This window comes from Anopheles moucheti, chromosome 3 (genome assembly GCF_943734755.1).
Source record: "Anopheles moucheti chromosome 3, idAnoMoucSN_F20_07, whole genome shotgun sequence".
Taxonomy (NCBI): Eukaryota; Metazoa; Arthropoda; class Insecta; order Diptera; family Culicidae; genus Anopheles; species Anopheles moucheti.
Window position 1 is genome coordinate 51,908,822 of NC_069141.1, and position 72,089 is coordinate 51,980,910.

Consider the following 72,089-nt stretch of genomic DNA (forward strand, 5'->3'; position numbering starts at 1 on the left):
GATAACAATTATCAATGAGTGCAGAGAGACGCGTTGAAAACTTCTATAAATAAATCATAGTAATTGATTGTGCTGCTAAATACTACCATGATGCCATTTAACTACAGTATTATTTAAAAAAATGTGTCAACACGATTCTGTTGATTACAATTACTTACATGTATAAAATAAAAATGGATGAATTGTATTTTTTTTCATTAAGCCGATTCCATTTTTTCGTAACAGTATAAATGAAAAGTTGTCACTTTTGATTAAGACTACAAATTAAGTGTCTCCATTGATTGTGAATTGAGTATTGATGTGTACTTTGCACTGTGAAATTATAATGAAACATGCTACAATTAAAATTGATCATTTCAATTCCATTCGCTAGTAATCAAGGGTCAATATTGATTACTTTGGAATAAGCTTGTTATAGAAGTTTATCATTGTGAGCGTACGGGCGTGTTTACAGTCTGATCTGTTAATTCCAGTCAGATATTAACATGATAGTTTACTGCAGTTGTGATGATTTCATTTCCATATTAACATTTAGAAAAAATAGCGTTTGTAAACGGTAAAGCTTTAGCAACAATAATGATCTTGTTTATTTTCATTTAATCCATATTTACTGCCTACCCCGTATAAAGAAAAATCCTTTTTTTTTGTTGAATAATAGTTCTACGAAAACGTTGGATTTCCTCGTCGCATAAAACACCATGCGCCTCCATTATCCATATGAAAATTCATAATAATTTAATACTATTCAAATACCATCGTCATACCATCATTAAAGAACTTATCTATCTAAGTATCTTATATCTCATGTATTTAATTGCATAACGTTATTTTCGCAAAAGATAATGCTGCTGGTTGAAATGACCTATATGCAGAAGCAGCGAGTTGAAAGTCTCTGTTGTTTGTGTGTTCACTACAATAAAAGCTATTGGGTAAAGACATTACGCGTAATACGATAAAAACGCACAACACATTTGATTCAGTGATCAGATTAAATTAGGATATTTGTACCATTAGATTGGTGAAACACCATGCGCCTCCACTTTGCACAATCTAATTTTTTAACATTCCATTTACAATACAAGTAACTTCTAGCCAAAAATGATCCTCAAACAAAATCAATAAGCTAACATCTATAAACAATCACAAAGCCAAGAAACATTTAAAAAAATTTTATGTCCATCAATTTCGCATTTTGTTGCGCTTGAATAACAAATTTTTGCAAATTTCAATGTATTTGAAATGAAAAAAAATTCAAATAAAGTCTTTTTTTATGTTGTCAACATTCCCATAAAACCATGGGTAGAAATCTTAAATGCATAAGAGTCACACGAATAGTTTAATTTACTTTTTCAATCTCTCTGGAAATAGTCAGCACGATAAAACATTTTATTACGGTGCAGTACATACTGACGCCAAAATATCCTTCATGAAGCCATTGAATTATAGATCTTGAAACTCATAGACCTTGAGTAACTAGCATTTTTTCTCGTGACAAGAGTGAAACTAAAATCATTAAAGATTTCCTATATTTATTGTAATGAATCTGTTATATGAATATTAAAACTATTTTTTACAGAGATCTGATTCAATCGTACTCATGTATTCTCTAGTGAATTTTCAACTGCCCATTTCGGCTACACTATGCGGAATCTATTGTAGTATGACGTTTTCAATTTCGTTCACAATTTCAACTTCATATTTTGCATCTCAAATACATCCAAAAAAGTTCAAATTATAATCTTCAAGGCTGTACGCATCACAAAACTATGGTAATGTGGATCTCTTGAAAGTCTTTCAAACCTACACCAAAATCAGATTTCTTAGAACAGGTTGTGTATTAAAGCTGTGCGCTCACTCCGCTTCTCAACGCTTGAGGAAGGTCATCAAAATTCGTTGTTATTCCAACGGATGCTGCAAGGATGTCTGGTACTCACAACAAATGCAACGGGCCTCTGAGTGCTCTTGTAAGCGAAACTCAATTGAGAAAAGTTTAAAGCAAGAACCGAATGAGGCAGAAGAAGCAATAGGAAACTATGGTGAGAATCAGGCAGCTTCTTTGCTCCGAAAAATGTTGCCCAAGTGCTAAAACAGCATTGCAAGGACACACGGTGACAGGCAAGATCCATCTCTGGGAGAGTTTCTGTTGGCAACCGTAACGATAGTGAGAGGAACAATCGCAAGAGATGATAAATAACCATCACGAGAGCGACTGAGAGCGTTTCCCGTGAGAATGTTTGTTGATCATTTTCCAACGAACAGCGTAAAATTGGCCACGAAGTAATAAGGCGGCTAAGAAAACTGCTCAGATGACAGCTACGGTTCAGTGTAGCGCTCGTAGTCGGCAGAAGTTGACATGTACGTGGGTCGTAACTGTACATTACGATTGTGTCCGAAAATGTCTCACCTTGTGTTCGGTATGGGAAGTGTAGAGCAAATGGAGAGGATATAAAATAAAAGCGGTGCTATAAAAACCAGGAAAAGCAACAAAAATTGATTAGTGATATTCGAACGGAGTTTGAAAATTTTTGCATACCCTTCAATCGTGCTCAAGTGCTGGATGGTGAAACACTCAAGATCGTGCTGCGCTGTCGGTAGTTAATCCAATGTTACGTTACGGTGAGTGTTTCACCGTAGAGTGTGTGTGAAGCATCGAGCATGATGTACTCTTCGAAACCCTATTGATTGAGTTATGTATGGTTGTGACAGAATCAACAGCATCTTTGCTGCAATTGAATGACAGCAACTTGTGGGAAGAGAATGCATCGCCATATTACCAACTAATGGATTACAGTGAAAGTGATAGCAGTAAGCGCAACTAATACAAATCTGTGCTGAGATACCATTCCTTTAATTCTTACTGAGTAAGTTTTCGTAAGAATGATATTTTAAGGATGTAATTCTTTTCTTGAAAACTAATAAAAGAGTCATATAAATGGTGTGTGATAATGTGATAGAGAAAAAAGCTTGTCAGTGTGTTTGGAGTTTTGAAGCTGTTCGAAAGTGTTAAGGAGTGAGCCGTAATACGTAAATCGATTAACCTAAAATACGTAAGTTGATATGTCAGCAGAATATGCCTATGTAATGAGAAATTTCATTTATTCATTAGTGTTTTGTTTCGTTCGAGTAGCTTTCAAGTTTTTTTTAAATGGTTGATCATTTTTAATGTAATTTTACTCGTTTAAGAGTGTGTTATTTAAAATTTATGATTGTATTTTTTATTGATTAATAAATTCCAACTTCCCTCATTATACAATTTTATACAATTTTATTATTTTATTTATTTTTATTAATACAATTTATTCCATTAAATTTTACAGAAACAGGAATTCTAAAAGAATTACACTTACAGACTCCGAGATACATTGTTCCTAGTATAAGCTGATTCAAAGATCGCTTTATTCTTTTTTTCACAGTTGATCAGGTGCACAGCACATAATTAATGCCTTCTGGACATTTTAATCTGGAAAGTTACATCTACTATACACTTAGATTTAAAATATATAGATGCAGACCTTACTTACTTACTTTGCTACTTACTTTACTTTACTTACTTTGCTATTATTAAACTAAAATCATAATTCAGGCACTAAAGATTAAACACTTTCTACTAAAGACCTTATATTTCTCTACATTAAATATACTGTTGTAAATTGGATAGCAAATGTAAATGATATTCGATTGATTTATTGTAGTAAATAAATTTGTAGTACAGGCAAAGTTTTCTTACAAATAATCGCCTTATCTGCGGAATATCCTACGAGCAAATAAGGAAGTTCACCTTATAATTTTAAAGTACAAACGATATTGCCGCCGGAGTTCACATGCTGTGAAATTTGAGATATACGCAGCTCTTGCGGATTATACGCGGTCCGATGTAATATTATATTTCGTGTACCTTGAATATGTTCTCATTCCTACAACATACGCCTTATCAGCTATTCGATAGCTAATTGGATTACACGTCACGATGCCTACGCGATGAAGATGCTTCATAATATCAGCATCACCAATACGTCCAACTTACGGCAGAATGGTACGTGTTTACATCAAAAGCTTCAGGAAGCACTTACGTTGTAGGTGCACTTAATTTACCCACTAATGGTGTACAGCATGGTTCCTGAAGCAGTGCATGTAAATGGGCGCATTAGTAAGCGACAGGGTATGAGATATGCCAACCCATGGTTGACCGATCGCATATCACATTAACGTAATTTTTAATGTCCATCATAACGGTCGCTTTCATTCACTAGAATTGCAAAACCTAATAGCCAGACCGTGGAGGAGAACCTATTTTCAACGAATGACGAATGTTGGTGAGAAACAGACGTCACGAACGTAAACCACCACCCAATCCATCGTCAAGAATGTCGAAAAAAAAAATGTTCCCGTACCTGGAAAATGCTGAAATGTTGCGTTTCTTTTATCTAAAATTAAATCTGTTTTGCTATAATGGCCTCTCACAGTTTTCGTCATATTAAGCGGGAATGTATGCTGAAAGGTAACAAGACACCCAAAAGTATAAAAACAACGCGATGGAAGTGGACTGATGGAAAATGGGATTCGGTTTGAGTCGCATTAACAGTGGAATGTGTGACCTTATGGAAGGAATGAATCGCGGGTGATTTCAGTTTGGGGGGAAAAAAATCATTCTCCCTGGGCCATGGTGAACCTTTTTCAAATTACCTTTTGTTTGCGTTGAGGTCAGACGATGGTTTAAAAATAAACTCCATTGTGAACCGTTGAACATGATTATGGTCGTTATACCGACGAACCAGTTTTATGCGAATAGACTGTTATTTGCGCAATTTTTCCCAATAAAGCTACTGAACTCAATCCTATTCAAAATCTCTTTACACTTACACGCTCAGTAAGCTTTTCCCATAACAAGTTTTGTAAAGCTAATATTAAATTTGTTAGTTTGATATTCACGGTGGTATAAATGGACCGGTCTCTCTCGACAAATCAGGCATGGCCTTGGAGATTATTATGATAATTTAATTATTCATGCTTTAAAAATGAGAATTTGGGAATAAGTTGTGGCACTGAGTGCATTACTATATATTAGAGGTCTTTGGAAATTTTTCAGTCAACCAGCCGCTTGGGTTGAAAATACCGTAGTTGTGGACAATTTACATAAAGGATGGAGGCTCTAGAGGGCCGCAGTTTGGAAACCCCTGTTCTAGATCACGTGGTACATAATTTAATTCGTGCTAATGCACTCTTCACGGTTCGCAAGATAAAGATATAGCCTGCCGTAGGAAAATGTAAACTTCCGTTAAATCAGGAATAAATCATCAATCTGGTTAACGCAGGTAAAATTCGATTATGGCACGATTCTTTCCGCAATATAATGATTTAAAAGCGCATGTACTCTAAAATTTGGCACTTTGAACTAGAGAATTTAACCCACACTAACTATATTGCATTAATTCTATACAATTGTAACTATTTCTATTTTATTTCAAGGATAGCTGGAAGGATTAGCTTGGTCTTGAATATGAATGGTACAACCCTTGTGGTACACAATGAAATATAATCAAAACATTTTAATTGTTTCAAAATAGTTACGATAGAAAAATTGTGCAGCGATTGAAATGATACTGATATTTCATAATTTATTTATAATTTACCGCGTTACGGAATCAATTAAGTTCATATTACTTCAAATGCGAAGCTCATTAATCATATCAATCATCTGAGAGCTGCAAGAGGGCAGCACAGCAACACAGTGCATGCATTGATAGAGAATTTCTTGTGACGTTCATTGTCGTGGAAGACCCTTGGCTTATTGCAGGGGTTTTCGAGATCAAGTAGCAGAGATAGAGCCTTTTATGAGTCATGCCAATATTCAAAGATATTTTTTTTCAGAACAACGTTTTCAAATAGTTCAACGTAGTTCAAATAGTTTTTTTTAAAGGTGTTGAAGATTCTTCTTCTTCATTATCGGTGCAATTACCTCAGGTGTGTTAGAAGTATTGAAAATTTCGCGAATACAATTACGTAGACATTGACAGTAATAAAGGATTAGTTAGTGCGAAACCGTCAACCAAGTAGGTTCTGTTTTCTTTCTTCTCCGCTATCTAAAAGATCCCTCCGCTCGATCTAGCCAACAAAGTGTAGGTCTGCCATTTCTGGCTTACTTTGATTTTGTGATCCTGCATGTATGATTTGTATGAACAAAGGCGAAGTTAAAAATACTGCAAAAAATAATTGTTTATTCAAATATTGCATTGTGGTTGTGCAACAATTTTGTAGTTGTTGCATACATTTTCACATTCATTTAATTAAATATTACAGTCAAAAGATAGAAAACAATATTTCAAACCGGTTTTCATTGCCCACCATTTTGTGATTGTTTGAAATTTGGCAAAACCTAATTAAAAAGTTCTAGTATCAAGATCTTAATTCTTATACTTTATAGTTTTCGGTTTCATAAGTTGGAATTTCATATCAAAATCGGATAAACAGTATCCAATAGCAGATGCAATTACTCCTTGTAAACAAATGGTCCATAATGTCTCATATTTACTTTAAAGAACACAATTGATGTTTTAGCCTAAAGTTAGGCTCAAATGCAACACATTTTATTTGGTGCTCGTGCATAATCAATCTGGTGAACCGAAGTAGGATCATTAGTGTCAATGGATAATAAGTAACAACTGACAGCATAACAACAAACAATGCCCAGATGTTTCGAAAAAATATTGATCGCAGAAATCGAACTCAACGAATTACTTTGCATGTAGAACAATAAAACAGTGTCTTTTTTACTAAAATTTGTGACCAAAATTCACAGAGTGTCCACAAAGTGTTACGCCATTTCCACATTACATTTCTCCGTTTCATGTTTGCTCAATTTCAATCACAATCAAGGCGTGTACGCGTCTAATTTTTCACCGCCGATGGCACACGTACGCTCTCGTTCGTGTGCCTTCTAATTATTCATTTCTACGATCACTTGACATCGGGCAACGATCGGAAACCGTTTTCACCAACGAACCGATACAATTCAATTCCGATGCAAAACACTAAATCTTTGATAGTGTCGTTACAATCATCTTCCACCCTGTTGATCACATCCAGTGCGTATCGGAAGCCGAGCACCGGATTGCTTTCCGTTACATTCGTTGACAACCTTGTTGTTTGACATTGTGCCCGAAACGAGCATCGATGTGCTGAGCCCCAGGTTACGATCGGCTCACAAATCATAAAACGGTCCGCTCTCTGCCTGCTGCGTGCCACGGCCTACGGCCATCACTGACATGAACAAGGTTGTGTAGCAGTTTTCCAACGGCACGCACACACACAATCAGCCGTCTCCTCGACCGTTCCCATTTTATCGCTATTCCGGGTTTCGGTGAATTTTATAGACCTATCTTATTGCTAGCTAGAGCAAAAGCAACGACAAAAAAAAAATGAAAGGAACCGCGGGATGGCAAACATCGGCGCGTTGGTCTTTGGTCGAAGCAACGCGAGACGAAAATACTTCTGTACTGATAAACGCATTAGGGTATAAAGGATCGTCCAAGCGTAGGAAAACAACAGTGTAAAAAAGGGAAATACAAAAAATAAAAAAAAGAACGAATGTAACATATCGATTTCCGTGCGCCAATAAATTTCCGGCCAGCCCATCCACGGAAGATAATAACGCGAAGGCATCCGGGAAAATCCGTCCGGTGGAGCAATTGAAGAGCGAGAACACTTGTACGCGGCAAACGCTTTATTTATCGAGCTGTTGCCGAGCACATTGCCATTTATTGGTGCCGTCGGGAAGCGGGCAAAACGGCACCGAGCTACATTGTTCGAAACGGATCGGTCCGTTCTAGTGTGCGCGGGTGTGCCAGAGCACACAATTGTAGACGCCGGCGATGCAATACAGGATCGGCAGTGAGCAGGAAGCTGACAACCGAACTGCCATTGTCGGGGCGGTGCCGATATACGTTGTTCGAAGCGCTCGAATACCGTTCACCAACCTTTACACCCGCCCCGTTACACGCTCTCAAATGGTCCGGAAGGCGACAAAGTGGCGACCAACTCAATTACTCGATGTACATCAATGAGATATCCGGCTTTGATAGGCAAAACGTGGTACGGCAAGCGGTATTGTGTCTTTATTTCACTCCTGCATCGGCACACTTGTAACAAGCAGCGGATAGATGAGCTTTCGTTGGTAGCTTTGAGGTTTTCATTGGTGCCGGTGCTCTGATTGTTTTCCTTTTATTTTGCAACTCAGCTTTTCGTTTGTCAAAATTGTTTGTTCGCTCGACTCGATGCTCGATGCTCTCCGTGTGCCATGAAACGAGGTTTTGGAGTAAACATGTTTTTTTGGCTCACAACCACATCCCGCGCTCGTTAGATTTAAAATGAAATTGCACATTTAAGTGTTTAGAACACTTTCGACGGAAATATGTTTGATTGATTTCAAGCGATCGTACGATTTGAGCCACACGGGCGTCCCTATATATATACCATTTGTATTAGCATTGCACGGAGATGGAAAAGACGAGACAATTTGTTAAACAAACATACACAAACCAACCACCCGGTCAGGGAAGCTTTTCACGAACCTTACTCCTCCGAGCACTCTTCTAAACATCCTCACCTTTTGCACAAAAGCACAATCGTGCTGAAGAATCTCCTATTCCCAATTTTCACACGATAGGTGCTAAAATAGGGGCCCAGAGCATTCCCGTTTGCTGCACAATAATTTGATCACTATCATCCACCGGCAAAGAACGAGAAAAGGTTCACCAGTAAAAGCTAAATGATGCTTGGCCAGAATGTTTTTGGTGCCAAAATGACTGCCGTGTGTTGGGCAGGCTGGTGTGGCAAAATTGCCGACCTGAAAGCTGAAAATAGATTATTGAATAGTGGTTCCTTTTTGGTATCTTTGTTGTGGCCATTTTCATTTCACTAGGTTGTAGCTGCAAGTTCCATTCCAACCAAACATCTATTTCCAACATTTATGCTGATAAGGTATAATTATATTTTTTAGGTTGAAAGTACAATTTTTTGACGATATTGTACATTTAACACTGCCTTTAAGCATTATTTATTTTATGTAGTGTATTTATGTTATTATGCTAAACAAACTATATTGTATAATTTTAGTTAAAATATTTTCCATTCAAACTACTAGTTTTATTCCGTAGAACCATTTACCGCTAAATGATTGTAACACTATTTGTTATACAAAATTAATCAATATTACGTTCACTTTCTATTCAAATGCGTTTGTTGTGCTTACTATCTTTCGCAGCTAGTAGTGTAGCATCGTCCCAGCTTTCATGTGATGGCAGAAAGAAATGCCGACATCTAATCAGCATACACAATTGGCCCCCATTCAGAATGGCATCGGCAACCCAAAGTAACCTTCCCGACACAACAACTAAATGCAAACGATCCGTAATAGCCAGTGGTGCACACCGAAAATGCACATAGAAAATGTTCTACGAGCGTCATGTATCATTTGGGGTATGTATCACCATGTTATTTACATAGCAATATACACGACATCGAGATCACAGACGTCGAGCGCCAAGATTAAAGCTTGATTTGTTGAATGTTTTTGTATTTTGATGAACCGTATGTTATGATGTAAATGAACAAAGAGATTTACCCAAATATCTTAAATTTAATCGCATCCTTTGGGAAAAATAAAAGTTTCTCAAGTATGTAAATATTTCAGATGATTTATGTAACTTATTTGATTGTTACGCACGCTCCCTGGTCTTGGTCTGCTGATTTAGGCCTCCTAGATCGAAAATTCCGTATATTCTGAAAAAATATCAGCACCGTCACCCCATCTCAATTAGTTTCGAATACTTTTTCTCAGTTCTTAGCTGTTCATTAAAAATAACTGTTCAACATAACAGAAGTAAAAGTAATGTTTCTAATTACTCAAAATTTAGGAATGATTCTGAACCATCTACCAAAGAATTCACAATAATTCACCCTACCGTACAACACTTTGAAACATATAACCAGATTTCTGGGAAAAAAAATTCTTGATTTCCGAAAATGTCTGAACAGAGGATTCTGTACATTGTGCTTGAATAGTGATAAGTGTAAAACTTCAAAGCTTGCAACATAATTCAAATCTAATCGATCTAATCACTCTCTAGATAACACATATCGTTCACACATTCTTTACTATAAAGGGTAGTGCAGATGAGATTTATCCTACGATTTTAGTACGAAATACAAAACCTCTGTTCTGTCCGTTCATAGTAATTTTGTTGAATTATAGGAAAACTGGGTTGAATTTTGAGTTAACCAAACAAAAGTGCATGTACCATTTTTTTATATTTTATCTCCAAGCCTCAATATGTCAGAAGCCTTGTACTTACATTCGAAATCTACAATTGTGCAAATTTAAATATTTGCGAAAGAATAAATTAGCGTACAACCAATCCGTAGAACCGTTCAATCTAGTTTCCGTTTTATAGCGACATACTGAAGGAAGTTGACAGTAAAATATCATAAAATTCAAATACCGAATAAAGGTTTTGTAATGAATTTCCGGTAAACATGAAATCTTTTCTCGTTCAAAAGCCATGCAATATTTTAAAGGTGTGCCATTAATACTTGTTCTATCATGAGTTATTTTTCGGATAAATTTATTTTGCTTTTGCGCTGTACATTAACCGAGGCTTTGGTGGAGTTTTCGTTGGAAGAGAGAGAAAAAAGCTTATTCGCCTCGTATTTCCTGATTATTTCAAGAACTAGTGGTAAGAACTAATTCGGAACTAATTCGCTCTTTCGACAGTCACTTGTCGGAGGTTTAAAAAATGTAAACAGCTGGACAACAGCGTTCCAACAATACCCTAATGTCTATAACCATAATTCATAACAGCCTAGTTCTTTATGATCTACCTAATGCTGTTAACAATACAAACGCTAAAATCTTTAGATCTTTTAAAATAATTTTACTATAATTTATTCTATGAATACTTAAACGACGTTGTATCTACCCCCATTATGTATTGGCTATCCTTGTTGAGCACTAAGCGGGTAGAGTACCTCAAACATTTCTTATACCATGCGAAGCCTGTCACGGTGCAGTTAAAGACCATGAAGCATTAGCCGAGCTTCACATGGGAAATGTTGTTAGCTAGGACATCAAGGACTACTTCCTAGGACATAAGGACTACGTGACAGTAGAGCCTACGTATAATAGATATGCAAATATCCGTTAATCGCTGATTTGAAGGCATCCAGCTTATGGAAGCACATAGACATCAGTAAAATTGGATCTTTCAAGTCATTGGGCATGTCGTGTAAGACCCTTAGTAGTTGATTGGAAATATCCAATCGAAATTGTGCAAGTTCCGTAGAAGGCTGAACGGTATATAATTATGGATTGTTTCTTAATTCAATTAAAACAGTCTGTTAAACAATAAATTGTTTATAATAATTGCACATTGAAATCATCTTGATTCGTTACGGCTGCTAGACGAGCAAAGCTGCTAGCTTGACATCTAAAAGTTGCTCCCTTTTTTCTGTCTTTTCCATGGTTGCATGTTACATGATATGTTGATGCTTTGAAGTCTCGTTTTCCAACACCGGACCAAGATGTCGGAGGCAACTCAGCATTTGTAACATAAGTTTAGGGTTCTAAAACAATTAAAATCATCTAATATTGTTTAAAACTAGTTCCAAGTTATAGATATCTACAATACAAATAAAATAGAAACAATAGTATAACAATAAGTTATATAATAGTATAACAAATAGTAAATATCAAACATACACTGGTTTTTATTCACGATATGATTAGTGGTATTGATGTTCAACTCCACGAGACATTGCGTTGGTTTAATCTTCTTTAATGTCATAATGTGTTTGTTGCGATTTGGAATTTTTTGGATCGAAGTAACCATAGGAAAAAGTAATATTGTAAGCCGCATGAAAAATAGTTTAAGGAAGCTATGATTTTTTGTTAAAATGGGTATATAAGCGGGAGCAATTGTTGAATAAAGCAGTTTTCGTTAATCGGTTGAAGTAGAAACAGCGAAGAGTGAAGGTTTCTTTTATCAGAGCTCTGGTTTTCGGCACCTTACCCCCTTCTGTCTGAATAGGCTCCCCAAGCATTGGATAAGGAGCAACTAGCGGGAAGGTCTGGTAAGCGGGACGAATAACCACCTCTGCTTCACCGGGAAAACTCCGTTACCGTCGCACTGAATCTTCAGCAAAAGGATCAGTCCTTCGCGTGGTCTGCCGAAGAAGCTCGGCGTGTAACAGTGTTTTTCCAGCTGGTCATCCATATCACTGTTATTGCCTGTGTGCGATTGTGTATTTAACTGGAGCGTATCGTTTCAATTACAGCGCCAGTTTACATATTCTACATATTTTTGGCCCATAAAAGATCCGGCAATGTCAGGCCTTGGAGCAATCCTTTCATTTAATAAAACAGTAACGCATCAAAACAAGCCTAGCAATGATTTCGGATGATAAACATATACGCTTGTTCATTTCAATTGGGGCCAAACTCCAGTCCAACCGGCTGCGCCGCAGTGGCAAATAAATGGCAAAAAACATGGCTTGTGCCAAAACGTTCGCGAGACAACGTTCGCCTTATCTTTTGATGTGAATGTATTGCTCATTTAAACATGCCCTACGGTTTTTTCTTTCTGTCCTACCTACCTGAATCCGTTAAAAGTGGTACTGAATTTTCATAAGATAGCTCCGAAAGCATTTGTTTATTCCGATCAACGTTCGTACCTACGTACGGCAACGTGTGCCTTTTCGCTTCGTTTTGTTACCAGCGCATGGTAAATGGTAGGCGAACAGTGTGTTTACGAGACGATTCCATCAAATGTTGCCTTCTAATGTGCTGTTTATTCAATATTGTTCTTTTCGTTTTTTTGCTCCAGTATAAGTGTATCATGTTGCGAAACCACGCACCTCGCTCCCCCGCCGGACGGATGCTATCGCTTATAGAATATTCATATATTTTCTTTGTTTCAACGTGTGGCTTCCATTTTGTTTCGTTTCTCGCACTTTTCGCCCCCTCCGCAGTTTCTGTCAGCTCGAACATTATAATGACCGCCACGACCGAGGAGTCTGATGCCTTGCAACCGTACTTTGACTTTGACGTGCCGCGCAATCTCACCGTCACCGTGGGCCAGACCGGTTTCCTGCACTGCCGGGTCGAGCGTCTAGGCGATCAGGATGTGAGTATTTCCCTGCCACAGTTCGTTCTCTCGCGCTCGCCGTTCCTTTTGCGCTTTTTCCCCGTCTATGTGTGTAATTTCCGCCACCTTTGAAAATCGATTCTCGCACCACATTGAAATCGATAAACGAAGTTAAATTAATTTTCGGAAAATACTGCATGAACGTGCTACAATCAAACGTACCCAGGAAAGCAATGTAAACGTACAGAGTTGATTTCTCAATGCAATAAGTTTTCACCGGTGCGTGTGCTTTTTTTAAAAACAGGAAAAAAACATATACATTCAATCACAGCAAACAAAAACACCTTGCATGGTTCAAACGATCATTCGTTATTTCGCAAAAAGAAATATTGTTTCCCGTTTTTCTTTTCGGCTGTGATCAAACATACCAACTCCACGTTGCTATATGTGGGATGTTATGTTTTTTTTATTGTGGCCGTGATTAGAACCACCGTACCATCAGTAATTAAATTACGCAACATCAATCTACCACCGGGGCGAACAGCGTTAATTAAAAAACCCACGAACGGAATTGATCGATTTTAATGGTTTACAGGTTGCTTGGATACGACAGCGTGATCTGCATATACTTACGATGGGATCATCCACCTACACCTCGGACCAACGATTTCAGGTACGTTTGATGGCAATTAAACATGCAATAAAAGAAGGAATTTTCTCATAGCCAACTACAACGTTAGTTCCACTGTGTGCTCACTCACACTCACAACAAAAAATCTCTTTAGCTGTCAGGTGCTGGTCAGGTGAATAAGTTGAAGCGAAATTTGACCTTGTTTCCATTCCATTTTTCTCCTTCCCATTCAGGTGATCCGACCGGAAGGTTCCGTCAACTGGACGCTGCAAATAAAATATCCCCAGACACGTGACTCGGGCGTGTACGAGTGCCAAATCAACACCGAGCCGAAAATGTCCCTGTCATATGTGTTGAATGTAATTGGTGAGTTTACAACAACCCGGGTTGGATTGGTCTGTTACGCAGCAGTGAAGCACTTTTCGGGTCTTAATTGATGTGAAGAAGCATAAGGCATAAGGTTCAGAAAGAAGGAATAAAACTCCTTCCGAAAAACGAAACCAAAACCAGTCCAGTGTTTGAGCGGGGGGGTGTTACCACAAAAGCCATCGCGAAAGGCGCCCCCGGGGGCAAAAACTTTCATCGAGGTGATGCATTTCCGACTGAAAGTGGTGCAAAAGTTTGCAGAATAAATCACCTAATTTAATTTAAAAACTCGCCCAACCATGAAATAAACAAGCCAAAAGGGAAAAAAAGTACAAACGAAACATCGCCTCAGGCTATCACACTATCAAAATCACGCACACACAAAGAGCAGAACGGGAGAAGTACAGCGTGACAGGATGCTGGACGGGTTGGAGCTTTCACGTGGAGAATAAGTGTGTGTGTGTAGGTGTACCCGGTTTAGCTCAAAGCCACAAGGCGTAATTGGCCTTGTCGTGTTTGGTTTCTTTCCCATTTTCCTGCTCTGCGTGCAGACGTAAATTTAATAACTTTGTCCTTCGGCCACCCACTTCCCCGTTGTGGGAAGGGAATGGGAACAGTCAAATAGAATCAGCCGTGTGCACCAACACGAGGTACACCTTCATCATCGTTCGCAAACGCATACCAAAGGTTACCGAAACCTTTTAAGGTGTACGTACGCGGCCGTAACGTGTCTTCTGGCGTTCGTGTTACAGCAAAATGCCTTCGCAGTCGTACAGTGTACCTGTGCCCGGGTTAGGATGTGTGAGTGTAGGATGATGTAATTTGCGTGGAACTCAGACTTGCTCAAAGAGCTGTGGCAGGGAAATTATACATTGTTGAAAAATTATGCAAAGATATGTACTTCATCCGAATCCATTGTCCTCTTTTTAAGGGGATTTTAATAACCCTTATGGGTTTAACTTTACTATTTCATTACAATGCGTCCCTGCTGCAATATTACACCTCAATATGCGAAATCCTTTGAATTCCTAATTAATTTCCAACCTCTTTCCCCCGTTGCGGGTAGGAGGTGTAAATGGACAAAACTTAATTGCAGACATCAACTCGCGTTACAAAAAAGTCCAAGCGAAAAAGAAAGAAAATAATGTTCCAAAATCAAAATAACCTAATCATTCCAACGCTTTTGGGGGGGGAGGGAAGCATTCCGATGGGCCGCTTTATGTCTTGGCCATGCTTTGCCGACCCGCATTAATGTCACCCATGCTGATCTGTGCATAAAAGTTTAATCATTACCACGCAGCGCACCGTACGCCCCGGGCGCACTGGTACACTGATTGGCTAAATGGGCAGGACACTCCGTTGTGCAGTGCGCAAGGGAGCTTTCCGGAGCTCCGTTCTGCCGTTCCCTCATTAACCTGCCGTCAGGTACTCTATGGGTAAGGTGGGCCCAAACACATCTCTCGTTTCTTCGCCGAGCTCAGCTCAGCAAGCTCAGTAATGGAGGCTTGGGCAGATGATTCCAGCACACCAGCTCCAGGCAGACTACGAGTGGATGTCCCGATAAGCCACGCTAGCATTAGTGCTTGTATGTGTGTGTGTCTGTGTCAGAGAGTGTAGATTATACGGCTCCATGTTGTGGACCGTGCAATGAAAAGGGGTTTTACTTTCACCGAGACCCGTGCCCGTGCCGGATCGGATGGGTTAATTGATTTTCCGACCATTGTAATATGCTCCGTGGGTGACCGTTCGCTATCGCGCTACCCTCATTTTCGTCCGGAGGCGTCGAAATGTGGTGTTAAATTTGATGTAGGTCGGTGTTGATAACATGCTTATAGACACACCAAACCCCATCATCCATCAAAAACGTATGCCACCGGTACGTCGCTTTGGCGTCGTCCGGCATTGCTAATGCTCGGAACTCGGAAAACCCCGTGGTCTAGTAGGCAAATGAACATGTTTACCGTTGCCTGGTTACCACACACACCATGTCGGGCACACGTCAGATGTCAATTTCGGGGACGGTATGGACTGTCGGAAAACAATTTGTTTGTTTATGGCTTTAGTTTTTCTCACGCTTCATGAATTTTCCTCCCCGGAAAAACGAACAAAAAAAAATCATTGGAAAACTTGCACACAGGCCACCGACCGACCGACCGGTACTGCTTCGTGGTAGACAAACAACACGACCAAAACAACATCACGACAAACACTAAACTTTCTCCGATTTCGGGCGAGCCATAAGTACACACACACCATCCGCACGGCTTAGGGCGGCAGTTGCTGTCATCTGCCTAAATGGTTTTCCCCAAAAAACGCACAGTCTGCGCCGTTCCGTCGGTCGAACTTTCATTTAAATATTTGCCCAAGGGGTTCCACCGAGATGCCGTGCTTTTTCGCTCGTTGCACAGTTTATGTTCCAGCACTGGCACTGCATCCAACAGGACGTTACCCCTGTACACTATTTCAGGCATCTTATCTTACCCGCCGAAAACTTCCCACGGTGTGTCTGTACGGTTTAGGCTGTGAGACGAAGACGATGCCTTTCTTGCACTTTTGCCTGCATATAAAACTGTGCCATTTCGGTGGTTTACACACACACCCACACCGCCGAGCAGAAAAAAAACAACACACGGCTAGTTTGTCGGAAAAGAACTTTTCTTGATGCGAAATCTCTCTTTCCGGTGTATGCCCCCGTGAAACCGGGGCACCAACACCCCGCTTTTGCTGCGTTTGGCATTTTGCAAAACGTTATTCGAACGCAACTTCACTTCACCCAGTTTATCCAGCAAGTGGGATAGAAAAGTCAACACATTCCTGTTGATGTTGGTCGAGTTTTTCTCTCTCGACGTTTTTCGTTGGCGTTGCTAAGGGCTCATACCCTGGTCTCAGGAGGCACTGGGAGTGTTTCTGTTTGTTTTTTTTGTATTTTGGTTCACTTTTCACTGGTTGCTTTATTCGGTGTCAGAGCTGGAAAAGTGTTTATTTAAATTTGGGAAAATGATTTCATTCGAGAACGAAAACTAACAGAGTGGATTTTTTTGTTTGCCCGTTGTGCGGCAGGCGAAAGAAGCGACTGCTCTTGGATGCCAACGCAACACAGTTTAGTTTACTTTATGCCGTGTTGAACTCTTCCGGGTTTGGTGAATTTCCGTCTGGTAGATGCTCATCGGGAATTTGTTTTACAAACAGTGGAGCAACTTGCATATGCATGGACGATAAGCGAACTCGAACAAATTTGGATAAATTAACTTTTGAAGGCGTTCAATCGGGTTCATCGGGTTTAGGCTTTGGTGGGAGAATGTATCAACATCAACAATGGTTTATTCTATGCTCAAAAAATACTAATATACCTGTACTCTCCCTTTCGAATGCTTGTGCTTGTTACCTAGAGCTTCGCGCCCGGATACTGGGACCGTCGGATATATTCGTCAAGTCTGGCAGCGAAATAACGATGGTTTGCGTCATCCAGCAGGGACCACACGAGCTGGGCACGGTGTTCTGGTACAAGGGTAGGTTGTACAACCGGGCCCCCAATCATGGGGCCCCGGTCTGCCAACATTGCTTTAATTTTTCTCTCCACACGCTGACGTCCGTCCGTTGCAGGCAACACGCTGGTGGAACCGGTCGCACAGGAAAACGACATCCATTCGGTTGATCGTGGACGGATCACCATCGAAACAGATTGGACAGATGCCCTGACATCTAGGTAATAATAAAAGTGTAGCCAAGTGAAATAATTGTGGAAGCATGTCCGTTCACGAAACGTCCGTTGACGTTGTCGGCGTGATTGTTGAGCGAGAGCTTGTCGTCTCGGCCGTGTTCGGGAATGTTTCGTCGTGAGCAGTATATAGAAGCAACTGTCACAATTATAAACGAAGTAGAAATGTCGTGCAAGAATGAGATTGAATCTGAGGTCAATTCGCTAGACAGCTAGATGTTTTCTCCCTTTAGCGTTCCTTACAACAGCCACTGACAAGAGAGCTTCGGCAATATTATAAGCTACTAACTGTGCAACTATTTTTACCTCCGCTGTATAGCCGATTGTAACCAGTCTATTGTACAGGGAAGGTTCTTGGCTCAAACGAGCTTCGATCCCCAGCTTTTGATGTCTTTGTCTGGAAGGTGAGGCATACAACCATTAATTCGCCCTCAAACTCAGGGTATTGCTCAAAGCTGCTCTTTAGTAATGGGTTTTTAATTCATTAAGAGCAGCCGTTTTACATAATTCTATTGAAATTTTAATCAAAAGTACAATTCACATTAGTTTGAAGACTTTTCTTTTACTGAACAGTTAAAAAGACACCGTATTTCAGGTAAAATCGGCCGAATAACACTACTGTTATACGTATGACACATAAAAATGGTATAATTTTTTTTGACGTCTGTCAAAAATTTCAATTCATAAGTGTTAAATTTTCCACAGAAAGATTATATTTTGTGGACTTAACAATGTCGGGGTTCGAACCAGAATCTGTCCATTTGACGGGAATTTAGAACTCCTGTTTTCACTGTGGCACATTTACTACTTATGGAAGCTTAGAGTTTATGCCTTAAATAAAACGCAGGACAGGCGGTCCCAGAGATACGCTATTATAGCGAACTGCTATAAACCGGAAAAATCAGCGTAACTCGAATTTCCGCGTAAGTCGAATCCTGGTGCAATTTTAATATACTTTAAAGTCATAGAGTCGACTTCCTTCTCTGCATTTAATTTATGTAGCGAATCAGGTGATTTTTAGAAAGATTACATTAAAATTAGGTAAAAACAATTGTTTTATGTCACATAAATGGTATTTTCGAAAAATTTTTCGCCAATTTTATGCTATAAACTAGCTTAGCTGTCAAATTTCCAAAAACCGCGTATCTCCGAATCCACGTGTAAGAGGAACCGCGAATCTCGGGGACTACCTGTACTGCTTTTTTTTTAATTCGGAAGTTTTGATTTGGATGTTAACATCAACTAGCGCGATCGATTACCAAGAAGCGTAAAGATGCTGAACTTCTAGTATCGACTCGCAACTCGGTACTAACGGTTCAAATCCGGGGAAACAGTTAACGGTTCGGGGTAAACCGTGAAATACACCATAAACGAACAGAATTCAAAATTTTTCGTAAAAAAATAATACCTTTGCGGAAAAAATTGCTTTACCGCAGGGGACAAGAGCCACCAGGAATTAATGGTATCGTTTAACTGGAAGTCGATGACCCACCCCGCTTATTCACCAGACTTGGATTTTTCAGATGACCAGATGGATTGGCCACGCACTTGTCGAGAAGCGATTCAATTCATACGAAAACGCACAACTTACGGGTTTTGGCCAAAGACAAACAATTGATTTTTTCTTGAAAATACTACTAAATGTGCACCGGCATTAATGTTTGACAATTTTCATGTAACAGCCGTTCGAAATTAAAAAGAAATAACAGCGATTTCATATTTGTAGACCCAGTCGTTTATTTTAGTCGTTTATTCACATTCCAATTACAAATTTTCATTCAAGTTATTTCAAGTTTACTAATTCGAATTGATATTCCAGTGTAGTTGGTAATTAACAAAACAAAACATGGCCATAATTTCCCTCCCTCCGAAAAGCATTTGCAACATGCAAGCACGAGTTTAAATTGCAATCATTCCCCTGCACCTGCAACTCAATACCGATGCTCGCTTTAAGAAAGAATTCACCAATTATTATCCATGATGCACCACGCCAGCAGTGAAATACAATAGAAAGGAAACTATATCATAAAAATACCCACCCAGCAGCGCCATCCCGTTTGCGTTTCGCTACGGCAGCAAAAGCAATAACGACCCCCCTATTCGGAGGCCATAGGGGGTGCAATTGCTTGCAATTGAAGCTTGCAGAAACTTGCACCGAAACCACCGCCTCCGTCCGTACGGTTAGTTCAAACGTACCCCCGAAATCGTTTCTCCTTTGTTTTCCGGCTTCGTTCCGGCAAATATCTTTCCGCAAAAAGGATGAAAATCTGCACGAAGGTCATTGTGTAAGGCGCTCCCAACTTTATGCATCACGCAACGATGCATTCTTCCAGAAGGTGCTACGGCTACGGCTACACCCCCGACTGCACCGGCTCCAAGTGGCCAAGCATTCATCCGACCGGAAGCGCAATGTGGGTTTTTGCGTAAAAGTGCCGGGTTTTACCGGGAAGCGGCGAGAAACGTTTTGTGCCAGCAGAATTAGAGACATCCAGAGCGATGCAAGTGGGGCCCGCAAAATCGGGCGAGTGTTTGCACCGAGCGATGGGTGAAGTGTACCGTAATATACATGAATATGCAAATATCAACCGGGCGAAAGGTAACCGGTACAAGGTAACCAGGCAATTGCATACCCACCTTTTGATGGAATAATCCCGAAACGCCCGAACAGACGACCGAGACGACCGTGTGGCGAGCCGGGTGGCGAATATGTTCCGAATTGCGGTTTTCGGTGATAGCTTTGGTTGTTAATCTGAATTCTTCGTTTTCTGTCCTCCACTTACACTGGCTTCCCACCCTCCCACCACCACCGGGATGGAACGATATCATGCGGCAACGTACCTGGCTGACCAACCAACATGGCGCTACTCTGCACGTTTCGTACGGGATATCACTGTGGTTGCTTCTTCTGGCCGCCCATCCTCATCCGGGTTTTGCAGATTAAAGATAAAACGGGCCGTGCAGGGCGATACCGGAAACTACACCTGCGTACCGACAATGGCCCGCTCGGCAAGCGTCTATGCTCATGTAATTAGTGGTAAGTTATGGTTGACTTGAGTCAACATTCGAACATTCGCATGCAGGGGGCAGTTAAAACACGGCACCGGACACAAACCGAGTGGTAATGCTAAACCACACTAGCAAGTGGTGTGGAAAATGAGTGGGAGGAAATAAAAAAAAAACAGCCCCCAAAAACAACACACACACACGTAGCAATGCTCATTGAAATGTGTGTAAAGCAGCGTCATAATACGATGATGTGTGTAAGAGAATGTGCCATACGATGGGCAGAGAGCAACACAAACAAACGGCAAAAGCTTTGAAAAAAAAAACAAAGCAACCCGGATAAATGTGCAGGCACGTATGCAAGCAACTGTTCGTGTTTTGTTCGGTTGGGGGTTGTATTTTTGTTTTCAGTGTGTGTGTGTGCATATTTCCATCCTGAATTTCTTATTCTCCATATGCTTCCCTGCTTATTTCTTCCCGGGGGTAGGCACCAGTTGGAGTTAATTCTCCAAATAGCATCGTCTCATTTACATAAGGGTCGTTTTCTTACCGAGGTACCATCCAGCATGCCGGATTATTGACGGCAAAGACGGCGTCCGGGGTTGGGGTTTTTAAGCGCCCGGGATTACACACGTATCAGCGTATATGGCTGTCGCCTATATTTTTGTTGTTGCTGGATGGGACCCAACATTGGTAAACCTGAAAAAAACACACACAGAAAGCAACCGTACAAACCCCAAACTCCAAAAACCGGAACATTCCAACCATGTAAAATTCGATTTATTTCCCACTTCTTCGGCAGGGGTTTTTTTATTTTTTTTGAGGAAGTCCCTGTTCCGGGAACTATTTATGTGGCACACGCATCGTATTCGTATGCATCGTACGGCTGGGGAACGTTCGTAAAGGTCGTACCGTACCGATTGCATGATTGTTTTCCACAGCGAGGTGGCTGTTTTTGCATCGAGGGTTGCTGCATAGGCGATCATCTTCCGAGCAAAGATTAAGCATAAATTAAGCTCAACGATGTAAATTTTCATTCCCGTTCCATTTCCAGCAGCCGAGATTACCGTTCGTCGGTATCATTACTTGCACCAAGATTACCAAGAGCTTTAGCTATTGTGTTATCAATTGTTTATGAGCTGCACGAGATGAACGAGGGTCAAAATCAAGGTCTTTGTAGGAAAGAGGTCGAGTAATATAGAGCGATTTGACAAGTAGCCAAAAGTTCGTTACACGTGATTTGACGTTTGGACGCCCTTTACCCTTCAAATGTTTTGTGTTTCACAAACGACCAAGCTAATTGTGAAACTTCGCGATATAGTAATCAAGTAGGCTAGACGCAAGGAATCTTACACGGGCGACCAAACGTCAAATGAAATCCAAAATGGCGAAACCCTATCTTGGCTATTACTCGACCTCTATCCTACACAGACCTTGGGTTTCGCCATTTTGGATTTCATTTGACGTTTGGACGCCCGTGTAAGATGCTCACTCACACTTTCTTACTCACTGACATTAGTGACACTTTTTCCTTGCGTCTAGCCTACTTGTTTACTACAACGCGTAAGAGTTTTCCTTCGTTTTTATTTCCTTTAGTTAAAACAGCAAACTGTTGATGGTGTTGTAAAGAGGTGTGTTTGGTTATCACCCGTTCTGCAGATCTGCAGATCTTATTCCGGACTAAAATCGAAAAACAGCGTCACAAATTTCAAACTAAATCTAAAACAATAAAAATCTTGTTGCTATGACCGGCCCGTTTAATCAACACAACTACACACAAAACATTTGAATGGAAAAGGGTGTCCAAACGTCAAATCACGTGTAACGAACTTTTGACTACTTGTCAAATTGCTCTATATTACTCGACCTCTATCCTACACAGACCTTGGGCGAAACCCTATCTTGGCTATTACTCGACCTCTATCCTACACCGACCTTGGGTCAAAATATTGTTGCTGAGTTTTTAAATTAAAAAAAAAAAAATCTTTAACTCTCTATCTTAAATATCTTTAAATCTCTAAATCTTTAACATTAGCATAAATAAAACTACCATTGGTTTTGTTTTCTTAAAAAATCCACCACTCTTTTTATGTTTTTTTTTGCCGGTCGCTAAGTACAAAAGCTTTTGGGTGCAACAAAAACAGTGTCCCCCGCTGGGTGCCTCGTGCCAAGTTTAGATATCGTTTATTTTTGTGCACACAAAACAACCGTATGAATAAATCTGTCGCTTGTAAGTCTTTACGAGCGTGATGTAAACAAGGCGTTTGTGTGTGTGAGATAAAAAAAAACACAGCAAGAAAAAATTCCCCTCTTCTCTATTTCATCGCCCCGTATCGTTGCAGGCGAACATCCAGCGGCAATGCAGCACAATGGAGCCCCAACCGTTAGCCGGTCACCGGCGAGGCGCAGCATGTGCATCCTATTATTGTTGCACCTGGCCACTCTGCTGTACCTACTGCTGGGCGACCACTGTACCCAACGGGCACACGGTGGGCAGAACATCAACCAGCGGCGACCGGCAACCCACCGTTGGGCCCGCGGCAAATGCTCACCTGCAGCCACATCCCGGGCTGGTGCGATCGTTCGGCCAACCCATCCCAGCTAGCAGAAAGTTTCGCAATTTGGCATATACCGGGCACCCGAATGGAATCTCGCACGTATATGATGATGCACCACTGTCCGGGCCGCGCACTGGCCGGTGAACGTCGCTCCTGGTTGAGAGGGCCCCGCAGTTTGGGGGAAATTTATTGTTTCATTTGCTGCAAAACGGCTTTCCCCACTTCCTGAGCAACTTCCCTGCCTACTACGCTGCCTGCACCGGGTGGCCTGGCATGTGCAGCGCGTATAGCAGCGAACGGTAGGGAAAAAAAGAAAGGAAACTGAACAAAACTTGAACAGACAAATCGAAAATATCTTCATTCATAGTGAGAATTCTGATTCATCATACATTCCCATGCTGGGGTATTGCTGGAAACCATCGCCAACATACACATTCGCATTTATATACACAACACATGCACACCGACACTCACAGCGAATGATTCGGTAATACGAACGAGAACAAATCAACCGAGAATAGTCAACGACAAGCCTGGATTAAATTTTCCTCTCCCACTGTTACCAGGACGGTCGAATATAATACTCTGCAGCGTAGGGTAACGCCAAAACGGAGAATTCGCACACGTATGGAACCGATTGTGGCTGAAGCATACCGTTGGCCGCAGGGAACTGCATTTTCTCTATCCTGCATCCAACGTTCTAGGGTTCCAATCGATCGTCGTTCGAATTGAATGATTCGATTGCAAGACGGACAGATTCCTTCGTTCGAAAGCACCGGTGTGTGCGATGTCTTTGATGAAAGAAGCACACAAAACGTGCCCTAGGTAGACAAAAAGAGGACAATTTCATTTCAAAACTATGTATACAACAAAACCAAAACCAGAAAAAAAAGAATATGGAAAGGAAACAATTTAGATGGAGTTTGCCATTTGAGGAAATAAACACATTTGAAACGCAAATCGTGCACAAACACTTGCTTTCCCACCGCCAGCGATCCAAACGATCTCACCACGAAAAGGATTGAAAGAAATGTTGCTTTGCGCGAACGCAATCACGCAGGTGGGCGGATTTATTAAACAACTTACGAAACTGTTGACAAACTCGCAGCATTCTAGTGAAATGTAATGCTGCTAATCGAAGTAACCTCCGCCCAGACGCTCACCGATGTTTGGAGCCAAAATGGGAAATAGTTTATCGGCCCCAAAAGTCACCGTTCGGCAGGTTCCTTGAACTGTTGATCCCGGGCCGGCCACCGCACCGGTAGGCAAAGTTGTCCGTGTCGAGACAAATTACTATTGTGTTGAGTTTTCACGCGTTAAGCGAGGAAAGTTGTGACCGTAAGCACCATGTAGTAGTGGAAGTGTTAATTAATTTGACATCATATCACCTGGTCGCACCGCGCGGGGGATCAGTCGCCGGAGTTATGATAATCTTCGGACGAGTCATAACTTTCAGCCGAACCGGCATTCAAAAACTTTGACTTCTCTCCTGAATATATCGGGGGGCGGGACATGGGTTTGGTGGATCGACACCCATCAAAATGAGGCCCCCAAACCCCCCGCCTAGCTAATGTTGCGTCCATCAATCGCCATGGGACGCTTGATTATTATTGCAGAAGCTAATTAAGTCTTCGGCGAGCCAGTAAGCCCTACCGCACTATGGGCCTACGAGAGACCCCGCGGAAAGGACATCCAGGCCGGCCCGGGAAAAGTGGTTCGGTTCGTTTCGAAGCGTCCGGAACGATCAGTTCAGGTAAGGATCGATAGGATTGTGTACGATGGGAATCACTTTCCATCCATTCACCTCTGCGGAGTTCGCCTCATCATCGAAATTAGATTCGGTCGACGGAAGTAAGCTTACCAGCTGGCAACTAATCGTTACGGTTCGGTTCATTCGCCCCAAAAAAGGCGGTACCGGGTGGGGGAGATTTCCAGGTATCGTCGGCAGGGTTTCAGCGGCACTCGGGCGCAACGGATCTTGACCCGAATGTCCGCTCGTGAAGGAAACGAGATTTTCCGTCCATGAAGCCGCGCCGTGGGGAAACTATAAGAGGTTTTTCGGTAAGTAGTAGTGCACGTTAAAAGCCGGTCCACCCCCTGGTCCCTGGTCGACTCGCCTTCTTCGTCGTCTGCGGTTTTGGGTTTTGCTAGGTTTCGGGAGAATACGAGAAGCAATTGAGCCGTGAACTGTGTGCGTGGGACGGAAACCGGTCCCGTACGGCCCACGCTCTCCAGTGGTCTTATTAGCTTTGCTGTGCGTCACATCCAGGAACAGCCGTGATGTGGAATATATAATACTGGCTTATCTGAAAAGTTCTTGCGTAGAAAGTACGCGCTCTGCGTCCCAGGGATTTTGGTTCACCGTAGCCAATATCTACCACAGCTTTAAATTATTCGCCACGTATAATCAATTCAGCAAGCGCATAATTTATTTCAATAATAAGGGTTGCTTTGATTAATTCATTCCAGCAGCGTGTGAACCTGTGAAAATGGCTGGTGTTTGTTAATTGTTGTCTAAATCACTTCAGTGCCTCGGTTTGCCTCGGTGTTCGCTACAGTATGTAGGATACATTCTAAATTTCCTTTATGTACACAGATGCAGACTTCACGGTGTGATCTCACGGCATACTAGATGGCCCCCCAAGAAGGATCGATTTTTCACACACAATTGTTTCCGTTATCAAGCGTGAGAATATAAACACATTTGCCAACATCGTTTAATCTTCGCACTGCTGTTGTAAAATTTTATAGAACTCCCCTAATGCGTTACACTTTCCTCTCCCAGCAGCGGTAATTGTCGCTTTTCACCTCAGCTTTGTTCGTGATCACGATAAAGGTCACAAGGCAAGAATCATTCTCGCGCCATAGAAACCCGGCTAAATGATGAGTATTCTATCGATAATAATAACGGGCCCCCTGTAATATTTAATGAATGTTCGATTTCCGTTCCAACTCATCACAGAACAATGATTATTTCCTGTTTCCACTCCATTATGCAAAGGATGTGCTTGCGAACGGGGGCCAAATAAAAGATATAAAAACGGTGTACGATAAAGAATTTCCAACCAGCGATTGGGTGGCAGCGATTTCGATTACGTATACCTTCGGCACACGGCAGGGGAATGGAAAGCGCTCAGCAAGGAACACTCTGGGAAGTGTGCTAAAGATTATTTTTCTGTACAGCAGGGTAGATTGGGAAATGGGAAAATTACAGATAATACGCCTACAAAACTAGAATGAGATGAGAGCAAAAGACAGAGAGAGAGAGAGCGAGATAGAGGAAGTGCAAAAAACAAACATGAAAACGCGACACGAACAGTTTCGCTTTTTGCCTCGCATCGACATTTTCGCCTTGGCGATACTGTTTTCCTTTGCAAATGGAGTGAAAAATACCATTTTGATCATTTCATTTCTTGACATTCTTAACCGTTTGGTTCGTGATCTTTCGCACGGGATAAACTGGGGGTGATTGTTTTTTCTTCTACTTTTTCCACTTTCCGCTTTCCAACGCGCTTGCACCGTAATTACCACGATATTTTCTTTGGCGGCATTCGTTTGAAGTGAAACGATGAGACGTACCAATTACAGTTTCCTGTTTTGGTAAGCTTATCAGTTGCTGCAAATGTTTAAGCTGCTCCACGTTCCTTTTCGCGTGATGATAAATGATGCTGCAAAGCTCAAATGGAAAAGCTTAATGGGTTTCTTGCGCTTTCTAGCTAATTGTAGCATTAGCAATGCTCTCACAGAAAAATGGAAGAATTTCTAAATTATTATGCTTTTTGTGTAACGATCGACATCATACTTAAAATATATTATAATCAATTGACTTAAACAGTGCTTTCAAGTATCAAATCGTAAAGAGTAACTAGATAAACAACATCCCCATTAAAAAAAACACCTAGGGTTCATTCAATTATTACGTAACGCTGATTGGGGGGGAGAGGGGTTTAACTTTTTGTTACGTAGCATACAAAAAGATTATACTTAGATTACCGCTTTATAGTATATGTACGAAAAATTAATATTATATAATTAAAAAATTATACAAATTCTATCTACCTATAAATCTATCTTATTTATCTGCTTGTTGATTGTTTAAAGGTCAAGTTTAATCGAGTTTTGAGTTTTCCGGCGCTTCGTGGTCTTGGTCTGCTGCAGGAGTCCTCTAAACCACCTACGATCGAGCACCGTCGTTAGCCAATCCACAATCCCGGTCTGTCTGGGGGACCCATCAACGTCAGCCATCTATCTTAACTTGGGCCTACCAAGCTTCCTTTGTTCATGAGGACAACCTAAAACGGCTTTTTGGATAGGGTCGTCCGGTGTCATTCTCATGACGTGAGCAGCCCACCGGGCCCCAGGCTGGTCTAACTCGCTGTACGACAGTAGGTTCGCCGTACAGAGCTCATCATTATAGCGGATCCATTGTACTTCCACACATACGAGGCCAAAAAGCCTTCTGAGCATTTTTCTCTCGAACACGGCTAAGAAGCCTTCGTCAGTTGTGGACAAAGTCCATGTCTCACAGGCGTATGTGAGTACTAAAGCTATATAAGTTCTATATACTCCCAGCTGCGTTCAACTGAAAATTATTCAATAAATCTACTTTACCAACAAATGTATTTATACTTTCGTTATTTTTTTAGATCCTTTAAATCTGTGTTTTATCAAAAAAATAAGTTAGTTAAAAAAGAGAATGTATAATAAGAATTAACAGAAGACAACTGCGCAAAAGAAAGGTTGCTAGATAAATAAGGAATAGTACTGATAAATAATTTACGTACGAATTCTTTTTCTTAATAGATTGCATCGATTCCCCATGGTACAATGTAATGTAAACTCTGAAACGAGCTACTTAAGCTTTTTAAATGGACGATTAGCGAATGAATCCTTCGTTTGGGATCTGTGGTGTTGAAGACTTGTGTATGAAGCGTCTTTCGGAAATTGATATCTTAATCCAGAACCTATCCAACCTTGGTTTAGTTAATTTGGTACATGTCAATGATACCAATTATATTATCCTCTGTTTCTAATTAGATATCTTCCTGTTTTCTTTTCGCTTTCTCTTTTTTCTTCCCACTCTATTCACTCTGTTTTGTGATTTGTCCATTTCTACTCGTTTCCTTCCTTTTTGTCTTTCCGGCTTAGTTGTACTCGCTTGTTCCTGCAGTTTTCTTAATTTGTTCTTTTCGATGTAGGGTTTAGTTAAGGGCCACTTTAGATTTAAGTTTTATTCTTATACCATTGTACAGCCCGCGAGGCAAACAATTTTGACTAATAAACAAATAAATAAAGAAATAAATAATATATTGATGACAGATACGGACAGTCTGAAAACAAACATGGTTAATGAAGCATCGTATGCAGAATCGTAGCTGTATACATTGAAAAATGTTCTAAAACTTCTTCAAATTATTAACAACGATCAAGCAAGTCAGGCTGGCGTGAGTAGTAAATTAGGCAGTATGTTTGCTTATTTTTTCAGTAGTCGAAATACGATAGGATTACATAGATTACTTAAGAAAATTTCATTTTTTTAAAACAAAGGGAGGGGTCAACGAAATGTTACGTAATTAATGGAGGGAGTTGCGTCCAGTTTTACGTTTTGTTACAATAGGGGGGGAGGGGGTCGAAAATTGACAATTTTTGCGTTACGTAATAATTGAATGAGCCCCTATCTATTCATGGCAGTCAATGAACGAATGTGGATGAACTGAATGGAGCCTGTAACCACATTACGCAAGCGACAATTGGTTGCCCGAGGGGAAAAAACAATCGTACCCGTTGTATTGTCGTACGTCCGACGACCTCGACACTGAAAGGATCGTTTCATCGGGCACCTTTCGCAGGATACCTGGCAGTAGATTAGGTCGAACAGGCATGCCGATAAACAGGAACTGTTTGTGTAACTTCTCCGTTTCCGGCATCCTGATGCAAACGATCGTTCTGCCACGTCGCAAATTGTAATGGAAAGGTAGTATCGCATACCTTTGCCGAGGTATGCGTGTTGAATCGTATGCAAACGAGTGAAGCTCGACTCTACCGTAGGATCAAACCATTCGTGACGTCCATCGTAAGTGATGGCTTTCTAGTAGTCGGAAGTATGGAACGATTCATGGTAGAGCTTGTGCACGATTCTTGCAGTATACGACCATCAACATAGTGGTCAATTACATCGTAAGACTTGCCCATTGTTTGGGCTTATCATACAAGGCATCATTCGGTAATTAGACGAAGCGATCCTTTTTATATTCAAATATCTTCGTTGAAGTTATTCGATAACATTTTTAAAAATGAAATTTTAAGTTTACAAACTACGCTTCATATCGGAGAGAATGTAAACTATGTACGCTAGCACAACGTTCATTGAGCAATGCTGCAAAGCACTGCAGTAAGGATTAGCTATGCTTCGGCAAGCGAGCTGCATCCATTTCATTCTTCATAAAATATGTTCAATCGGAAGATAAATTTTGCAGGAATTTACGGCCCGTTTATCGGCAGCACGGTATGGTGAGCTCTACGGAAAATAAAACAGACCCTCCTTTCTGTCCCTGATCGCTTCGGCAGGCAAAAATACGCTAGTCTAAACAATTTTTCAGCTCATTGCAAAAACACACATCCACACAGTCGTGTGTCGAACGGACGCATTTGCAGCCTAACAGTCCGATAGCGACCAGACGGCCTGTACGATCTCGCTCGTGCTTTAACGAAATGTGGCACGCTTACGGATCAGTGGTTCGCAGCGGAGCATTTCCCATTCGCCCCTTACCCCTGGCGATTGAACTAAACTTTCGCTCCACATTCCCATGTCCAATGGTAAACTTTGGGCTGATTTCTTCCTGCGCCTTGCGCCGGGATGCATTCCGAACGCAACGGATACGGTAGGAATTTCGGAAATTGGAATTAAAATTCGAACTAATCTCGTCTGGCGTCGGTGAACGCGGACCATTCCACCCCGTAACGTGCAAATGGAAATTCAATTCACCAACGAATCACCCAATTGGATCGATAGACACACCCAACCGGGTGTGTCCGTAGCGGGAAAACCGGGGGTGGATTAGCTGCCATGGTGAACACTTGGTGCCACGATTTCTGATTGGTTTTTCACAGTCGATTTTGTACGAAACATTTACCGAAAGCATTAATTGATCGGAAAAGCGTCAGCGGTGGTTAAGTGAACTGATTAAGCCTTGGACACTGTACGTACTGCTACTGGTTAAGATTCATTATTTCAGAGGTGTTGTTTTCCTTTTTTTTTGTAATATAAAATACAAGCTATTGCCTAGCAAATTGGATGTATCGAGCGTTGTTATCAAAAATGTAACTGATGTAAAAAAAATATTATTTCAATTGATCCTCAAATGCGCTTGAGTTTGCGCAGGCCAATAATTTAACAATTGGAATGAAAGTAAAATTATTTCTGAACTACTCCAAGTACAGCGGGTGGGGCTAGGATCGTGACGACTCTCTGTGCAGAAAATGTAATTGAAATTGAGAAATTTTAAATTATTTAAGTTAAAGTTATAAAAATTTTAAAATATCAAATAAACTAAAGTTTAAACAAGTTGCGTCCCTTTTCCAGGGTAGACATTCAGCTGCTCCGCCTTCAGGCAACAGTGTAAAACTCCATGTAGAGTGATGTACAGTTTCAGACCACAGCTGCTTCTCACATGCAGATAGGAGATGTTTGTATCCTTGTTAATAAAATGAAGTTTTATCCGTCCAGGAACTGGTAATGATTTTTCTTGAGATAAATCATAAAATTTATCCCGAGTGACGCGAATAATGTCACATCAATAGAAATTTGTACGTTTATTTCGACATTTAGTTTAAATTGTTACTAAAATTTATGTTTACAATATTAAAATGTAACAAAGTTTTGGGAAAATTTTAAATTAGACAAATAAAAATTTCCATTCCACTTGCAAAATTACAAAAACTGTTAAAGTACTGGACAGTTACGTCACGTAACTCGGGAAATGACTGCACTCTGATTAGCGTACATACTATTCACCGAACATCGTACTGCAAAATTGATGAGGTTCTAAGGTTTCTACGGTTGTGACGAGCTTCGATAACGCATTTGAATTCTGCCACTCCTAATCATTAGGTCGCATTTCAACTACGGAATTGTACGAAACGGTCTAATGAATCAATAAACGGCAACCAGATATGACGGTAATTTGACGTTAATTTATAAATTTCTATATATGTCATACAATAACAGCATAGTTCGACATGATGATTACAACATAAAACAATGTTTTTTAACCGTACAAAACCAATAATATACTCAGAATTATTCTCCCCTACCATCATTTTTAGAGGAGCCTGAACAGGGTAAAAAAAATACTGATTTAGTTGCATTCAAATGCTAATTGATTTCTTAGAATCAGAGCAAAATCGGATCGGAAAATAGAAAACCATAATAAGTATCAGCGGTAGTGATTCATTACAATGATGCAGCAATGTTTCATTGCCGAAACTCATACGCATAGTGGACACTGAAAAGGTATCCTTTTCAGTGTTGAAAAGAATAAATTAAATGATTGATCCAATTCGCAGAATCCTTCAAACATGCCGATACGTAATTCCGCGAGGTAAATTACTGTTAATTTTCATTACCCAACCATTCACATCGAACGAAATGTGATCCTATACCGACCCGCCGCTGCCATCGAGGCCATAACTTTGTGTCAATATAATTATGATGAGAGGTGTGTCCGAATGTGCTACCATCGTTCAAACTTTGTATCATTGGAAGTTGGCGCTTTTTATCCAGCCTACTCATTCCCCTTGCCTGTCCCTGCGCCTAACACACACACGCCTACATACACACGTTGGATGAAACGTTTCCCCAACGAGGAATGGCATCGACGACGTACATTAATTACCATGCCTCTGTTCAGAAGGAAACCATTCCGGTGTCACGTAGGGGGCTGCGGGAACATTGGCCAGCATAAATGCCGAACATTTATCTTGCTTTCAGGTTGATGTATTCGACTATGGTTGTTCTTTTTGTGTACTTTTTTTTTAAACTCCCGTTTCGGTATTGTTCGTTAGGCTGATTCGATGCAATTTAAAGCCTGTCCCGGTCCGGTTTGGAAATAAATGGTCACGGTAAATTGTAGCTTATTTTGCCTGGATATGTGGCAGTTTCGATGGTGTCGGAGGCTGTAAATCAAGTTTATTGCAACAATTAGCATCGTCTTCCAGCGTTCACCGATGTCAACCGATTTAATCCAAGTTAATCTTGTCACCCGGGTTAGAACGGTTGGGGCTGGGGAACAATATTACGATCAAGAGTAGCGAGGGGGTTTCATTCATTCGGGGGAGGTTAAGTGACATTTGTGTAAAGAATTAAAATAAACGTTAGTTGATTTTGCGATTGATGAGATGTACCGTGATTTTTGTGAATAAAATGTTTAGTAATTTTCCTTATGAAATTGGTTACTAATCAGAAATAATCCGTACAGTGTGATGGATTATGATAAATCTTTTAAATTATATTATATTATGCCGCAATACGCTAGTTACAATGCCTCCTTTCTTTTCTGTCTTCATTACCTTTTCAATTAAAAACTCGTTCTTTCAGCTTAGAAGCTTGAAAACAGATGATTATTCGGGGATTTAAAAAAAATACTTACGGTATTCTCATTGCAAAAGCAAATTTTGTTTAAAAAGAATTAATAAAATAATGGTTAGGGCTGGCTCGGTAGTATAATGGTAGTGGCGCCCACTTTCGCACAAAAGGACCGCTCCAGAATCCCGTCCGGACAAATCCCCAAGTGAATCAGGCGCCAAGTAACACAGGCGCCGTTACCATCGTTATAATTCAGAAGGCGTTAAACTGAAGTGTTTGAATATGAAGCGAAGAGAATTTTGTAAAGAAAATACTCACAATAATTACACGTTCACTAAAGTATACATTCACGCAGTTGATTGCCCTCAAACTAGATAACTAGATAACATTCCATGCCGTTCCCATGTAGCACACGTTAATGCTAATTAACATATGTCAGTTGCTAAGCAACCACTATTGAAACGCGCGAAACCAAGGTCGGTGTAGGATAGAGGTCGAGTAATAGCCAAGATAGGGTTTCCCCATTTTGAATTTCATTTGACGTTTGGTCGCCCGTGTAAGATGCTCACTCACACTTTCTTACTCACTGACATTGATGACACTATTTCCTTGCGTCTAGCTTACTTGTTTACTATAACGCGTTAGAGTTTTCCTTCGTTTTTATTTCCTTTAGTTAAAAGAGCAAACTGTTGATGGTGTTGTAAAGAGGTGTGTTTGGTTATCACCCGTTAGGGTTCTGAAACCAAGGGTTGATCACACGGTACCGGACTTTCACGCCGTACTGTGAACAAGGAGATATGATGAGCCTCATCCTCTTCCTCATATGTGAAGAGCCTCGTTGCCAAATGATCTCATTACAAAATCCAAATCTCTGCCTTCACGTGGCGCTGCTATACCTTGAACCTTGCTACCTTGAATACCTTGAATCTGCGGATCTTATTCCAGATTAAAATGTCCAGTGATGGTTCGATTAAAAGTGGGCTGAAATATGTTTTTGGTCTACTTACAAACAAAATACAATATTACTTCAAGCATAAAACACTACCAAAAGGCGACACAAATTTCCACCATAATTCAAAACAATAAAAATCTTGTTGCTATGATCGGGCCGTTTAATCAACACAACTACAGACAAAACATTTGAATGGTAAAGGGCGTCCAAATGTCAAATCACGTGTAACGAACTTTTGGCTACTTGTCAAATCGCTCTATATTACTCGACCTCTTTCCTACACAGACCTTGCGCGAAACAGCAGATAGTGTACTAGAAAACAAATGAACTGAAAAAAGAAACTAGTGAACGTGTAACGTAGTTAGTTCTGTTAATGAATATCTGTTGAAAATTACAAGCAAATCGCTTCACAGCTTCCAGAAATTCTGGGACCAAATTTGTAAAACATTTTGTTGAGAAAAATGTTTTTGAACGTTTACCCAAACCACTTGGTGAGGAGTTTTCTCGGTAGACTGTAATTTCGTGTTTGGAAAGTAAATTGATTTTAAAATTTTACCAGATATTCCTGGAACCACTGCTGGATAGCTGTACTGGCAGGAAACCAGAAAGTTTCGAAGTAGGTGTTCTGTTATTATTCAAACAGATGATCAAAAATACTGATGGTGTAGAAGTCATTCAATGGATTTTTTTTCTATTCTATTTGTACGTCAGATTACTTTATTTTCGCTTACAATTTACTCAATTTTTACTTTACTTGACAAAATCCAAATAACTGTAACGTGTTATCGTGTTTTTGTTTACCAAACAATAATAACATTTCAATAATAGTTACACCAAACTAACTATCCATTTATACTCTTATAATCCAGTCAAAATATTCTGAGCTATATAATTATGTTTCTCTATTCTCTTAAGATCATCATGAGAAACAAAACCCTAATCAAACTACATTAAACGTTAACGATGTCATAAATTTAGAAAAATTTGAATCATTCCACTCTTAGCTATTACACCAGGATCCCACGTCACAGTAAAGTTCACCTTCCCCTGGAAATTGGTATGGTTAAAGTGCCAATGTAACCGTCAAACAATACTTCAAACGGTTTCGTGTAGCTTCACAAACTGGGAAAGTTTACATATGATGGTAAATGTAAGATGGATTTATGAAATCCCTTTTTTCTCTGGTTCCCTGGTTTCTCGTCTTTTGCTTTTTGCTGCATACCGTGCGGCTTATATCGTCAAAATTTTCACGATTGATCGATTTCACCCTGGGTCGGCTGTACATGCTGGCCGATTCCCTTACTGTTTGTTTACGCTGTGTTACGGGCGGGTTCGGACCGGGTCGGGCCCGAGTGTTGCGTTGTTGTATTGTTTTCCATCGCTAACATTTTCCACCGCCCGGAGGTAAAAGTTGGCATAACTTTGAACCCTCGAAATTGCTTTCCATCGGGGCCCACGGGCGCACCCATCAGCTGGTCCCCTTATCCCCAATTTCGATCCCAACGATCTGCTGCCAGCGTTCAGGAATTTCAGAACGAAATCAAGAATTTTCGCAATTATTCGGATTTGAAAATGTGGGCAGAGTGTCGTTGCAGCAGGCACTTTTTGTAAGGGCGGCATTTCATCGGCTGCTCGCGTCGGATCGTGCTTCCCCGAGCGGTTTCTTGTGCTTGAAACATCCGGTTTTTTGCACTCCTAGACGTTGGCGATACGATATCATGATGGTACGATGGTGATGAAAGTTGAATATTGCGCCGAGTAAACAACATACAACGGGCCAACAACAGATTCGCAACAAATCGCTTAACCCAATCCGGTTATACTGGGGAGAGGAAAAGGTTTGCGCGGTGAAAAAGGGCTTCAAACGGGCTTGATAGACATGAAGTAATTTGGCTGAAATTCAGACAGGTGCTGCTTTTGTGTGTTTTGAGTGTTTTAAATCATTTACAATTAGTTTCGGGTGTTTCTAATGGCGAACAACAATAATCTGTTCCGTGGGAAGTAAATGCAGCGTTCCTTTGTGCTTGATGTTTGCAAAACATCACGTCGTGATAATCGTTCAGTCTACTTTTAGCATGTTTTAACACAATATGGCGGATTTTTTTCAAACTGAGAGTTTAAACAAAATTATAATCCTGGGATTGTCGACTTGTAATCCACAAAACGAGAAACAAAATACAGGCAGTTCCCGAGATACGCGGTCCTCTGATACGCGGATTTGGAGATACGCGGTTTTTGGAAATTTGACAGTTGAGTTAGTATATAGCACAAAATATAAGCAAAAAGGTGAGGAATTGGTCGAAATTAGGCATTCCTCATATAAAACGTATGTTTTTAATTTATTTTAATGTATTATTTCATAAAGTCACCTGCTTTAAGTGGAAAGAAGGATGTCGACTCTTTGACTTTGAAGTATAAACTAAATTGCACCAGGATTCGACTTCCGCGAAAATTCGAGATACGCGGATTTTCCCGGGTTATAGCGGTCCGCTATAATAACGTATCTCGGGGACTGACTGCACATTAAAACATGGAAAAATCATTATCATTCATCATACGCATTTGATTATTGTAAAAAAATATTATGGTCCTAATGCAAGTGAATATTTAAGAAGTCAATAACCATAATATTTTAAGTGTAAAATAAATTTTATAAAATTTAATCATGTTGTGCACTTATTTTAAATTGCATCAATTACGCTCTTTTGTTCATATAAGAGCACAACCGTCAATTTTAGTAATATAAGATCGTTTAATTAATTCCGTACTTGTATCGAAAAAAAATAAAACACAAATGAAGTGATATTGAAGTGAAAAAAATATATCATACATTTTGTTTTAAAACATTCAGAATTCTAAATTTCCATAAGCACGAAATAAATGCTAGAGACTCATGGCATGCTAGAGAATGGCATTTGCTCCGGAAATAAAGGAATAATTAGATAGATTGAATCACCATTTAGATAAACTGTTTGACTAATACAGCGGTACTAAACCGGATGATAACCGCCGCTGCTATAATCGTCGGTTTCTAAGCAATCAGAACGTTTACAATGCTATAAAGTGAACACTGACGCTATCCACTACTACACGTACTAGATCTCATCAAGCTGATGTTTATCTGGTATTGACAACAGATGACAGATTGTGCTATAGGGCGACCTACTGTCAAAGAATGTGTTTAGTTTGGTGGTTAGATTTAGATTTCGGTTAGGATTCAATAATCTATTAGAATGATCATGAGCATGATCGGGCTGTAAAATGTGAAGAGCTGAACAAAAGTTTTTGTAAGGATTTTATACATTTTATAGTTTTTATAGGAAAATTATACCACATTTATTACATTTTGCTTGTAACGTTATCCAAAGCATAGCAGCTTTGGCTTGAAGATGATTACACGCAGCAGGAAAATATAGCTTCTAGACATCAAAGCACACACCAAATCGTAAAGAAAGCACAATTTCGTCCCTTATGGTCTGCATTACGCCCAGCAGTAGCAATAGAACCCGTTTGTTTATGTCGATTCGGTTCGGCATCGTTGCGCCATTCACATTCATTCTCTCTTGACCGCTAGGCCGTATCGGTTACAGTGCCACATCCGCTCCTAACCGGTCTCGACGCTCGTTTGCTACGTCAATTAGATTTCTCGTGTATTATCCACATTGTTTACTAGTCCATTACCACGTCCTTTGTGAGAGCACACCAGCGCCAGCTTTCGTCCGGACCACGTTCTCCTCCGGAGACATTGTTCAACAACAACAAGCAAAACGCAAAAAAAAGCGAGAAAACAAATCACACCGATCACTAAATACAGCCTACACAGCAAAGTACTGGCGCCCGTGCCCAGCGTCCCATTATTCAATTTGTTGTAATGATTTCGACCAGAGATGCGTAATAAAGCGCTCCAGATTAGGTTTTTCGCTGGAATGCGACAACGGGCGCTCGGCTCGGGCGGTGCTTGTTTGTTAAAGGCCAATGCTTCGGCGAACATTAGCGCCAGCTTAGCCGACCCGATTCGAGATTGAATCGGGCAATTTTTTCACTTCGATTGGCAAAAGCAATCATACTAATCAAATAATTAATTAATTGACGACATAGAAATCGCTGTCCGTCGTTGCCGAGTCAGACACGGAAGAAAATTTCGTTGATAGATTGGAACGAGACCTCCCCGGTTGCGGTTGGATGTCAACACTAATCGCACTGGGTGGTAGTTTATGAACTCGTGCCGATGTGTAGACGCTTCTGATGAGCTTCTCTTGTTCGGGAACGATTTTCCTCGAAATGATACCAGCAGCTGCTGCACGGTACGATTAGTTCTTAACTGGTACCGGACTGTGCCATGTTTGGGGCACAGGAAATGATCGTACACGATGCTTGCTATTTTGGTGTAACAAAGGGGGGAGCAAAAATAACCACTTAGAGAGCATGGACACCAGAAGAAACCGATTCACTGGTGACGTAATCAAGCGGGTGAAAGTCTCGATGGGGCTTAAGGGAACCAAAAAAAAATTATACTGTCACCATCGTACGGCGCTACTCCTCCCGGAGACAGGATTCCTCTTCCACAAAACGATTTACACGACCCGTGTTGAACAGTTCTGCTTCGGGCGCTACTTTTCCATTCCCTGATCGGGAGTCCTTGCGGCTCCAGCAATACCCTTGGGGCTTGTAGAAGAAATGTTTGGAAAACAAAAGTTTTCCTCCACACGACATCATCGCCGCGCACCGCGAATGATGATGTATCGAAGCGCATTGGCCAGTACCGGTGAATTGGGGTGGATTGAAAAGATTTATGGTAGGAATGGTGGCATTAGGACGGAAAGCCGAGACTATGAAAGCAAAGAAAGCAATAAAAACCCCCCTCCCCAGTACCCAGCGTGCTGTTGGCCCTTCATTGGCGCCGGTGAATCCGGCGACCCGCCGCAAGATTTACTGACCCTGAAGAAAACGGATTTTCCCAAGACAAATACAATTATTTCACTGTTATCTTCGCTAAGTGAAACTGTTTTGATTCCAATTCCCCGGCAGTGGTTTGGGTGATGAGCTTTCATGTTTACCCACGCCATTACACCTTTTTGCCTGTTTGCGCTTTAGCAGAGGTAGAAGATAACCGGCCATCATGAACCCGCCCATTAAATCCCGTGCCCAAACCATTGCCCATCACCTGGCCGTACCAGTGGTGCACTTGTGTTTAAAGTTGTTCCTTTGAGCGAGCTTTGGTTTTTGTTTCACCTTAGTCCTAAAACGGCCCTTTGATTGCTCACCCCGATCAGTCCCTTTGATCTGTGGCCACACGCAAACAAAGCAAAAAAATGAACGGTGATTGGTTCCGCGACTGAAAGCGTAAGGCCGCGGTGCTATAAATCAATCACCCACGGAACTGATGGACGAACACAGCGTTGGCATATCGATCAATCAACTGATTGGTTTTCCCATTTTTTTGTTTTTTGACGATCACTTTGGTAAGGGTTGTGTGGTGAAGTTCTTCCGTTTGCGACACTGTCCCCATGTTGGGTGTCTTTCGGCAATACGGTTAATTACAGGGCTTGATTTGAAACGATTTAATGGACGATCGAATAAAGAGTCAACCAAATTCTGTAACAGGAGTACAGTTAAAGATGAAGATAACAATTTTTGTATGCGAATTGTCCATTTTTTTTTTTTTTGGTAAGTAGAAAAACATGTTGACCAACGAAAATCACCCAAAACTAGACTCCTCCGTAGGCAGGAGTGTCCATAGAGGTTTTTACTCTCTGGAAAGTTTGTTAATCAACAACACTGTTGTACCACGAATTGCACTCAGAACCAATCGGAATCTGTATTGGGTTTTACGATGAAGCAATTATTAACAACGCTTTGATGTTCGTCCAGCGTTGCCTTCAAAAAGATGGTTTGTATTGTTAAATATGCATGTACGAGTACGAGGTAATGTGCTTGATTTTTGTTTTTAAAATTAAAGCGATCTGTTTCCGAGCAGCTTATAACATTTGCCATTTGGTGGGTTTATTGAAACTGAAATGAGTATGTTTCATGCAAGGAAAATTAAATTTACATGAATCCTGGTTATTCCTATGCAATTATTCGAGGTTTGAAAAAGTTCATATTTACTTTATGTTCCATTTAAAACCGAGAACCACCACATAAGCTGTCGAGAAAGAAGCGCCTGCTTTTAATTAAGCTTTTTATTATTGTTTAACAATACGCTCCAGCCAGTTTCTATAGCCACACCTTAAATTTGCACAGTTTGCTTATACCTTCACAAGATCTATTTCAGTATTAGGGTTTTGTTTGTAGTGGTGGAATTGGAATTTAATTTACAAGTGGAATTTACCACCTTTTTAATGAATATCATCTTGAATGTATCTCGAAGTTTTTTCATTCTTTTGAGCGTCTAGTTTCTATTGACAGACTTGAATTAATTGTTAAAATAAAATTTCTTTACAACCATCTTCTTTCTCGACACAATAATCTGCCTGCCATTTCTGGCTTTCTGCGATTCTATTTTCCCTTAGCTGGATAGTCAATCCTGCGTACCGGGGACAGGTCCGGATGAAACTATAAATATGACTAGAAGATATATGATATAAATATGACTGTTGAATTTCTAGGGTTTAGCTAAATTGTAAATATGTCAAGTAATTGTTTTGTTTTGTTTATATCTGTTCGCACTTGACAACTCTAGGAGCTATATATGTAAACAGGACGCAACATGTTAGGCATATGAACTATGGTAGAATTAAGTTGCATGAACGCATGAATTGTAAAATGAACTTAAGGGACAACTGAATAAACAGTAGCAAAGGGAAAGCCAAACGAGCAACATCACATCATGCATTATCACAAATTAGAACCACTTTCGCCGCTAGTGCAAAATTATACAATGACAATAAATTTAGAAAATAAATATGACTAAAATATGGCTAGAAGAATTAGTAAAAAATAGAAAAGCAATATCTTGCTAAAATATATGAACTTTTAGAATTATGTTTTATTGCTAAATCCTTTGAAGTATTGGGCGCCTCCATTGATCGACTTCGTATGAGAAAAATTACCGCAGTCTCTATGGGAGTAAGTGTCGATAGAAAAAGAAATCTCTCACAAATTGACGATCATTTTCTTTCTTTTCCGGTCATTACAACTCATAACTGTCTGGTAGATTATTCCTGTCATAGGTAATCATACATTATCACAAATATCACTACATTATCACAAATTAGAACCACTTTCGCCGCTAGTGCAAAATTATACAATGACAATAAATTCAGACAAGAAATATGACTAAAATATGGCTAGAAGAATTAGTAAAAGATAGAAAAGAAATATCTTGCTAAAAATATGAACTTTTAGAATTATTTTTTATTGCTAAATCCTTTGAAGTATTGGGCGCCTCCATTGACCTACTTCGTTTGAGAAAAAATACTGCAGCCACTATGGGAGTAAGGATCGGTGGAAAAAAAAAATCTGTCACAAATTGACGACCATTTTCTTCCTTTTCCTGTCATTACAACTCATAACTGTCTGGTAGATTATTCCCGTCATAGTGTCGTTAATATAATTTCGACTACTTACATGAATATTATTTGGATTCTTATTTAGATTTAGTGGTATTATTTGGACACCAACCCAGCAATATAGAATAGATAGGCTAGAATCAATCCAGAGAAAATTTACACGCATACTTTTTTATCGTTTGTCTTGGTCTCGTGTTGCAAGTTATCCATGTTACCGTGCTGGCTGTCTTCTTTTCGGACTTAACTCTCTCGAACATAGACGAATGACGGTGCAGTGCTTATTTCTACACAAGCTTATCAGCGGTAAAACTGACGCTCCGTCCATTCTAGAACAAATTAACTTTCATGCTCCTAGTAGGTATTTAAGAACACGACCATTTTTGACTACTGAGTTTAGTTTCTACAGAATTTGGCTCGAACGACCCCCTATTAAAAATAGTTAATTCAACTTGCTTCGTAAATAACTATGTCGATCTTAACACAAGTATGAATAATGTTAAATTAATCTTGCGTAGCACATTTTAAAATGTTTCATGTATACTGTGAGGTTTGGTAAAGTTATTTAGGCCACATTAGGCTGGCATTTAGGCATTTAGGCTTTTAATTACATCAATATATACAACAATTTATATATTATATAAATTATATATTATATTAATTATATTTATAATATTATTATTTATATATTTATTTATATACAACAATAAACAATAATCAATTCTGTAATGGTAGAACATTCAAAATGGGATTTAGTAACGATCCTTCCATCAATATGACTTCCTAAACTAACCTTTTCTTAATTTGATTGCTGAAGAAAAGAGTATATTTGAAAAAGTATTTAAATGAAATGTAATAATTAAATCCAAATATAACGTCGTTGTAGTTGATAATTCATCACTTGCTACAACAAGTTAAACCATCGAACAACAATTTGATTTTATTAAACTTCTAATTTATTATATATAGCGATTACATCACCCTTGACCACCTTTTCAAACTTTTACTTTCCTTTTGTATGATTCAGTTTTCTCCATAAACTATAATGTACACCCACAGTACGCAAGAAAACTTTAATTTTCACAAAAACACGAAGAAAATATCATTGTATTCACGAAAGATGGTTGGCGAAAAAACTCAACACACGCGCAGCACAAAATTGCAATCCCGTGGGAGAGTGTCTTAGAATTTTTGGCCAGACATGGTCAGCTTGCTAACAACTGTTACGGAAGAGCTAATTTATTAGTTTCCGTTCGAATGGCAAGCCGAGCGGAACCGGCAAAGCGAGATCCGGGAAACGGAAAAATCGAAATCCAAAGCGGTAAGCGGTTCGACAGTGTGGGATTTGATGATGGTGGTAAATTTCGGGTGAGTGAGTAAAGCGGTGCGAGACCACTGCGCGCAAGGATTTGAAGGCCGGCAAGGTTTCTGCCTTGGTACTAGCCACAAACAACGCCATTAATCTTCGGCACATGCTTAATGTAATAACGGTCCGCTCGTTGCTCGTAATGTGTGCGTTCTGGCGCACGAAATCGATTTGATTTGGCAAGCTCACTTCCTTCCCGTGCCGCTTTCTCCGGCAGCTGTAGGCAGGTGGTACAGAGGCTTCTTAAGTCTGGAGGCTGTAAATTGATATTCCTGGAAAGGAAACATTAGGGCAAATTAAAATTACTATATTTTGCAGGATCTCCGCCGGCGGATTGTGCTGCCTTGCTTAAAGCGATCCGTTCTATTGACGTTTGTATGTTCGTAATTCTAACGATTTATTGCAGCATAAAGCATTCTAATGTGAGCATAATGATTTTAAAGATATATTTTCTACGTTGCGCACCTTTGTTTAATTTCACGCTGGATTCATAGTTGAAGGTTTCACCAGCGAACGAGCAACCGGTTCACACCGGTCCACGCCAAGGATTCACACCTACTTTTCAGTTTGTCTCACAGCTTCTCGCCCAACCGCCTTCGGCAACAGCGTCGGCAACTCCGACAGCTGGCTCGTAATGTTCGTCAGTATCATCACGTCCGGGCCGCTGATGGTTTTGGTAATACGCAGAAACGTGCCATCGGCGCCGCGCGTATCAGTGGTTTCGCGAATCGCATAATTACCATCCCGGTGCCAAAGAACCTGTCGCCGTGGGACGGGTTGGTGTGGGGTGCTACGCTCCATCTCAAAGGCAACGGTGGATACGTCATCTTCGTCGCTCATTAGCATCGACGCCATGCTGCACGGACCATGCTGCTGCTGTTGCTGCTGGTGCTGTCGTTGAAGATTGAGCGGAGCACTAGCCTGCCGTGTTGCTTGCCACATTGCGCTGGTCGGTGCCGCGGCCGACGGTATGGCTGACAGTACCGGCACAGCTGTACCATTGTCTGAGCGCTCGCGAAGCCTCAGGTTGGTGGTGGTATTCGCGGCGTTCGATGCATGTGCACCGTGCTGGTTGCCGCCGGACGGTGCTAAGCGATCAGCACCGTTTGATGCATTTCTGCCCGCGACAGATGAGCTGTGTCGGATGCGGTCGATTAGCTTACCGAGGCTCCGCACGATCGGAAGAAGCAGGAAAAGCAGCTTATCGGGCGAAAGATTTCCCGGCCGACGAAGAACTTGCGGTACATCGATCGCAAAGCGGATTAGCGAGCCGATGAGGCTGACGGTAAGCTCGCGGTTCGTCGGTATCGGTACGGACGGGCCGGTGTTTTGCGAATTTTTCATGATGTTGTTGTTGAAACTTTTTTCGTGCGCCACATTACCAGCCCGCGGTAACAAGCGCGTTTTGACGGTGAACGATGGGTGCTTTGATTGACTTTTTTTCTACCCATCGCTAGATCGAAGTTTGCACGGCATGCTGCGGCACGTTGCCAGACGACTGACAGATTCGCTTCGGTTGAAACGGTGTAGAGTTATTCAAGCCCGTTTGTTACGGGCGACCATTCAATTATGTATTTCATTTTAAACCGTATGCTGCACCGTACCTTTCCTTTCTGTGATAACGAACATAAAAATCTCGCTAGCAAGACTGCGCTTTAACTTTACATGCAGCTGCTGTAAAACAAATTGGATGTGTTTTTTCTTCTTGGTTGAAAAAGCTCCTATTTCGAATCATTGTTATCAAACTACGACAACATTGGATAACACACAACGGGAGGGAACATCAAACAGGAACACAAACCTGTTTGCTTTATCCCATTAGATTGTGTCTTTCTTAGAAATAGTAGCGGAGCTCCTAAAAACCATGTTATGCTTCGACGCTAATTACACTGAGCCCATCAATACCGGGCACTGTTTGACTGATAAAATGAACTTCCGTATCCGAACTTTCGTTGACCGTGAATAGACATAAAAAAAAACGAACCAGGATGTCAACACTCATGCACGCTGGGCAAACTGAGGCAGAGCAACAAAAAAGTCCAGCAAAAAAAAAACCTCCGCACGGAAATCTGAGATTATGTTTTGTGACCTTTTCTAACAACGTTGCACGAAGGTGGGTTTTGCGACATTCGATTTTCTGTTTTTATGACGTGTCGTGAAGTAACCACACATAAAAAAGCGCACCTTTTCCAGTGGACCCGATAAAGCAGCCCTGATATGCGGATTGACGACGGGGATCACTGCGCTGTGGTGCTATCAACCGGTGCTCGGCAAAAGATTCGGTCGCAAAGTTTATCGCAAATCCAGATCTCCCCTTTCTCGGCGAGCGGAGTGGGTGAACCGAATCAGAATTCGATACTCGCTTGCCCACCGGCACATGACGATGACCTGCAGGAAAGCGATGTTTGCGAGTCAGGAAACGGTCGAACTTTCTTTTCATCGTAGATCAACGCTCCGGCACGACGGTGACACATCCTTTCGAGCGAAAGGAATAATGTGGTCATCGGTATTGGCAACTTATTTATGTACGTGTAAAAACTTCTTTCATGGCACTTTCTTACGGCTAGTGGAGCTATTTTCGATTTTTCTTTGATATTGTAAACCGATCTCGTACGGCATTAGAGGATGTAGCAACCAACGAAAAAAAAATCAAATAAAACGTACCATCCTTAGCCGATTTTGAACTTTGGGTTGAAAAGAGCCTATTACTTTCATCCCGATAAATCGTTACCTTTTTTTTGGTAGAATGGACAGAAGAAAAGCGTATGGACTGTATAAAACTCTTATTTCGTCAGTGCATGCATAGAAATGCCTTATATTGAGATACACTTTCATGATACAATCGAAGATATCCCTTTGCTTACGAAATACGAAACGGGCAACGGTGGACAGAGTTGGAGTAACGGTCATTGAAAGAAAGCAACATGTCCCTAGCGTGAACAGGCTTTTATGATTCAAACAGAAGACATCTCATGGTTACTCACTATGTGTACTATAAACCTTCAAAGATGAATAATTAAGAGTGAATTTTTATTAAATGCGTGGAAGAAAATTAATAGCAAGATAGCGAAGTTACAAACAAATATGGACTTATTACTGGGTGATCAAGTAAATCGCATCCGGTTTTTTCGAAAAAATTAAACAGTATGGTAAAGTATGACATGATTTTAATTCAACATAAATATGAACAAATTAGTTCAAATTGTGATTCTTTCGACTAAAAACCATCCTATTTCGCTCGGAGAGTTCTTCGTCGATCAAAACAACTGGTAGCCTAATAATATCATGAATGCAAAATAAATTTGGTTTGAGGGTAAATTCCCGTTATTCATTCTTCGAATAGTTTTGTAGTAGTTGTAGAAGAATATATTTGATTGCAACATTAATTAGTACATTGAACACATTATTTGATAATTTTGTAACGGGTTCGACTCTGTCTTTCCTCGTTATTTGTAACAAATCTTTAACCTTGTCGTTGTGGATTTTAGTTACCTGTTTAGGCGTTGTGACGGGAGTTGTGCGGGGAAAAAGTTTATATTTAAAAACCCACATTAGGAGTAAAGGAAACATAGGGAAATTAACATAATAATAAAGAATCAAAAACAAAGCCTAAGTCTAATCCTATTCATAGTTCTAATCCTTGCTAATCTTAACCTATTCTTATTTATCGTTTTACAACATATTAAGATCTATGTTGGCTATTCTGTTGCAGATAAGGTACTTTTTTTAATAGTAGTAAGGGATTTTCCGGATAGGATTTGGGAATGTGGGTAGGGGTGATTTTTTTTAATGTTATCTTATTTTATCAATTGGAGTTCATTATATTCCTAACGTTGTAATTTAACATTAGTTTTGTTAGATATTGTTGAATGGTGTTTATATTACAGTCTTTGTGAATTAAATGCGTCCTATGCCGTGGTGGGACATTTAGTATGGCTTTAAGGTACTTATTTTGACATATTTGAAGTTTCTTTATATGAGTTTTGGCACAATTCATCCTAACTGGGGAAGCATACGTTAAGATAGGACTTATCAAAGCAGTGTAGAGCATAAGCTTGTTTTTTAAATCCAATTTAGATTTCCTCTTTATGAAACAATAAATGGATCGGATTATTGTTTCACATTTGATCATTTTGTTCTCTATGTGCTGTCTAAATGTAATTCTCTTATCTAGAATTACTCCAAGGTATTTAACATTACTCTTCCACGGTATATGTGAGTTGGTTATTTGTAGATGTGTGTTTGTAATTTTGTGTTTCTTGCGGAAACGCGTGAAAAATATAGCTTCCGATTTGTCCCCATTTATTTTTAGTTTCCACTTTTTACAATAATATTTTGAGTACCTTTGAAGGGCGGAATTAAGTGTCCTAATTATTGTTTTGGACCTTTGACATACAAATATTGATTGCAGTTTTTCATTTTTGGTATGTCAGACATGTAAACGTTGAACAAAATAGGCGATAGTACGCTTCCTTGCGCACACCGGCTACCGGGGTGTATGGATCTGAAGTGCTATTTGAAATATGGACAGCATATTTCCTTTCAGTTAAGAAGCTTTGAAAGATATGTATAATATATTTAGGAATTTTAAATTTAATTAATTCATAAATCAGATCGTTATGCCAGATAGTGTGAAAAACTTTTTCTGAATCTAGTAGCACTAATCCTGTGGAATTTTTTAAATTTCTGTTGGAAATTATGTCATTGTTGAGCCTGTTTAGTTGATGTGTTGTAGAGAGTCCAGATTGGAATCCAAATTGAGAACTAGGGATTATGTTGTTCTCGTTTGTGTGCTTCCTTAACTTGTTAGCAATTATTTTTTCTAAAATTTTTTCGAGGCAGCTAAGAAGACTTGTAGGTCTGTAGTTGGCAGCTAGGCTACCGTCCTTTCCTGCGAAAGTTTTGCGATTGCAATCACTTTAGACATTTTCCACCTTCAGAAATATCCCAGTTTGAGACAACTATTGAAAATTACATTTATCTAAACTATTACATTTTTCGGGAGATTTTTAATGGCTCTATTCTTCAAATAGTTCTCAATCAGGGCAACATAATGTATCATTGGCGTAATGAAAAATGCCTCACTGGGTTTAGAGTTGAAAAATTGAACAGAAATTTTTCATTGGGCTGAATTGGAGAGAATTATTATTAAGTTTGCCATAATAAATTCTCTCAGTAAACAACAGCCCATAGACGAAATTTTCTTCAAAATCAAAAATAGAAATAAAAGGAAGTTCTTCCAAATGGTTGAAACCTTGCAACGATTTCCTATAATGCCCAAATATGTGCTTATAATGCAAATTAAAGGTACAATAGTTATTAACATTAGATACTTGACATCTTACGTTCCATCCAGTCCATATTATATTTGTTAAACTTTGCTAAGCTTTGCTTTGCTATTTGTTAATGAAAACGATGTTTACTTACCGACTAGCGAGAACAAACACTATTGAGCTGAGTGCCACCGAAAAGGTACCACCACCTAAATGAATGACAACCCGAAAACGATCAGCAATAGCGCAAATCGTCTTAGCGCGAACTTTATCCCACCAAAACTTTCCACGCATGTTACGGTGTGACAAATTGACTCCGTCACAGGTACGCTCGCACTAACGACTACTTCACGAGCAAACATTTGTCGTAGTGATTGGTGAAATGACGAAGCTGCACAGGAACCAAGTGTGCCAGCGCCAGTGAAGATGACATACGTCCGCATAGTTCGGTAGCAGCTGTGCAGTAGATTGTTTGTTTTCGCGAAAGCTCCACACAATATGAGAAGCACCATAGACAGGTGGCAGATTCAATATTGCTACCCGTGCCAACCCGATGCTGACAAATCGGTTGTGGTGTAGGAAAGTGCAATAAAATAACACGAAGCATATTATGTTTTCCTGTCCTGTGGGATGGCCGTAATGTGGCCTGTGTTTAGTGTACACCTGGGTGCTGCGCTAGTGCAGCTGGTGCGATGTGCATTTGTATGTTAATGTTTTGTTGTTTGTTGACATTTTACCACCATTTGTACTACTGAACTGTCATTCCCACACTCGGGAAAATGTATCGCGATGATGGACGTGTGGCACATCCTCCAATGCCGTCAACTTTCCTGTAAGGATCATGATCGCAAGGTCTAATTTACGCTACTTTTCTCTGAAGTAGTGCAAAAGATAAAGTAATGAATTAAAGCAAATATCGCTGGGTACCGTGTACAAACGCCGTTGACCATTGATGGAAACTTTAAATTGATTCCTTAGAATAGTGCATCGGAAGTACCGCACTTATTTCGAAACTATTTCGAAAGAAACTTAACATCTTATTGCATCTTGGCCGAGGTTTCAGCAGTTTCCAATCATGCTCCAATGAAGCTCGCAAAGTTTTGCAAAGAGTTGTGAGTAACAGACCACTTCGTAGCCGTTGTTGGCAATGGGTAGACGCTGTACGTTTGTTATCCTTTTTTTGTACATTCTTCCCCTTCTCGCGTTTCTCCTTTGTGGGCAAAGTTTGTGCTCATTGAAAATGCCATCGGGAAGGATGCGTCCGGATTTGGGTCCCGGAAGGGATGATTTCCGTCCACACAAAACGAAGTGAATTAAATATGCAATGATTAAACCATTCGACCGGTAAACTATCCCAACAAAAGCGAGAAACTGTTTGTCGACCAGCGTGCATAAAACATCGAAAGATCGGGAATGTGGCGCAGTGGTGGAAGGAATTAAGTTTTACTCCCGTTTTTTTTATTTATTTGTGCCAGCGAAAAGCTTGACTCTGGTAATACTTGGAGTGTGCTGAAAGTGAATGTAAAAAACGATTACGTTCTCTCGTACTGTGCTAGATATTTTTACCGGATAGCAAAACAATTGTGTTTAACCAGTAGGTAATATCTGGTTTTGATCGGTTCCTGCAATCTATGAAATATCCAACCGGTGTAAAAATTGGTTTAAAAGGAGGACAGGTAAAAATACTGCACGTTAAAAATCTAACATTCCGTTTTGTTGCAGCTTTTGGTCGAACTTGTTTGAAACAGATTCTCGATTATCGTATCTGTGCGAGATATTACTGGGGAAAAAATTAAACATGCCACGTTGTGGCAATTCATGTGAAAAATAATGCTAAAACACCGGCTAGTCACGTCCATAAACGACCAAAACGACCAAATTGAAATGTGTTCCCACTAACATAGTACTCATTACTCATAGCACTACTCATAATCATAAAATTTTGCATTACAACTATTTTTTAGGTTTAAGTGTTTTTTACTACTTGTAGGTTTACAACAATTTGTGTAGAACGTTATGAATATTAACTGGGCTTAACTTAATTTTGAAAAAAAGCCACATCCCAATAATTTGATCTTAGTCCGCCTAAACCATTTGTTGTCTGTTTTGTTTCAGTTCCGTTAAGGATAGGCCATTGTCTAATCGCTCATCAACCACACCACAAACAATAGCTTCACCATAGAAACCACTGTTTCGTACCGTGATCGTGCACATAAATAAATGGTAGACTTAAATGTCTTTCGCCCTACGTTGTGTATATTTTTCAGTTTATCAATTTACAAAATGCTTAGATATTTGGAGCGAACCGAATAAGACACGTGCTCATATCCAACTCAAACTCTTCTTCTTCTTTTTACTCTCCTCCTTTCTCTCCAATCTGACATCTTCTAATCGCCAGATTGGACATTTGACATTTGACGTTTCGATGTCAAACAACCACTATGCATCACACAACTATAATAATAGGAAATGTCTTGTTCCATTTGTTATCATCTTTCAACACAATCGGTGTTGAAAATACGGCAATGTTGTCATAATATAAATTAAATAAATATTCATTTGATCTTATTTTTTGTTACATTTTAATTATTATATCGCAAATAATTCCTCGCTGATTTTGGAGCAATCAAATTATGAACAAATAAAAATCCATAACAATCCTGAAACGAACAACCTTCAAAAAAGAGACTTAAAGATTGTTGAAAACTAAGCTAAGTTAGCTCCGCTAACGCTAACATTCTTATCTCGACAATACCATATAATTGAAATAATTATAAAAAATAAACAATAAATAACACCGACATTCATTCAAACTAAATCGGCTTTGTTTTTAATGCAGATTTATATCCGGCACTCGTACGACCAACTTCTTGAACTGTGTAATTTATAAGTTTACAATTCTGGGTTAAATTATGTGTTCCTGCTCCGAACTCTGCCAACATTGTAATCTAATTAACGAGAATGTGATATTATCTTCGTAATGATGGTGAACATGTTTGCCCAGCGAGTGTGAATGAAACATTTTTTACCATCACACTTTGCAGTTTTCCCCCCATTTGACGTGCACAGGCTTTTCTTTGTTGCCGCTTTTTGCCTGCGTTTTCCAACCGAAACCAGCCACCAGCCGAAGCCGTTGTGCTTTTTAACAACAACGGCAGATAAAATTGAGCGGAAATATATTACAGTTGTAATCACCGTCGTTTTTGGACACATAAATTCAGTTCATTAACGGTGGAGAATCAATAAAAATGGTAGTTTCATTTTTCGCCCGCAAGGACAGCGTTGGCCAGCAGGCCGAGACTGTGAGTACGCGCCGGTTCGCACTGGGGAGGACGAAATGCTGGTAAGAAGTAATAAAAGAAGCGTGGAGCGTGTGGTGGCATCGCTGACCTTTTATCGGTCCGTTGGTGACGATGGTCTACACGGGTAGTTTGCGGTCGAAAGAAGCGCGTAAAGGCCGGCACGCATGGATTATTCATGAGCGTATCCTAGCGTTCGGATTGCGTTGACAAGCCTTGCAAAAAAAAGTGAAGAAAAATGATGTATAATTTTCCGGTTGAAGCACACACACTGCAGAAAGGATAACGATGTTAAACAATGAGCAACTGATCGATCGACGCGTCCAGGGGATAATTAAATCAGATTGTTTCCCAAAATACCTACCACCAGTACTGGTTGAAGCAGAATAATCTGTTAATAGTAAGACCAGCTTCCAGCGTTCTATTTCTTTAGTTTTTCTCTAGTAGTAATGTTGGTTTATATATACTTCTATCTAAATGAAAAATGTTTAAAAAATTACATCAGAATGTACAATTATGCTTTAGCGTAAATTTTTGTATATTGTTGAATACTTTAGTTCTTTGTAAGTATATTGTTGATAGGTTTCTGGTGGCAAATATTTTAAAGTAAAAATTAACTAATAAATAAATTAAATTAATTAATTAGTAATTAAATTAAATTGATTAGTTGATTGGTATCGGTGCTAAAAGAAATCGATTCGGAGATATGTGGGTCGACCCAAGGAGATATCTAACTGAATCTCATGTAGAATGCATTAAGAATTCTATTCCGTTGCTGCTGCGAGTTTAAGTTGGAATTGAAATAGGTTCCACTCGAACGCACTGCAATAACCCGTCGGTATATCTTACTCACAAATTACTCACATATCGGCAAGAAGTCTTCTAAAGCGATGGAACATATGTTAATGCACGAATCGGACCCCGATTGTTCACAAAAAATGTTCAAATTTCTATTAAAAACGCTGTTTTGAGTAACGATCCAGTAGAAGCAACGATACGGTGTATTAACGCAAGTAATTACTTGCTGCCCACAAACGATCTTGTGCGTTTCTAAGCCAACGAGCATAGTTAACAACAGTAACAGAATTTAGTACAACATTGGTTTATTTTTGTCTTACCTATTTTAATATAATTCATAACCTCTCACCATTGAGTGTCTTCGTCTAATGAATCTCTTCAGTCCTCAGTCGTTCTAGTAGGCGAACAAAACTATTTATTTATTAAGTAACTTAAGGTCGTGCGTGAATAAAACTTTCTAATTACTATATTATTTGTTGTACTAAACACGAAATGGGTTAACTAAAGACGAATATAACGTATTAAAATGAGCTATTGAAAGAAAGAGAGAGTTGGGTTTTAAAATATCTTATTAAGTAGTGTTTTAAACAGTTGCAGCCATTCTGTATATTTCCTTTGATAGAATTGCATATATACTGCCAAAGACTTAAAAGTGATTACATGTAAAAAAGCAATAACATCAATGAATATAGTTCATTCGTAATTCATTGTTCATTGTTGTTCATTAAACAAAGAACTAAATTCAAACGAAATTCGGAGATTATTTTATCCTAACTGTCTACGACAAAATTCGCGGAAATGTAATAATTCAAACCATTCGAATCAAATTTCAAAACCTTTTGCCGGAAATGTCTTCAACAATATCTGCGCAATAATTTCAGCGGGTTATTTCACAGAGAATTAAATTTAATTAATCGCTTCCACGGTACTACCCTCATGCCGATACATTTTTCATCCATTTATCGTACACATTTTTTTCGTACCATGCTTAGCATGATTGGCGTAAAATCAATTTGGTTCGCTGTGGTGTGAATGCAAAGATCCGCCTAAACATCAATTACAGTAATATACATCGCAATAAAACATCAAACACCGGGGCCGGTGCACTGAGATGAAATGGATTCCACGAATTGAACACTCAAACAAAAACATCGCGCCAAACGTGTTGCCATGGTTTTTGTTTTCTCCCATCTCGTGACAGTTTCGTGCTGTAAAATGAACATGGCCTGCTTAACAGATTGGATGATGGATTAAAATATGGTACGACATCTAATCTTAGCAATGCGTGCGAATCGAACCGAAGGGGTCGCGGAAAAGTAGGTTAGATTAAAATAAAATAAAACCTGCTTTTGCTTTTGCTTTTCACAGTAATCCAAGGTGAGTAATGACACAAATAGCGCTAATAATTCGGTAAGTGCTTCGGACAGACGGTATAATCCGGATGATAAGATAACCGACAACGACACACATGCGTGCCGTTTGTCGAAGGCGCGTGTTTTTCGTAAATATCTAATCAGTTGTTGCGGTGGATCATTTTTGAGCCAAGTGTACGAGGTGAAAGCAAAGTGAAAACAGCTTAAGTTGCAAGTGTTTTGAAGTATAATATATATTCTGTAGCAGCCGCACACTTGGTAAGTAGTTTATTTGTATGGTAAGCTGCATGGAATTTGTGCTTGCGTTGTTAACAAGTTTTAGTAAGACATTGCTATCTAACTCCTATCTATAGCGTTCCATTTTAAATGGGAAAGTGATTTAATATTCAAATTAATAGAACGATAGAAAACAATAGGTAATCCACGTATTCTACCATAAATTCTTTACAACACCCTCACACAAACACACACGCCCCGATCGCTGTGTATCGCAGTATCACTGGCACTGAATTAGTCAAGAATTGAGTGCTCGAAAGTTCATTGTGGCAATCTAATTTCAACCATGTTAGCCACAATTCAGAAGTCATAATCAACATGTTATTTTTTAATGTTTATTGCGCCCGGTTATTATGCACCACGATTGAACCAGCCAGCAAAATGTAGTCTCCGCAAGCGTTATGAAGTGGCAAACATACACACACACTGCACTGTTGCTGCAAGTGTTAGATAAATAGCAAACCACATCGTTTCGGCCATCCCACGCTGCCATGTTTGGGTGTTTTCTCTTTTCGCCCGTTCCCCTCCCCATTATGGCTTGTTTCACCGCGAATAATTTGATTGGGTTGTAGATGATTTATTTCGTGTGTGGGCTAGCAACAAAAACCCTCTTAATAACAGGCATTGCAGTCGGTGTTGGTCAGCAGATTACAATTGTCTTGGAGCAATTTGTTTAAAATTTACACCCACGCCACCACGTTGACCCCATTTGCCGGAATGGGGCTGTGTTTTAGGCGTAGGTGGACCTTAAAGTTCCGTTCAATTATCTGATGTATGATAATTTAAAGCTTTGCTTCTGCTTTAAAGGAAATTTTAAACAATCAATGATTATTTGTTATTATTATTTATTATTTATTAATCAAAATTGTTTGCCTCGCGGGCTGTACAATGGTATAAAAATAAAACTTAAAACTAAAGTGGCCCTAAACTAAACCCAACAACGAAAAGAACAAATTAAGAAAACTGCAGGAACAAGCGAGTACAACTAAGCCGGAAAGACAAAAACGAAGGAAACAAATAGAAGAAGAAATGGACAAATCACAAAACAGAGTAAATAGAGTGGGAAGAAAAAGAAAAAGCGAAAAGAAAACAGTAAAATATCTAATTAGAAACAGAGGATAACATACGAGAGCGAAATGAAGACAGGGAGAGATGATGTTGAAAGCTGTACAAATTTTAATTTAGTGATTTATTTATTTATTTATTCACGCATTTAACAACAATATTTCCTTATTAAACTAACGATCAGGTGTGATCTCACAAAAAAGCTGAACCATTTTTCTAGCACAGCCTTGTAATGGATGTATTCGATATAATCTTATGGTACTAATTTTAGTATGCGTAATCACTCGTAACTAAATAGTGTATGATTACTAGAAGCGTAAGAGCGTACATACACTCCTTGCTAACCTATAATTTCCTCAATAAGCTCCAAATATGAATATGCTTTCATCTGACGGTTTACTGCACACGGGATTACTTTTCGTTTCATCTCGATGCAGAAAGAAGGGACCGGATCGCTTTGCACTAATCGGTGCCCAATTGTGTGGCGAGTACGGTGATATGTTAATGAGTCGAGAGTACATTCCCGAAAATTATAGCTTCACGCGCGTTCGATGGTCACGCGTGTGTGTCACCCCCGTGGTATTATGACCCCCTTAACTAATTCATAATCGCATTCCGGCTCACCCAGAACTGCTCTGTTTGCATAATCGTCGCCTACAGAAAAGATTAGAAATGTTCTCTCCATAGAACGGTTTTTTTTTTTTGCTGCAACCTTTTGCCCGCTGTACAAATAGCAAATGCCGGGTGCCGGGAACTCGGCATACGTGCGGCATATTTGGTTAGCTTGTTCAAATAACTATACAGCATCAGCACTGGAAGCACTGGGCACTGGTCATTGGGACAGGATTATGCAATCAAAAGAGAGATCTCTCGTCCGTGTGCCAAACCGACGAAACGGACAGTGGATGAGTCGGTGTTCCGGACCACCCCAACCCTCCCGGCGTCGATCGCCGTCTCCTGACCAACTGATGCTAACCCAGCCTAACCCCTTTCGGCATCAGGTGTATCAGTGTTTGCGTAATTGTATGAAAATGCAAACACAGCTAATCACGGGCGATGGTGATGGTGAGCCGAAGCAGCTGCCATCAAATGATTAAGAAATTAAGTTGATCCTGGCCCACAGTGATAGTCGCTACGCTCTCTCCCGCCCGTCCCGATGCCGCCTGTGCCGCGGAAATTCGGTGTCAAATAATGGTGAAGCTGAATAGCGGGATAATCCTGTGTCAATATTAACGTTTCCATCGTGTGCTCTCGTGCTCGGAGTGGATTTTGGAGCTCTTCCTCCATTTCTTTTTTTTTTGCCTTGTTGCGCCAGGCGCTGCGAGTTACGCAGGAAATAAAAATGTCGTAAGCAGTTTTAATCCCACGTTAAGCGTTTCATGCTCCCTTAACCACATTGTGCGGTTGAATGGGGAAATTAGTGTGGGATTTCGTTCTCGGAGAAAAAACGCTCCAATCAAGTTAATAAGATTGATTATCAGCGATCTTTGAAGGGAGTGTGTGGCAAAGAAGTGAGTGTGATAATAACTACGCAGTGGAAATGTGTTATACCCATTAGGATTAATGTTACTAACCTATTTCCAGGATATTGGATTGGAAGCAAATTGAAAAATATAATCTGTTGTATTGTTTACTTCATTTTTCATGTTGGACATAATCCCCAAATCTTAGTCCTGCTTAAATCAACACTCAAAATGCATTCCTCATTACCTAACCGATAATTTTAATAGTTGCTATTAAAGAATATTACGTTTATATTTTATATATATAAAGAATATTACGAATATACGTTTTTTAAAATATTTTTTTTTCTACAAATTTCCATAAATTCCCATAACATAACACATAAGTAATAAATTGGGTTCAATTAGATTAGCTTTTCTTGAAGAAATACTCAAATCAAACCAATTGTCTATACTTTTATTGCTAATGAATAGCTTCACACTTGCTGATGCACAAATTCTACAGTCTTTGTTAAATAATGTAGCACACGGAAACAGTTTTAAAATTCATGTTTAAAAGCTTCCGGGGAGATAAATTCGATTGCCCCTGCAATGCATTCCCGTACTGCAGATGAGTGCAGAAGACGTCGTGTCCTGCAGCTGCACACCGTTTGCCGCTCCGTGCTGTTTCCTGTGATTTGTTGTAGCCTCTCACGAGAACGTGACAAAAGGAGGCAAGGTTGCTTCTCCGCCGAGCGCACCTGACCTGCAAAATCCACGCGCTGTACTCGTAACAATTTCAGAAGATTCCTTTCACAAGCTTTTGCCGGTGTCGGGTTCGCATACAAGTGCCTGAAGATGAGCCCTAGAAAAAGCAAAGCATCCCGTGCTTCATGTGCCGTTTGAAGAAGAAGCAAAACGCTCAGTGAGTAGCGCAATTATAACTTTTTAACAACATTATCTTTATCGTTAATTATGCACGGAGCATGCGACAATCACGAGCAGGACAAACTATGCGCATCTTCTGCCAGCGGCAGATGAAAGCTTTCGGTTGAAAACACGGTTGCCCCCAGGCACTCTCCCCCATCACGACCAGCGGCCCTGGGATAGGGGCACTGCGGCAAACAGCTACACAACCGCTGTGATGTATTGTTTGGGTCAAAGAGTGTGCCGCCCACCCGCCGGATGAGCAGTTGAGTGTCCTTCCGAATGAAGTGTAAAAATGCATGTAAGTTAGACGAAAGAATTTATTACGATGCTTAAGAAGATATCTGGCTAAACAGGCCACTGGGGCTAGTAAGTGGCTCCTAGACGTGATTTAATGAAGTTTAATTGTGTTAAACTTTCTCGTTTACACGCTCATGATAGTTTTCCAGTTACTTTGTAGTACTTTGTTAAGCGTGGGGGCCATTGGACAGACCAGACAGAAAGCAGGTTGTTCATTTAACGAACATGTTTAATTGCTCCTTGGTACTGAGTGATATTTATTATATTAATAATGTTTATTTTCTACAACAAAATGAGAGACAAATATACTTGACATTTGCCACTAAAGCTCAATAAAACAGAAGCAAACAGGCAGTAAATAATGGAGATTAACGAATAGCAGTTATTTATAATCAATAGCATCAAGTGGTTAATTTCCTAAGGATTTTCCTCTTGTGCAAGATAGTTCAGAGGGATTATTTGTTTCGCTGTGAAAAGTACTTATGATTTGAGTAGCAGTCAACCAGATGATAATGAGTATATACACAATTTCGAGAGGATTTTAAACATTGGAATCCATCAAGATAAGCGATTAATCATTTGTACTGTGTGTACATATATACTTATCTTCTTTCTGCATGTAATTTTCTTTTTTCGTGTATATTAGTAAAGGATGTTTCACATCAAATTGCATCACGGTTGAAACGTTCCAGGAAATTGCCTATTGGAAATTTACCTATTATATTTTGAATAGAAGTAGTTAAAAATTGTGTATTGTTAGCGGCGCCGATCTTCATTTGACAGGAACAGTCCAAAATCTGACTATCCAACTGAGGGTAAAAAAGCCAAAAAAAGGCAAAAATGAACCTCTAGAGATTGTTGTTTTGCCGATGATGAAGAAGAAGAAGTAGTTTAAAGTGAATTATTTAAAAATCACTTTTGACCGATGTCAATTTTACGAAAATTGCCTCATTGTCTTATCATAGATCCGTAATTACTGTTCTACCAAGGACAAATTTGATGGCCGGTGGTAACAGAATTCCACAAAGTTTTGAGTTTAAGAGTAGAAAAAAACTGCAGGAATATGTTGTACAGAACCTGATAACACCACCTGATATCACTTGATAGGTGCATTCTTAAGGTTATTGTTGAATATATTCATACGATGCGATACGGTCGATACGAGTGTGACAGCTGGCTTCGAATATTTGACGATAAAGGGCGCATCATCGCACTTCGAGCCTCTTAACCGATCGAGCGAGTTAAGTTGATCAACGACCGAGACAAAGCGGACTCAAAGAAGCATACCCGGCGAACAAGGACGTGATTTCTAATCTGAGGCAATCGAATGTCAAATAAAGATTGCTAAAAGATGTCCGTTTTGCGTGTTTTTCAATTATGTTTGTACAGTTAGTGTTTTATGTAATGGAAAGAACGCTATTACAAGTTGCAACAGTTATTGTTTAAAAGATTAAAAATAAACCCTTACTTAAAAAAATATAACCCATTTCACTGCTTCAAAGGTTTAAAAGGATCGGTTGACTAGTTACTTTGCTACATCGTTTCAACCGAGTTGCAATTTTAATGTAGAACACCTTTTATTAGTAATAAACTAAACTGTAACATTATATTTATACAGGCAGTCCCCGAGATACGCGGGTCCTCTTATACGCGGATTTGGAGATACGCGGTTTTTGGAAAATTGACATATGAGCTAGTTTATAGCACAAAATCTAAGCAAAAAGATGAAAATTGGTCGAATATACCTTTTTTGTCGTATAAAACATTTCTTTCTAAATTATTTTAATGTATTCTTTCCAAAAATCACCTAATTCGGTTAATTAATTGCAGTGCAGAGATGGGAGTCGACTCTGTGACTTCAAAGTATATTGAAATTGCACCAGGATTCGACTTACACGGAAATTCGAGTTCGCGGATTTTTCCCAGGTTATAGCGGTCCGTTATAATAGCGTATCTCGGGGACTGCCTGTACAGAAACTTATTTTGAAACATACTGATCTGGGGCGACCAGAGCGCCCTCTTTATCTGGGACATGTACTAACAAAATGTTAGTTGGGAAATTATCAGATCAAGACGAGAACAATGAAGTCGTTGTTTTTAGGTAAGCCCAAACAAGGCAATCGGTAAAACTACGTCAAAAGGACTGAAGTTCACGGAACAACCATTTTGTGTGAAAAAAGGACACACATACCGACACATACGAAGTGACAACGGTAACGGAAAAAAATGTCCGGAAAAGCATGTCCATCCAAATCCAACCAAAATCAGTTATCGTTCTGCACTCCGACGGGAAGTTTCCGTACATTCGTCGATCGAAATCCAAAGTGGTAAAGTTGGTTGAAAACGTGTGCATTGTTCGTAGCAACCATGAAAGCATCGAACTGCGGCTCAGATGCCTGAATGTCCATACGTTGGAATTTCAATACTTCGAGACAAATTTTAGCTAATTAGATTTTTCTGATTGAGTTCTGTTGCTCTATCGTATTACAGCTCAGATCCATTTATTATGAGTACGATATCCGTGGCTCTCTTTTCCGCTGTATATTGGGTGGGTGAATTGTCCTTTCTGTTCTATGCTGTCGGTTCGCTCAACTTCAAAATCGCATCGCGCATAAAACCCTTCGTGCATTACTGCTCACATAAGAACAAACAGATAATAAAATATTTGCTACTAAGCATTTGGGCTTGGGGGATGTTAGATGTTTCCTTCAATATTATCTCCCGGATTGGACGATCATAAGTTGGTTATTTTGTTAGCTACTGTCTTCAACAGTGATCTTTTAGCATGACCTGATTCTCAGATCAGGCTTGTCATGGATGATCATACTCTTCACAAAAAAGGTAGTCTCTCTCGTGATTCCTTGTGAACTGCAAACCTTTGGAGCCTATACGATGTTAGTTTGGTAGCTACACGATATATGTGATCGTACGCTAAGTTATTTAATAAAAACAATGGCACCATGCTAATAAATTATTTATTTTTTTAACTTTGCCTTTTAGTGATAATAAAGATTTCCACATCACGCTTAAATCCTGGCTTGTGTGGGCATACTATTGAGAAAGGAATAGGCTATAATAAAAAAATACACCTCAGGAATGTCTTTTGTTGATAATTTATTGGCTTTTGCCAATTATAGCAGAATGAAGGGAAATATATACAAGCGAACGGCAGAACGCCCACAAACATCTTATGACGTCAAGAATATTTTGGACAAACCAGACGGATCTCTTAAAATACTTCTCTGCTTTGAATACGTCTATAACAACTCAAATGTCTATAAAAATACGATTGTTTTTAAAATAAAATTTTTACTAAATGGTCTGTAACTGGAAAGCAATAATCGAAGAAAATATTTTCGATAGCTAAGCAAAGCAACACAAAAACACCCATATATAAAAATTATTTGGCGGTAGCGCTGTATAAAAGGAATTCGTCGCTTCTTCCTGGAGGCGAGCTGTCATTGTAGTACTGTATACGACTTTTTAAATATAAAAAAATACCATTCATAGGACATCTTGTCCATTATCATTTTAAGATATCAAGTTGAAGGGAAAACAAACAGGAATGAAAGCTAGCCCTCGAAATTTGTTAGCCAGAAGCCTGCATGATATTGAACTGACAGTCATCCTTCACAGGAAGTTCTTCGCTTTTGAAGGTTGTTTAGTCATAAAACATTAACCACAGCGCTATAAAAAAAATTATGAAGCTTATTTTCTAATTTCATTAGTCAGAAAGACACTAGCATTCCTCCGGGAGACACCTTCTTGAAATTGAATGCTTGTACGATAACAAACCTTAGAAACAGCTGTGGTGCACACGTTCACTGTTTTAAATTCACGTTCTACTGATAAGAAGGAAGGAGCAAAAATGTTCGAGCCCTATGTCAAAACGTGCTGTTGCTAATCCAAGCTTTAGATGTTTTGCCACTGTCACGGTAAACCCTTGCGTGTACCTTGTTGTGGCCAAAGCCCACCGGCATACCGGTTATAACTGATAAGAGAGGTAGTTTGGCCGATAGAAGCCGCTAAGTAGGTTGAAACCGCGCTGTACACTTTGCGGGAAATATGCGCTCTACAGTTTATCTGCAGTTAATTAAAGATACCTCGCCTCCCCGTCACGATAAGTTGCGATAAGATGCAGCCGCTTCTGATTCACTGATAATTGATAAGTTTGAGGTAAACACCCATCTTAAAATTAGTGTCGCTCAATTTGACAGCTGACCTGCCTATCAGATGTGAGCCGCACGTTGATATCGAACGAGAAGGAAACCTTACCGCCGTACGTGTGCGCTTTTCGTTCCAGACTTGAGTGATAGAAGCGGGCAAAGAATGGCTGCAACGACGACCAAAAATGTGCAGAGTCCGATCGCACTAAATCAACGTTCCACCGTCATTAGGGATGGAATTCAACCGTTGGACTACTTCGGCCATTGGGATGGCTTGGGCAAGGCAAAGATGGTCAACACTGGTTCGTCGGTTATGGTAAGTAGCTTTAGTACCGCTCAACCCGCGAGGTATGGTATCGATTACTTATTTTCCATTATCACCTACTCAACCATCCCCACAATGCAGATTACTTTTAGCGATCGTCCTTTCCGGCCATTCATCGTTGGTGGCGTCCTGGGTAACAAGTACATTTTCGAGCAGCTACACTTTCACTGGGGCATTGGGGATGGTTCTGGATGCGAACATACGCTCGAGGGTAGCACCTACTCGATGGAGGCACACGCCGTACACTACAACGCCAAATACGGAAGCTTCGCGGAAGCGGTCGACAAACCGGACGGCTTAGCAGTGCTCGGCTTCTTTGTGCAGGCGTACGGTAGCGACCATTGCCCAGCGTTCGATAAGATCGTGGCCGGATTGCAGCACATACGGAGCCCGAACGCACAAACCGAAATCGACGCCGAGTGCCTGTCGTGGATGGGAATGCAGGAACTGAACCGGCACTACTACACGTACAAAGGTTCGCTAACCACCCCGCCGTACTTCGAGAGCGTCACTTGGCTGGTGTACAAAACACCGATATACGTGTCCACCGGTCAGCTGGAAGCATTCCGGCAGCTGCAGGCTTGTCCGAAGGACAGTAGCAAAAAGATCGTGAACAACTTCCGGGCGGTGCAGGTACCCGTGCAAGTGCCGGAGGTAGTTTTTGTGCGAAACAATCATCCCGTGGTGCTTTCGAAGCTATAAATTTGTAACGTCGAAACTGTTGTGTTCATTAAAATAGTTATGAAAATAAACAAAATTTTATTAAATTGTTCGAAATAACAGGTGGGCTGATAATTGTTTGAGCTAAAACATATATCGCGCTAGAAGATTTAACTCTATATCATTTTTAGTTTGTACGAACCTTCAAACGAGTTGTGTCAAAATTTGACAGCTCTCGGACAATAACCTAGTAGGCTGGAGCAATTTGTGTGACGCAACTTTTGTGTTTTGAGCAAGCATGGAAAAGAAGGAATTTCGCGTGATGATAAAATATTCGTTTTTGGAGGGAAAAACACAGTTAAAGCCAAAAATTGGCTTGATGACGAGTCTTCGGACTCTGCTCTACCAAAATCAACCATAAAATATTGGTATGCTAAATTTAAAAGTGGTAAAATGAGCACTGAAGGTGGTGAACACAGTGGACGCCCAAAAGAGGTGGTTACAGAAGAAAACATTAAAAAAACTCACAAAATTATTAAAAGCAACCGTAATGTGAAGTTGATCGAGATAGCTAAACCTAAAGATGTCTAAGGAACGTGTTGGACATATCGTTCACTAGTATTTGGATATGAGATAGCTCTGTGCAAAATGGCTGCCGCGTGAGCTCACATTGAACCAAAAACAACAACGGTTTGATGATTCGGAGCAATGTGTGAAGCTGTTTAAGCGAAATAAATCCGAGTTTTTGTGTCAATATGTTACCATGGATGAGCCTTGGCTTTTCCACTTCACTCCACAGTCCAATAGACAGTCATCCGAGTGGACTTGACGCGATGAACCTGTTCCAAAACGGGGAAAACGCAACAATCAGCTGGCAAGGTTATGGCGTCAGGTTTTTGGGATTCGCAAGGAATAATCTTCATCGACTATCTTGAGAAAGGAAAGACAATTAATTGCGACTATTATATCAAGTTATTGGAGCGTTTGAAGGATGAAATCGCCAAAAAACGGCTACATTTGACGAAAAAAATGTGTTGTTTCATCAAGGCAACTCATCGTGCCACAAATCAGTGAAAATAATGCCAAAAATTCATGAATTAGGCCACGAAATGCTTCCCCATCCATAGTATTCCTCAGATCTGACCCCAGTGACTATTTACATTTCTAAGATCTCAAAAGGAAGCAGGCTGGGAAGTAATGTTCGTCGGATGAAGAGGGGCAAATACTACTACAAAAATGATAACGAAAAATTGAAAACCGGCTATAATTGGTGCATCACCCTTGAAGGGATGTATGTTAAATAAAAAAGAATAATTTTGCAACTAAATAGTGTCTTACTGTCATAGGCCAAACAATTATCAGCCCACCTGTTATTCGTCTCGTTCGAGAACTATGCGAATAAACTATTCGTCATCAAATAAATAAGGTAAAAAGCTGTAAAAAAATCAAATTGTAACCGGAACAGCTCAAGCAATCCAATTTTCCTAAATACATGCGTCACTATATCACAGAAAGGCAGGGTGAGATAATAGTTTACATCGACACTGGAACACATCCAGCTCACCCGTTGAACGTTCTCACCCGTAGCATTCAAACCATCAAATGACGAGCAGCACATCTTTCCGATCCTGTGAATTCCGGTCCGTGCAATTAAATCTAACATCTTGATGTTAAATGGTTCACTTTTCGTTCACTTTCACCCACCGTTTAGAGGCATGTGTTCCATTTCTGGGCAATTTTATCCTACATTATTTGCATGTTGCGTGAAGATTTCCCCGGGAGAAAGCTGCAGCACAGTATCGGCCGTGCATTTGGGCTCATGCATATTGATGCCAATCTTGTATGATTGCTTTATGCAAACACAGGTATCAACGATAGGGTTGCAGTCTGCAGTACCGGTTGCAGCCGAGTCCGATCCTTATTAGTGTTTATACGGAAAAGCCCATTATTTACCGTCCCCCGGTGGATTGGGCTGGGACAGTTTATATTTCCAAAACCCGATGCCACCCGGTTAGATCAGTGCAGGTCCATTTCCTTGTCAACGTCGAGCAATCGTGCGCGGCACCCGCAGTGATGTACCGGTGACATTTTGCCGGCCGTAGATGAAAGCTCGGTGGCAGCGTTGGTGTAATTGAGCATGTTGGTGCTCAATCGACCATCCGGTACCGGTTCGGCTAGTGCAAAGGTTCCGACCGACCGATGGACATTCGATGCTTGCTGCGGCACGGTCTAGTGCATGCTTCTGCATAGTGTTTGTGGGCTCAGCTCATCGGTGGTACATGTTCTCCCCCGTGTCGACAGCACTGTAGCACGAGGACATGAGAATGGACAACGATGGTCGTCAAACTGTGACATAAATGGCGTTTGATCGCATATAACCGGAGTGCCAGCATGATGTGTCTCATCGCATTGGGTTGAATGCGGAAGGAGTCGAATGTGCTCGAGATGTTTTAGAATAATCTCCAAACATTCAAGGTTTCAATTATCAATCAATCATAGGAAAACAAACGAATTAAAACAAGGTTTTCGCACAACAATTTTTAAACAATCAAAAACAACTATTTTTCTAGAAATCTACAGCAATCACTTTGCGTTTGATAATGTTTGGCATCAGGGCCTTCTTTACAAACTTAAAAACAACGTTTTTCGAAGTATATTATAAAATGATACAAAGCATCTAAGCTGCAGAACATCGGCGGTATACCTAGGTTCGACACACTCTGAACCTTATGAAAATAAGGCAGGTTTACCACAGGGCAGCGTCTTAGGACCGCTCTTGTATAATTGTTACACAACGGACGTCCCCGCACAAAATGACAATACTCAGTTATCTCTTTATGCCGCTGATACCGCCATCTTACATCAACAGAAATATCTGGCATGTCTACATGGTTGACTTGCAAAGAGCATTAACAAAATTTGTAAAATACCTCCACGACTGGAAAATTGAGGTTATCTGTGCCAAAACGCAAGGTAATGTATAACCTTGTAGAACAAATGTGTGGCTCTCCACCATCAGGCGTAGAGTAAAATGTATTAAACTAGAAGGCCATGCGATCACATGGGACTCCCATGTTCCCTATCTTGGCGTAGTTATAGATCGCAAATGATCTTTTAAACAGCACATCAACCATATAAAAACAAAAGTCCTTGGGACACTGATGAGCCTTTATCCTCTAATCAAAAGGAATGCAGGACTAACAAAGGAGAACAAGATCATTCTCTACAAACAAGTAATATTGCCTGCAATACTATGTAGGAACGGGTATTAACAAAAATGCAAGTTCCTTTATTACATATGCATCCAACATCGGACAGTTCCCGAAACATACTGACGCTATCCTTGCTAGCTCCTCCTGACAACCGTGTTGCCAGCTCTCGCCTCAACTGTCACAAGGACAGGGTGATTAATTTCCTACATACTATATGGTTCAAATGCATGGGAAACATGCTCCTCCGCCAATATGCTTATTCTACAACGAATACAAAACAAGATCCTTAAAATGATCCTAAACTTACCTCTTACGACTTCCACAAATTAACACAAATACCGCTAATACACGAGAGGATGCGTACTGATTTGGATCGCCTTAAAAATACCAGCTCACGATCCAACTCCGAGCTCATAAGAGATCTTTTCTTGTAAATATTGATATTAATTCATTCGGTAATAGGGTAGGTTAGTTAGGTTAATGATATATTCTTAAGTAGATGTAAGCAAGCTCTAGAACTAAGTTTAAGGTTTAGTTTCATGACACAGGTCCAATATGAAAGTTGATCCTTCTCACTTTCCACTTTATAATCGTTCTTTTCCAATTCCCAAATCGTTAGTCTATTCTAACCTATCTTTTCCAATCTCCACAGAATTAATTTCTATCCATAGAGTAAATATTTAGTAATAGCAAACCTATTCAGTAAACATGGTTTATTATTAATAAATTCAACAAAAATTGTTCTTTAAAAAAATACTATTTTTCTAGCTCTATCTCTTAAAAATTTTAAACATTATCCGCCACCATCTACATCTGTTCTTTAGATTTGTATTTTCTTCTTCTCCATCGGCACAACAAGCTCAAGCGATCACGACCTGCCATTTCTGGCTTGCTTTGATTTTATTTACCCGCACCGGGATAGTCGATCCAGCTTGCGAGGGATTGATCCGAACGGGATTTTGGACCGGTCCTGTCGTGTGAAAACCGGCGCCGCTACCAATACACCGGCCCGGTGGGCCCCATTTTCCCTTTGCACGAATAAATTCGTAAGGTAAGCTCGTTCAACTATCTCGTGAGGCATAAATTGAAATGTGTTTCAGGCTCTATCGCGGTACATAATGTTAGACGAGCCGGGTTTTTTTTTTGCCACGCCGGCTCAACTTTTCCTTCCTCCCGCCCCACCAGTCGGGTGCTATCAGCTCGCCTGCAGGTGGGTGCAGGCAGCGCAAAACTTTTTGACACCACAGATTAAAGCCGATTAGAAAACTTTGCAGAAACTTACATCGTGCATATACGCGCCGCGGCCAGAATACGAATGCACAAGAAATGCCCCATGAATAGGAATTACACGGGGCCACGGTCCATTTGGAAGATTGAGACTTTAGTGCAAAGCTCGCGGGGTACCATGTGGTCTTATCAAAGACCGAACAGAAACTTTTAAGACGATTTAGGAAAGGATTGAAAAACCATTACTTACCGTGGGCATAGGTTTTGGGTGAGTCTGGATATTAAATTTTTTTTCAAATGCGTTAAATAGGAATGAGGAAAATTTATATATGCTTATATTATTTTTCATATATCTACTTAATGTTTCATTCATTAAACCCTCAGAAGTAATCAAAACAATCGCTACACACTTTCAGCATTACGTTCGTTGATGCGAGTTGGAAAAGTGCCCGTACCTACACAAATAAAAGCTTGCTCTAGAAAAACATTGCAACAATGGATAATTGTGTACAAAAGTCTATTGTCATCGTAGAAAGTAAAAGCAATAAGCCACACAAAAATCAGGTAAACTAATGGAAATCAAAAGGTTGGGTTACGGGAAAAGACAGCGAAGCGTTTCCATGAAGGCACCGTTTGCTTTTTTTTGCCACTTTTAATCTCGTCTTACAAAATGAACACTCCCTTTCGGACACCGGAACCGGAAGCGGGCTTGAACAAATCATAGATCCAGAATGGGGGTGGAAGCAGCGTGCACGGAGTGGGACGGATTCAATGCAAGGGCAACCCGAAGCGAACCGCTCCGCACAATAGGTCAAGAATGGGCGAGCACTGTGTAGCTCGTGGGAAAATGATAAGGAATTGTAAAGTGTGTTTTCATGTTGCAGAAAATAGCGCTACGGTGAAACGCTCCGACACCGGCCGGAAATGAGGTTGAGTCGTGTGCTTGAAGGCATAAATGGGATAACGAAAGAACAGTGAAGACCTTTAATTAAACTCGTGAAGTGAGCTAGGCTGCTCGCTTTTGAAGAAGTTATTTGATCGGTGCACCGGCACAAAGCTGGCCAAGCGGGCCGTGGCGAATATGACCGGAGTAGAGAAAACATTTCACCATGAGTGTTTGCTGTCGTCCGGCAGCGCTTGCTTGGTTTATATTTAGCTATGGTGTATGCTGTTTATTAAATTTTTCATACATATTGGTCTATGATCGTCAGAGTGCAATTGGCTTGATGAGTACATCTCTACTGTCAACTACTAATTCGTAGTAAAGATTGAATTCCATTTAACCTCTTGAGTTTCAATTTATTACCGAAAATTCTAAATAGATCATCCGACTTGAGATTTTGTTTGCATTTCAACTGTTAACAGATTTGTTTATGCAGTATTTAGTCTATTTTCCAACAAAGACAATACCGTAATAAAAAAAAATTTGTCAATGTTTTATTTCATAGAGAATTTTAGGGCGGCCTGGTGGCATGATGGACTGACTATCCGGCCACGTGGTACAATAAGTCGATACGGCCAGGTCGTTCTAACGAAAAGAAAAAGTAGTAAAAAAGTATCATAGTACAATACTCGAAGTACAATTTAAAATAATTTTTTGAACAAACTTTAAATAACGATCTGAGTCGTTATCGAGTTATCGAGGTGAGTTATGAAACTCACCTATTTTTGACAGAGTGCATCAATGTTTGTCTCATAGCTATATAAAACCCATCCTTATTGAGGATCCATTATCGAGAAACCTAACTAAAATAAACTCAACTCAACCAGAGCGATGACTGTAGTCATTTCAATTCCGTTTCTTATGTATTCGATTTCTACCTTGGCTTGTTCCTTTTTTACATCCGTCTCAAATTACCAAACCCTCTTCTATCAATTATTTAAGAGTAGTTAATTATTACGTCAATGATCCTGACAATATTGGTAATAATGGTACGCTTGAACAAGAAATGTGACAAATGGCTATGGAATTGAGTACCAACAGCTTAATTTGTCACACGACTGTAATTAACGTTATGCTGTATTAACACGTTGACTGCCAAGTCTTTTTGAGCAATCCATCGGCTCCGGAATCGGTAAAGAGCGTGTGTCACTAACTCGTATGTGTTTGTGAGAATCGCTTTGTTTGCACATGACCTACGTTGATGGCTTGCAATACGAAGCGATAGGTGCGCGAAATAATATGGTCCGGTCACAGGATTTTTCTCATGTTAAGAGTAACAACTTATTGCGCAGGATGCCCGCAACATCCAGAAATGAGTCAAGAGACATTCAACATTTCACACCATAATATCTACCCCTAATTTATTATGACCTTATTTAACGAATCTCGTTTCATCATTTAAAACAAGTAGTTTTGCAAAGGCACGACAGTATACCTGTATTAAAGAGCTATTCCATCTTTCCATATTTATTCCATATTTCCAAGAGGGCCATCTGTGGTATCATGTTCATACTGGCAGTGTTTTCGAATACGGTCTCCTCAAACTTCGTATTAGGCACTACCTTTAGAAAATTGTGAGGCATCTATGGAATAAAAAATAATACACTTCTCTTAAAATTATTTTTGATTTACCAAAAATGGGATATTTTCATGATTCTGCAAACAAATGATATTAAACATAAAGATATCTACCCAAACTCGATGTTTTATTAAATCGTAAATTTTCAATTATTTTTTTTCTAATCGAAAGATAAGTATTAATGAAATTTCTAAGCCAAATTAGTTAAATTAGTAAATTAAGTAGTAAGTAAATAAAGAAAATAAATAAATTAGTTAATAACAACTTTCCAAGTGAAAAATTATAAACGAAATAATTACATACAATTGACAAAAAAAATTTTAAAATAGAATTATTCTTAAACACAATTTTAAACACTGTTAACTATTACTTAATAACTTACACAAAACGATAATTTACTTCTTATCTATTTACACTTTACCGATGGAAATAATTTGACGACTCGTTACGTACAATATAGTTTAGTTTTTTTATATTAAAAACCCTTCAACTTGTGTTCACACTAGATCTGGAATTGTAAAACAAATGCCCTCTTCCCACTGGTGAGTTTTTTTCCTATATTGATTCGCTACATGTTGCAAATTTAATTGCTTGTTTGCCATTTTGTTTTGTTACTACGTCAATGCTGAAACATTAGTTTTTGTCTGTTTCCAACAACAAAAGCGGGGGGAAACGAATCGTATCCTCGCTGTCAAACTATTTCTTATACGCGAACACGGTAGGCACTGGGAGCTGGCATTTCTGTTTAATTTAGTTTTTCCTTGCAGGTTTGCGGTAATGTACATCACAGGCAGATTATGGTACGAAGAAACTTTATCGTACCGTGCACAGGTAAGTCGTGCGATGATTGCAACCAACCGCAAATGTGAAGCCAATGCACAAAACATACCGTGTACCACAGTGCACCGACGTTTGCTCTGCCCAGTTCTGCATATGCTGTTGCGCGGCGAGGATGGGAATATAATTTATTCAAAATCCTACCCATCGTTACAGGGCGGGAACCACCTGCCGAAAGTGCAAAGCGCGAGTGCAGGTAGCCGGTAACGGTGAAGTACACCGGAATAGCCACAGATGAAAAGAGCACAAATAAACAAGGTACAATTTATGGAGAACATGGAGTAATCATTTCATTTATACCGACAAATATCATGCTTCATCTGAGCGTGGGATTAAGGGAGCAAAATTTATGAGCACCAACGAGGGGAAAACTAGAGCAAGTTTTTGTTGTGTATATCCTTGTTCGTTTTGAATTAAAATTTATTCGTTGCCTGATTGTAACGTAGCACTGCGTGTGGAAAACAACGTTGCGCTGTTTTCCATATGTATTTATTTCAATTTAAAACATCTTTAAAAGTTTTGAGACTCCAAACAGAAGCCAAACAATTAATGCTCTCACAAACATTTCATAAAACATACCCAAGAAATGGTGGCGTATGGTGCAACATATAGTACTGGTATTGTTTGCTTTAAGACAAAACATCATCATTATGACCCTCACCGGAAATATCGTTTTCCCGTGTAAAGGGAGCAGCAAATTGCATTTTAATTTCAGTTTTCACTAGTTTCGACACAGCAATAAGCCATTTCCTGCAGACCGGTTTATAGCTTCGCCCCATAAAACCGTAGGGGAAGAGATTTAATGGAAAATTGGTACAATTAGTGGTTTACCGGGGACACTTAAATGAAATCGTTGTGGCCAATTAGAAAACGATACTATGATTACTAACGCTTCGTTCTTGGTGAAGGAGAAGCTGAGCGATATGCTGTAGTTTATTTTTGGTAAAAGTTTCTATCCCTTCGTACGGCTGTAGCTGGGTGGTTCAGCGTGTGAACCACCTGCCAAACGGAAGACTTTATCCTTTCGACGGAACCCTACCTTAGCAGACGGAGTTACCGGCTGAACACGAAACATCCAGCACTAACATTGACTGGGTAGCGGCAAAAGCTTCTGCTTCCACGGCTGGCTAACGACAGGCTGATAGATAATTAAGATGCTATCAGAATGAACGTTGGCGTTCGTAGCCCGCGTGTCGTTTGCGCAGATAACGACGCACATCAGGGCACATGCCGTTGATGCCCCGGCCGGAGCACATTACCGCTACCCGGAGCAGCGAGTACTGTCTCGATAGCGATGATGCGCCTCAAATGATGATGCGACGAGTTGCGAGCGATACAGCGTGCCGAAGCGATCGTTGCGAATAAGTCGTTTTCCGTGAACGATTTCGGTCGGTGATAGACGAATTGATGGACTCATTATGCTTTCTCTCATTTAACGTCTTCCCGCAAGCAGTGAATGCAAAATGTTGTTGCCCGTTTTAAAACCCATCTGCACTTTGTGCGATGTTTTGTTCCGCTGGGCACAACGTGTGGGTGATCGGGAGTCAAAACATCACGATCAAACGC

The 72,089-nt window shown here is 40.0% G+C and overlaps 2 protein-coding genes and 1 pseudogene across 2 annotated transcripts; 2 read left to right on the forward strand and 1 right to left on the reverse strand.

Annotated features, from left to right (window-relative positions):
- The first annotated feature begins 2,755 nt into the window (after positions 1-2,755).
- On the forward strand, positions 2,756-24,333 carry LOC128301488 (zwei Ig domain protein zig-8-like). Its single transcript, XM_053038006.1, has 9 exons — positions 2,756-3,047; positions 9,260-9,474; positions 13,021-13,175; positions 13,732-13,809; positions 14,001-14,133; positions 17,523-17,642; positions 17,737-17,839; positions 20,788-20,885; positions 23,197-24,333. The coding sequence occupies exons 2-9, from the start codon at positions 9,393-9,395 to the stop codon at positions 23,457-23,459; spliced, it is 1,032 nt and encodes a 343-aa protein (XP_052893966.1). The 5' UTR covers positions 2,756-3,047; positions 9,260-9,392; the 3' UTR covers positions 23,460-24,333.
- A 19,043-nt stretch (positions 24,334-43,376) lies between these two features.
- LOC128302801 (uncharacterized) lies at positions 43,377-44,272 on the reverse strand (annotated as a pseudogene).
- A 17,631-nt stretch (positions 44,273-61,903) lies between these two features.
- Positions 61,904-62,767, forward strand: LOC128304661 (carbonic anhydrase 2). Its single transcript, XM_053041870.1, has 2 exons — positions 61,904-62,056; positions 62,147-62,767. The coding sequence occupies exons 1-2, from the start codon at positions 61,904-61,906 to the stop codon at positions 62,765-62,767; spliced, it is 774 nt and encodes a 257-aa protein (XP_052897830.1).
- The last annotated feature ends 9,322 nt before the right edge of the window (positions 62,768-72,089 follow it).

Excerpts from the sequence above, each read along its gene's own strand:
- LOC128301488 (XM_053038006.1), top strand. The coding sequence starts at position 9,393 with ATGCAAACGATCCGTAATAGCCAGTGGTGCACACCGAAAATGCACATA. Across the intron at positions 13,176-13,731 it reads AGCGTCTAGGCGATCAGGAT|GTTGCTTGGATACGACAGCG; the intron begins GTGAGTATTTCC and ends AATGGTTTACAG. Across the intron at positions 17,643-17,736 it reads CACGGTGTTCTGGTACAAGG|GCAACACGCTGGTGGAACCG; the intron begins GTAGGTTGTACA and ends CGTCCGTTGCAG.
- LOC128304661 (XM_053041870.1), top strand. The coding sequence starts at position 61,904 with ATGGCTGCAACGACGACCAAAAATGTGCAGAGTCCGATCGCACTAAAT. Across the intron at positions 62,057-62,146 it reads ACACTGGTTCGTCGGTTATG|ATTACTTTTAGCGATCGTCC; the intron begins GTAAGTAGCTTT and ends CCCACAATGCAG.